General features: G+C 46.6%; 2 protein-coding genes across 4 annotated transcripts in view; both read left to right on the top strand.

Moving 5' to 3' along the window:
• The first annotated feature begins 1,873 nt into the window (after positions 1-1,873).
• si:ch211-161h7.8 (thiosulfate:glutathione sulfurtransferase) lies at positions 1,874-33,270 on the top strand. Of its 2 annotated transcripts, none has more exons than XM_038802379.1 (4): positions 1,874-2,062; positions 26,220-26,342; positions 26,462-26,624; positions 33,108-33,270. In XM_038802379.1, exons 1-4 carry the CDS (start codon positions 1,984-1,986, stop codon positions 33,166-33,168), a joined length of 426 nt encoding a protein of 141 aa, XP_038658307.1. In that variant the 5' UTR covers positions 1,874-1,983; the 3' UTR covers positions 33,169-33,270. The 2 variants fall into 2 exon arrangements, with proteins under 2 accessions (XP_038658307.1, XP_038658308.1); XM_038802380.1 differs by having other exon boundaries at positions 26,465-26,624.
• Positions 33,271-52,617: 19,347 nt separating this feature from the next.
• The window catches only part of tex55 (testis expressed 55), a 25,166-nt gene continuing 6,003 nt past the window's right edge, over positions 52,618-71,780 (top strand). Inside the window, exons 1-3 of one of the 2 annotated variants that reach the window (XM_038802383.1) lie at positions 52,618-52,886; positions 58,326-59,093; positions 67,563-67,625. In XM_038802383.1, the coding sequence (XP_038658311.1) occupies positions 58,470-59,093; positions 67,563-67,625 (687 nt within the window). In that variant the 5' untranslated portion in view covers positions 52,618-52,886; positions 58,326-58,469. The remainder of the gene's footprint in view (positions 52,887-58,325; positions 59,094-67,562; positions 67,626-71,780) is intronic. The other variant, XM_038802381.1, reaches the window with a different exon arrangement.

Raw genomic sequence — 71,780 nt, forward strand, 5'->3', positions numbered from 1 at the left:
TGCTAAATTGCCCTTCGTGTTCAAAATTGCCCTTAGTGTTGGGTGGGGTTACTGGATTATGGGGATGGGGTGGAGGTGTGGGCTTGGGTGGGGTGCTCTTTCTAGAAACCGATGCAGACTTGATGGGCCGAATGGCCTCCTTCTGCACTGTAAATTCTATGATTGTAACCAACCACAAGCTGCCGCTCGGCCTTTCCAGGAAGGATAAAGGAATCCAACCGTGTGCATCTTCTCGGATCCAGCGTTGGGCGCTGTTGCTCGCAGCGTACGAATATCCCTTTCAGTACTGCCCAGGAACACAAATTGGCCACGCCAACACCCTCAGCTGTTGGCCGTGAGCGTCCCATCGCCACCACTGCGACCCTCAGGCTTCTCAGTTACCCATGTGGACACAGCGGGACCTGGTGTTGACTAAGCTTCGCCTTAGGCTGTTGAGTGGTGGGAAGAAGGAGGCCCTTCTGAGAATCCTCCGGTCTTTCACCCACAGATTTTCCGAGCTTAGTGTAGAAGACGGGATCATATTATGGGGGTTTCGACCACCATCTTCCCACAGGAGCAGGGGGCCCTATATAGGGCCTTCACAGTGGCCATCTAAAATGGAAATGTTGGCCCGCATTTATGTCCGGTGGCCCACCATCGATGGGGACATTGAGAAGATCTGTGCAGCTGCCCAGCGTGCCAAGAACATCAGAAACACCCGCTGATGGTCTCATTGTGACCGTGGGAATGCCCAGGATGTCCATGGGTGCGCCTACATGCAGATTATGCAGGACCGTTCATGGGTTCCATTTCCTTGTGGCTGTGGATGCCAGACAAACTGTCTGGAGGTGTGCAAGGTGGCCTCCATAATGTCCAGAGCAAACTATAGAGAAGCTCTGGGGCATATGTAGCACCCATGAGATCCCTGAGGTTCTGGTGACGGATAATGGGGCACCGTTCACCAGTGAGGAATTTGCAAGTTTTGTGAAGCATTCATGATGTTCGGACAGCCCATACCATCCCTACGCCAATGGTTCAGCGGAACAAGCGATTCAAACCTTCACCGTAACTTGAAGATGCCAGGCTGAACGTTTCACTCTGGGAATGCTGTCTGTGATGCCAATTTTGGGGATGGTGCATTGTAGCTCCCAGGTGTTGTGCTTGAACAAATGGGTCCCCGAGGTCCATGTTCAGGGGAAGCATTTGGACCATCCGATGAAGCAGGAATCAACAGCCAACCAGCAGAATTGGCATCTCCGCCGCATCAGGAACCACCCCCAGCCTGAGGTCCCAACCTCCTGGGTCGCATTGCCTGATCTGGCAGGAGTGGATGACTCGAGATCTGACATGGAGACAGAGGAATTTGTTCCAGCAGATGATGGCGTGTTGCGGACTGAGGCCCCAACATTCACTCTTCGGTGGACAGCCAGGAAACGATGATCAGTGAACCGCTACACTCACCTGACCCTAGAGCTTCAGGCAGAAACGCAGCCGCTGGTAAAATGGCGCAGAAGACCCCCATCATTGCGGCTGGAGGAGGACGTTTGGATTTTTTAGGGGGCGGGGTGTCATAACTCCCACGTGGACCAATTGGGAAACAATCATTGATCTTCCCGTTGGACTTGTGGAGTACGGCCTTCCGAGATAGGGGCGGAGGACACCAGCCTGGGGTTCATTCTGTACTGATATAAAAGCAGGGTCTAGGCAGACTAGTCCTCCCAGCAAGGATTGTACTGGGAGCAAGATGCTGCTTTACGCAGAACTTTGTACATGGTTAAAATAAATTAATGTTCACTCTTTGCCTGATTCCTCAAGTTGCTAAACAAACATTTGAATGAGTTTGGAACTTTGGAAGGAAGCCTGCTTGATGAAATGAATATTGCTCAACCACTGTTGAAGAGGAGTGGCTAACACAAAAATCAATGATTAAAGGGCTTTTTACATTTTGCTCTTTGGCATTACTCCTTCTGCTGCGTGTGAGAGTTTGGTAAAATAATTTGAGCTATGTTCATCGTACAGTCAAGATCACTTTTTATGGTGACGGCCAAGTTTACCTACAACACACTCTGCAGACATATAGCAGGTAAAAAAGATGATTTTCTTGTGCACTTTGGTAGGTGGCATTTTCTTTCTCTTAATAAGGTCCCTGTAAGTGATCTTATAATGTAATTGCCTGTGTATGTGGAGGTAGATTTAATCCTTTTAATAATACCACAGTGCATTAGGAAATAAAAGAATGTAGAATTTCACAATGTGATATGGGGAGAAGGCATGCATATATTTGTGACAGTTCCTTTCGAAGGGCTAGTCATTTTTATACCAACAAAAGCCAGTCAGAAACAAGATAGTTCACAAAACTGTGTCTATAATCAAGTTAAATTATCCAGTTGGCGTTAGAATCAAAGCAAGGTAGGTATTGGTACGACAGACAACCTGTACTGATTTCCTCATATCACCCATTCGTGAGAAGGCGTTTTGAATTAGTTTTAAAAATGTTTTCCCAATATTCAAAAGCCGGAAAAAGGAGTGTTCACTACTTCCCAATCCGCCCACAAATACACAGTAAAACGTGGGGGCCGAGGGGGGAGGGGGGCAGATAAAATGAGTTTAACATTACAAAGATCACAAAGAAGGAATATTTTTGGTCAGAGTCCGGAGGGTCTTTCCAACACGGCAGAGTTCAGCTTCAATGAGTTCCTGGTAATCTGGGTGATACAAATATTCTTGAATGAATGGTGCTGCTGCATGATGAGCTTTCTGTGTTTCGAACGCTTAGCAAGCGTTGATCAGAGACTTTTAAAATCCAGGAGGCATTGTGGAGTTCTGTCCCTTGATGTTAAAAAGGCAGTCTCATATGAAGCCCAAAGCTGCAATGTTAAAGCTGTCCAAAAGGCCAGAGATTTTGGTCATGTGACATGGCCAATAATCGTTGATTGCATCTTAACAATTTGTTTCTGTAGGCAGACTTTGCTACCTACCGAATCCTGGTCAGGATTCCTTAGCAAAGAGATGAATTTATTATTAACATCTCTTCTAGTACAACAAGTTTTGATCTTTCTCTTTTGTGACACTTCAGGATTGAGGGGAAACCAGTTCTTCTGCACTTGCTCTGCTTTTGTTGGTTACATATGTTTGCACAATGGAGTGTGAAATTTCAGAAGCTGAAAAAAATAATTCTATTGTATTTGAATCTGTTGGGGATAGCTGTCAGATAGAGGGCCAACCCTGTGATCAGGTGACTTGTAACAACCATCTAAAGGTTTTTGGGTTCAGCAGAAAAAGTCCAGGTTAAAAAAACAATGGCAATAAGCAGGAAGTTTTGAATATACAGTGTTGGATTTCTTTCCATGTTGTAGGAACCAGACAGTATCCTGGTGCAGGTTTTAAAGATTTGTTTTGCAACTTTGCACCTATAAAATTAAGGCTTGTGATATGGTAAGGGTAATCAATGTTATCCAATTAAAGTTAATTTATGATAGTGCATGAGTTGGGGCTGCTCCAGTTATTTCTAATCTCCTGATAAAGTCAATCAAAGAAAGCCTCTCTTGTTGGCACTTCTTTCAGCCTTCAATTGCGTGGTGAGCCACATTGTTGGTTGGCAGCCTTCCAACTGTGAGAGAAATGCAGCCTCAAGACGTTGTGAGGTCAGATTAGGTCATCTGCTGGACTTCCTTTGATGGCTGAACCTATTCTGAAAAGGCAGGTTCTGCCGCAAGTGCCACATGTGAAGTTGTTCCCTGCCGGTGTGCAGGACGATCTCTGCTTTTGCCCTGTTCGCAGGGCTGGTGTCTGTTTTGGAGCTTCTGAAACCACATGTCATGGTGGGGTCAACGTCCTGTCCATAGCTGATTCCACCATTTGCATCGATTGTCAACTAATGTTTCCCACTTGTCATGATTGACATTGAGGACGTTCATGTCTCTTTTGATAGCATCCTTGAATCGAAGAATTGTCACCCATCTGGTCTCTTGGCACCTCCATGTACAGCATAAGCTTGAGGATATGGCCATCTCACATCCTGTGCACATATCCAAGCCAGCAGGCTTTGCTTGATTAACGCTAGCATGTTTGGCATGTTTACCCTAGAAAGGACCACTTTATTGGTGACTTTGATGCTTGGCAGACACTGAAGATTGACGTTATTGAGCCTTTTTATCTTGGTAGATGTTACTTGTCTAGAGTTTGCTTTCTGCAACAATGTGCTGAAAATACAGGCCTTGCAGCTGAGCATCAATGTCCTGTGGCTCAATTTGTTCTTTTACATGCCGTTCTTTTAGCTGACCAAGTTGGTGGATGCCGTCCCAATGTATGTGCTGAGCTCTTGGTCAGGAGACAGATTGTTTGTCACCATCGATTCAAAACAGCAGAATTTGCTGACTGCATCAAGTGGTGTGTTGTTGAGTCTGATCACAGGTGGAGCCACAATACGCTGTGCCACAACTAGAGTTTTCTTGACAATAATGATGAGGGAGAACATGACACAGGCAGAGGACAGACAATCCATGAACCTTTGGAGCTGGTCTTTTGTCTGGGCAACTCATGCTGCATCATTAGCAAACAGAAGTTCTCTGATCAGGACTTGCGTGTTTTTTTCCTGGTTTTCTGTCTTGACAGGTTGAAAGGTTTCCCATCTGATTGTGTATGGAGGTTGACTCCTTCCATGTCGGCAGTGATGATAGATCAGGAGAGAGAAAAAGATACCAAGCAGAGTACGGGCTAAAATACAGCACTCTTTCACCCCGTCCTTAATTTCATAAATGTCAGAGGTGGTGTCATCAAACTGAATGGTGCTGTGCACATTATCAAGAAATCATTTAATAACTGCCACAATGCTTCAAGCCCAATCCTTCCCACCCTCCCTGTTCTTGCAAACAAGTCTCCTGCTTTCCACTGTTGCAAGAGCTCTAGGCCTGGCCCACTCCATTAGTAGTGTCAGACAATGATCATTCATATATTATTCATGCATGTTGATACACCATCAAGTTACATGAATTAGTGTTCACAACTTGGTTAGTTTGTGTCCTATTTATATCTATCTCTTCCACGTTTTCAAATAGCATATGTTTACATTCAAAGTTACACTTCCTTTCACTAGCACTATCCCCATCACAATTTCCTTGTCACACATTGAAGCATATCCTCTGACTCACAATGAAGAATACCGTAAGTGCTCTACTAGCATTGCATGAAATGTATTGTGCATGGAAGCTCTTCCTGTTATCTGACTCCTACTTTTCGTAACATTTGAGGCTGTCAAGATTTTTTTGTAATGCATTTCTATTGTGGTTGAATTTTTGTCATGCAATAGTTAGGAAATTGCATTTATGTGATCCTGGTTGGATCATGAAGCTATTTATTTTAGATTTTAGAGTGCCCAATTCATTTTTTCTAATTAAGGGGCAAGTTAGCATGGCCAATCCACCTAGCCTGCACATCTTTGGGTTGTGGGGGCGAAACCCATGCAAACACGGGGAGAATGTGCAAACTCCACACGGACAGTGACCCATCATGAAGCTATTTTAACAGTCACTCTTCCTGTTGGAATCAAGTGATGTGGTTATATCAAGTGATGTGGCTTGTAATTTCTACAAAATGTCCTATTTCCTGCTGGTTTACAACTCCCACACTTAGTTGTTGTAAGGTTGTTTGGTATCTCACTAAGAGGTCTGGAGGCTTGTGTGGTAACTATATATTGTTAACACACAACCATATACATATTCAAATTATAGCCCTTATGAGATACAGTCTCCATGCTGGCTTCTGTTAGATTACATTACACTCAGTGTACGATCATGTGACTCTTGACATCATACTGTGGGTAGCACTGTTCTCCACTTCCACATTGACCTTTGCTGGTGTCCAAGCTGCTCTCAGTGTCAGTGCTCGGCTCACGGGGGTCTCCGGCTGTGGCACTGGCTGGGGGCGGGGTACACCGGATGGACCTGTCCCTTCTCAGTCTTGTTATGCTCTTGGCATAGTATAAGCTGCTTCCTTGATGTTCATCCTGACAAAGGAAGGTTCAGACGTGGAGATACCTTCAACACGTTTATTAAATTATTTACAATTCTCCTACTCGGCTTCGCCTCTACTGTTAATCCTTCTTTAGCTACTCAGACTGACGAATCAGTCTGCTACAATCCACATGGTGGGTGTGATGTTGAATCAACCCTGTGTCTGTACTCACTGAGTGTCTCCACTGGAAAGAGGAAGATCATGTGTTCTTTTTATATGGGTTGGTGTAATGCCCCCCTGTGGTAGTGTCACCTCTGTGTGTATTGTGAATGCCCATTGGTCGTGTCCTATCTTACTGATGTATTGGTTGAGTGTCTGTGTGTCATGTCTCTGGTGCTCCCTCTAGTGTTTAGCTAGTCTACATGTACTTACATTAACCCCTTGTGTATCTACAGTGATGCATATCACCACATCCCCCTTTTATCGTGTTACATATTTTCTTTTAAAAAAAAAAATTTATTCAAGTTTTCAACAGATTTTACAGAAAAAAGAAACAAAAACACAAGAACACAACGCACAATCATTATACATAGGATTTCCCAAAGTACAATAGCCCCCTATATAACAATAAGAACACAGATCGGGAAACACCCCACCCTATAACCCAGCCTCCATCTCTCCCCCCCCCCACCCCGGGTTGCTGCTGCTGACCTCCTCCTAACGCTCCACGAGAAAGTCTAGGAACGGTTGCCACCGCCTGAAGAACCCCTGCAAAGACCCTCAAGGCAAACTTTATCCTCTCCATCTTGATCATTGATCCAAGCTTCCACGCTAGGGGTTTTTGCATCCTTCCACAGTAGCAAAATCCTCCGTTGGGCTACCAGGGACACAAAGGCCAGAATATCGGCCTCTTTCACCTTCTGCACTCTCGGCACGTCCGATACCCCAAATACTGCTATCCCCCAGCTCGGCTTGACCCTGGGTGTTCACCACTTTGGACATAGTCGTCGCCATGCCCCTCCAGAATCCCTCCAGCGCTGGGCACGTCCAGAACATATGGGCGTGATTTGCTGGGCTCCCTGAGCACCTCACATATCTGTCCTCCACCCCAAAGAACCTACTCAACCTCGCCCCTGTCATATGCGCCCTGTGAACAACTTTGAACTGTATCAGGCTGAGCCTGGCACAAGAGGAGGAAGAATTAACCCTACTTAGGGCATCAGCCCACAGACCCACATCAACCTCCTCCCCAAGCTCCTCCTCCCACTTGCCTTTCAGCTCCTCCACCGAGGCCTCTTCCTCTTCTTGCAGCTCCTGGTAAATCGCCGAGACCTTGCCCTCTCCAACCCATACCCCCGAGATCACCCTGTCCTGAATACCGCATGCTGGGAGCAGGGGGAATTCCCTCATCTGTCATCTCACAAACGCCCTCACCTGCATATACCTGAAAGCGTTCCCCGGGGGCAGCCCAAATTTCTCCTCCAGCGCCCCTAGGCTTGCAAATGTCCAGTCAATGAACAGGTCCCCCATTCTCTTGACCCCTGCCCGATGCCCCCCATCCATCCTTCCTGGAACAAACCGATGGTTCTCTCGAATCAGGGACCAAATCGAGATTCCCATCTCGCCCCTGTGCCGCCTTCACTGCCCCCAGATCTTCAGAGTCGCCGCCACCACCGGACTCGTGGTGTACCTTGTCGGCTTAAGCGGCAGCTGTGCCGTCACCAGCACCCTCAGTCTCGCCCCCACACAGGACGCCATCTCTAGCCTCGTCCACGCTGCCCCCTCTCCCTCCATTACCCACCTGCGAATCACCGCCACGGTGGCTGCCCAATAATAGCCACATAAGTTTGGCAACGCCAGCCCCCCCCCTCTGTCCCTGCTACGCTCCAAACACACCCTCTTCACCCTCGGGGTCTTATTCGCCCACGTAAATCCCATGATGCTCCTCCTTACTCGTTTGAAAAAGGCCTTAGGGATCAAAATGGGAAGGCACTGGAACGCAAAAAGAAAACTCGGTAGGACCGTCATTTTAATCGACTGCACCCTACCCGCTAGTGAGAGTGGCAACATATCCCATCTTTTAAAATCCTCCTCCATCTGCTCCACCAGCCACATCAAATTTAGCTTATGCAGGGCCCCCCAACTCTTAGCTACCTGGATCCCCAGGTACCGAAAGCTCCTTTCCGCCCTCTTCAGCGGAAGCTCGTCTATCCTCCTTCCCAGGTCCCCTGGATGCACCACAAAGAGCTCAATCTTCCCCACTTTGGGTTTATACCCCGAGAAGTCCCCAAACTCCCTAAGGATCCGCATGATCTCCCCCCCCCCCCCCCCCCCAACTGGGTCCGCAACATATAACAGGTCATCGGTGTACAACGACACTCGATGTTCCTCTCCCCCCCCCAAACCAGTCCCCTCTAGTTCCTGGACTCCCTCAGTGGCATGGCCAATGGCTCAATTGCCAGTGCAAACAATAAAAGGGATAAGGGGCACCCCTGCCTCATCCCCCGGTACAACCGAAAGTACTCCGACCACCGCCGGTTCGTAGCCACACTCGCCACAGGGGCTTTGTATAGTAGCCTAACCCAACTTATGAACCCTTCCCCGAACCCAAACCTCCGCAGCACTTCCCAAAGATACTCCCACTCCACCCGATCGAAGGCCTTCTCCGCGTCCATAGCCGCCACTACCTCCGCTTCCCCCTCCACCAAAGGCTTCATAATCAAATTGAGGAGCCTCCGGACATTAGTATTCAGCTGCCATCAACGAATTGAGCATTGTGACCACATATGCCCCGGCATCGGACCCCTCCACTCCCTCAGGGAGACCCAGAGTACGGAGATTCTTCCTCCTCGACCAATTCTCCAGGTCCTCAAATTTTTCTTGCCACTTCTTATGTAGCGCCTCATGCGCCTCCACCTTCACCGCCAGGCCCAAGATCTCATCCTCGTTCCCCGAGGCTTTTTGCCGCACCTCCCGGATCGGCGCCCCTTGGGCCTTCTGGCTCTCCACAAGCTTCTCAATCGACGCGTTCAATGGTGCTAGCATTTCTGCCTTCAGCTTCGCAAAGCAGCGTTTGAGGAACTCCTGCTGCTCCTGTGACCATTGCGCCCATGCTGCTTGGTCTCCACCCACCACCATCTTGCTTCTCCTCCCTCGCACTTTTCGCTGCTCTAAAATCACTTTCTTGACCGCTCCACTACTGGTCCAATCCATCCAATGCCGGGGGAACCGTGCTGTCACCTTCCCACACTGGGAACCGTCGAACAATTGCCGTTGGGGCCCCTCAAAAGAGCCCAATAGTCCGTTCCCGGTAGGAGCTGCCAAACGTGCGACCTACCTCGGCATAGTCGCAACCGGAAGTTTCGTGTTACATATTTTCTGTACACTGTTAAAGAAAATTGAACAAAAAACAGAAAGATAAGCGATGCTCTGTACAAATTATGATTACAGTCATTAAACAATAAGTCCAACTCATATTTATGAGTCCAAAAGCCATCAATTATCATGGTCGAATGTCTTTCTTGTTGGGTTGGTGAGTTGGTGATTTTGATGGTGGCATGTCCTTGTGAACGCCATCAGTGTCCCTGTGCATAAGGAACCAAGAAGTGGTCAAATCACTTTGTTGTCTGATTTGGAGTCCTTTTTTCTTCCGATGTTTGTGATAGCGATGTTGGATGGCATCTATCCTGAAAGCCAGGTTGCCTGTTGGTAGTGCCGCACATGTGAATTGGGAAGATGCATCGTCCTGCCATGGTATGTCATTGTACTGAGCTGAGCAGTAACAGTGTCCTTCATGGGCAGAGTTGTACCATGTCGTACCAGTCGTAGTTCCATTGGTGTAGTCTTTGTCTGCTTGCTGTCGACGATGTTGTCTTTAGTACGCGTCGTGTCGTTGTCTTTGATATGGTATTCATAGGTTCTGATGTTTTGTTGGATGGTTCTGTTGTTGTGTTCGCTGCTCTCAAGGACCACACTCTGGATAATACGAGTCCTTCACACAGTTACCTGTGTCAGTGTGCTTTGTGGCATCTGCTGTTTTCTTAAGCGTGCCGTCACTGAGTTTGCGCCGCTCCCTGTCAGGAGTCATGTCCGGCTTACTTGAATCAGCTTTGGCTTGTGGTTGCTCCCCATCCAGAGTCTGGTCTGTTTCACCTGAGTCAGTGTTGGTTTGTCGATGCTCCCCGTCTGGAGTCATAGCAGGTTCACTGGAGTCAGCTGAGATTTCTTGATGCTCCACGTCTGGAGTCAAAACATTCAGGAATGCATTTGCTTGTGGAGAGGCTCGAGCAAATGAGGTTTGAAATAACGTGGTGTCACCGTAGTCACCAGTGGTCTCACTGTGATCATCGAGAGCCTCTGTACACACTAGCTGAGGTCTGTCACATTGCACATCTTGTATGGGAAGTGGGACGCCGTCGTTACTTGTCTCACAGTGGATATAGCCTCAGTAGCTTCTTGTTGTTCACTTGGGCTGGGTAGACTGTCAGAGTCTTCTTCTGGTGGCTCAAACAATGTGGGTGGACTGCAATAGTTGCTTTGTTGTTCACTGGAGAGTGGCAGACTGTCATAGTCTTTCTGCTGTTCACTTGAGCGTGGCAGACTTGCATCGTCTGCTGCTGGTTTCTCAGAGGAGGTTTTTAGACCCTCATGGTTTTGTTCATGCAAGGCCTGCGCTTTGGAGTCTTGTGTTCCTTCTGTTGTGGAGGCTGTCCACGAGCTCGCTGTGGAGGCTTGTGTCACTGGAGTCACTTCTTGTGTGGAGATGTGCAGTTGTCTCGCTGTGGAGTCTTTCATCACTTCCTGTGTAGAGGCTGGGACCCTTTGTGGTGCGTGGACCACTCTCTGTGTGGAGTGGGGAACCCTTAGTGGTGTGTGGACCACTCTCTGTGTGGTAGCAGGCCGCTCTCTGTGGGCTTGTACCGCTCTCTGTCTCTTGGTGACAGGCCGCAGCATAATCCTGCACTCACGAGTCGGGATGTCATATATGCTGGGCTGAAGATCCTCAAATCTGAAGAACACATCCGCGTCTGTGTCGGAACACATCTCGTTGCGGTTCGTATTTGGTACTGGGGTCGCCATCTCTAATGAAAAAACCTTCGTCTGAGTCGTAGTATTCTAGGAACATGTCATCACTGTTTGTGTTGGAGCTGGCATTGGGCTCGTGATGTCCAAAGAAGAAATCAAGGTCGGAGTCGAAGTATTCAAGGATTGTATCATCTCTTTGGTACTAACTGCTTGTTGCAGGATTCTGCGGCGGTTACTTTCAGCTACTGGTCGAATGTCAGGCATTGTGCTGTTAGTCCAGGTGAAAGAATCTTGTTTTACGGCTTAAATTTTTTTTTTCGTGTTTTGGGACATTTCCCCTTTAAGTGGGCGTGGCCTGGGGCCGCTGACGTTACAAAGCGTGTGACGTAGGTAGTAGGAAGCAATTGGGCATGCTCAGATCGCTGTTCCTTTACTTGGGACCTTTTTCTCAACTGCGCATGTGCAGCACCTTTACCAAGATGCTGCAATTCAAAACTGCAGATTTCTGCTGCAAGCCTACCTCGTGGTGAGTTTTGGTGCTTCTTTTACCGTTTTTTCTTGTATTCTCCTCCAGAATTCTTGGAATTTGTCCTGGAAATTGCTCTTGTTTTGCCCCTTTGAGTATTTGAAGGTCTGGAAGATTTCAGCTGCTTCTGGACCCGCGATGGTGAGTAGAAGCTTTATTTTCTCTGCATCCGCCACGCCATCTGGGTCAGACGCTACCAGGTAGATCTCGAATCTCTGCCTGAACCAACGGCAGTTTTCACTGAGATTGCTCTAGTACCTGAGCTGCTGCGGAACCGAAATCCCGAACATCATCTTGCCTGGCTGTTGTTGCTGGTTGTCACGGCGTGTTGAGTTGTAACTATATGGATTGAAACAGTCACTCAACTGGTACCATGTCTTGTTATGCTCTTGGCGTAGCATAAGCTGCTTCCTTGATGTTCATTCTGACAAAAGAAGGTTCAGACATGGAGATAACTTCAACACGTTTATTAAACTATTTACAATTCTCCTACTTAGATTCGCCTCTACTGTTAATCCTTCTTTGAGCTACTCAGACTGACGAACCAGTCTGCTACAATCCACGTGGTGGGTGTGATGTTGAATCAACCCTGTGTCTGTACTCACTGAGTGTCTCCACTGGAAAGAGGAAGATCATGTGTGCTGTGCCCTTTATATATTGGTTGATGTAATGCCCCCCTGTGGTAGTGTCACCTCTGTGTGTATTGTGAATGTCCATTGGTCATGTCCTATCTTACTGACCTATTGGTTGAGTGTCTGTGTGTCATGTCTCTGGTGCTCCCTCTGGTGTCTAGCTAGTCTACGTGTACTTACATTAACCCTTTGTGTATCTGCAGTGATGCATATCACCACATTCTCCAGCTCCTCCTGCAAGACACAGGAGACTTGTCTTGTCTCCTGCTTCCCACTGTTGCAAGAGCTCCAGGCCTTGCCTACTCCATTAGTAGTTTCAGATAATGAGCATTGTCTGACACTACAGATCAGACCATGTGATGGAATGGCCAGCTCCCTTGCAGGGATCACCCAGGTGGACAGTGGAAAGTGTTACCTTGGCCAGCAGTCAGACATTGTCAAATGATGTGGAGCTCATCGCAGAACTGGAGAACAGGTTGTCACCATCATCTATCCCACGGACCAGACCCATTGTTACTGCCAACCCAGTGCCTGGACCTCGTAGTGCGGCAGGTATGTACCACGGAGGGGTTGCAGGTAGTGGGGGATGGCCAGGGGGAGGTGAGGGGGTTGTTGTGGGGGGGGGGGGGATATGGTGTCCATGCCCTCGGCCAGTTTCCCCCCCCCCCCCACCCCAGTTGGTGAACCTGGAGATGTTCAGAGCATTCCGTGCATGGGTGTTGTTGTCGCGGGTCTCCGCGTCGGTCTGTGGCCTCTGGATCGGTGTCATCAGCCATGATCGCAGTGGATAACCCCTGTCACCCAGGAGCCGGGAGGGGGCATCTCGAACATGTCAGGAATTGTCGAGTGTGCCAGGATAAACGCATCTTGCACACTGCTTGAGTATCGGTCGCAGACGTGTACGATGCACAGCTTATGGTCACATGTTCATCGAATGGAACTACTTTTAGTTGGTGTAGAGTGGCCTGACATCTGCAGGTTCTCGTAGAGGGACATGCATCTCATCGATCACCCCATCAATCACCGAATACAGTACGTACATTCCCCAACCGGAACCTATGGCTCAATCGCGAGATTGACTTCCTACTGAAGGACAGGTCTGAGCCATTCAATTCAGGCGACCCTGACCTATAGAAGAAATCCTGATACAACCTCCGCAAAGCCATCTGAGATGCCAAGAGTGAATATCAGACCAAGCCAGTGTCACAGACAAGCGTTACAGACTCTCGGTGGTTGTGGCAAGGCCTAAACAAAATAACGGGCTACAAAGCGAAGCCAAGCAGTATCTCCAGCAGCGCACCCCTCCCCGATGAACTCGATGCATTTTATGCTCGGTTCGAGCAAGAAACCAACGATTCGCTGTTGAGTGTCCCAGCAGCCCATAACACACCCATACCCATCATCACAGCTTCCAAAGTCAGATTGGCTTTCCTGAACGTGAATCCTCGGAAGGCGACGGGTCCGGACAGGATCCCTGGTCGTGCACTAAGAGCTGGCAGATGTGTTCATGGACATCTTTAACCTGTCCCTACTCCGCTCCGAGGTCCCCACCTGCTTCATACCGGTGCCAAAGTAAAACCAGGCAACGTGCCTCAATGATTACCGTCTGGTGGCCCTGACTTCAGTCGTAATGAAGTGCTTCGAGAGGCTGGTCATGAAGTGCATCACCTCCATATTCCAGAATGCCTTGATCCACTGCAATTCGCATACCGCCGCAACCGGTCCACAGCAGACGCCATCTCCTTGGCCCTACACTGATCCCGAAAGTATCTCGACAACAAGGACTCCAACATCAGACTCCTATTTATTGACTACAGCTCCGCCTTCAATACCACAATCCCAGCCAAGCTCATATCAAAGCTCCAAAACCTAGGACTTGGCTCCTCACTCTGCAACTCCTTGACTTTCTAACCCACAGACCACAATCAGTAAGAATAAACAGCAACACCTCCTCCACAATAGTCCTCAATACCAGGTCCCCACAAGGCTGCTTACTTAGCCCCCTACTATAATCCCTGTCCACACACGACTGCGTGGCAAAATTTGGTTCCAACTCCATCTACAGGTTTTCTGACGATACGACCATAGTGGGCCGGATCTCGAATAACAACGAGTCAGAATACAGGAGGGAGATAGAGAACCTAGTGGAGTGGTGCAGCGACAACAATCTATCCCTCAATGCCAGCAAAACTAAAGAGCTGGTCATTGACTTCAGAAAGCAAAGGACTGTACACACCCCTGTCAGCATCAATGGAGCCAAGATGGAGATGGTTAGCAGTTTCAAATTCCTAGGGGTACACATCTCCAAAAATCTGTCCTGGTCCACCCACGTCGACGCTACCACCAAGAAAGCACAGACCTATACTTTCTCAGGAAACTAAGGAAACTAAGGAAATTCAGCATGTCCACATTAACTCGTATCAACTTTTACAGATGCACCATAGAAAGCATCCTATCTGTCTGCATCACAGCCTGGCATGCCAACTGCTCAGTCCAAGACCACAAGAAACTTCAGAGAGTCGTGAACACAGCCCAGTCCATCACACGAACCTGCTTCCCATCCATTGACTCCATCTACACCTCCTGCTGCCTGGGGGAGGCACAAATGTCTGAGAACATGCAAGAATAGACTCAAAAACAGCTTCTTCCCCGCTGCTACCAGACTCCTGAATGACCCTATTATGGACTGACCTGATTAACACTAAACATACCCCTGTATGTTTCATCCAATGCTGCTGTTATGTAGTTACATTGTGTACCTCATGCTGCCCTATTATGTATTTTCTTTTATTTCCTTTTCTTTTCATGTACTTAATGATCTGTTGAGCTGTTCGCAGAAAAGTACTTTTCACTGTACCTCTGTACACGTGACAATAAACAAATCCAATCCAAGTACTATCCCTATATAACTAGCCCATGTTTGTAAAACTCAGAACACGTGTGTCCGACATTAGATATGATTTTGCAATTGAACAGCAATAACTAAACAATCTTAATTCCACTTAGAACTCCACTAACAACCAATTTAAGATGATCAATCGGGCTTGCAGTGTGACTCATTTTATGGGCAGAAGCTACACATTAATTAACAGAGCCCTGACCTTTGCAAACAGAGAGACCATGTCCACGCATTATGGGCGGGTTTCTCCCGTAACCGGCGGGGCGGGTGGTCCCGGTGGGACGGATTGGCGTGAACCACTCTGGTATCGGGCCGCCCCAAAGGTGCGGAATGCTCCGCACCTTAAGGCAGTGTTCTTCAAAGTCGGGGGTAAGACCCGCGGGTGGGTCACGGGCGGGTGTCGGGAGGGTCGTGGAGCCGTTGTCCGTGGCGCTCCCGATCGCGCGAATCCCCGCGCAGCAGCCGGCTTTTAATAACGCCGGCAACAAGGGGCCGCGAACATGTTAAAAGAAAGTCGGCCACAGATGATCGGCGTGCATGCGCTTTCTACGAACATGTTAACAAAAAATCGGCCGCATTGCACATGTGTGCCCGATCATCGTGCGCACATGCGCAATGCGGCCGATTCTTTTAACATGTTCGCAGAATGCGCATGCGCGCCAATAATCGGGTGCGCATGCGCAGTGCGGCCACTATTTTTTAAAACGGTTGCAATTTTTTGGTTTACAAGTTCTGTAGTGGTTTTTATTCATTTATTCATTTATGTTGTTCATTTAATTTTATTTTTTTCATTTATTTTATTCATTTTATTTTTTTTACAACTTGGGGGGGGGGTGGTTTATTTGATAAAAATTTACAGGAAAAATATGCAGAACTTTGGACAGATGGACTCCATGCTTTCCGACACCGGAAGGCTTCACCTTCATCCAACAGGTTCCATTGGAGGAGCGTGTACGAGGGCCAAATGACCCAAAACCATTTCTTCCATTTTTGTCAGCAGCAAACAAAGTAAGAGAAAATGGCGGGTCGTGCAGGTCGGCCGGCGTGGATCTCGCAGGTCAGCCGGCGTGGGTTGCGAAGGTCGGCCCGGTTGGGTCCCGAAGGTTGGCCGGATGGTAAAAATAGGTCCCTGGAAAAAAAGTTTGAAGAACACTGCCTTAAGGGGCTAGGCCCGCCCCGGAGTGGTTTGCGCCCCGCCAGCCGGCAGGATAGGGGCCTGGTGCCACGCCAACTGCCGCCGAAGGGCCTCTGCCGGCCGGTGCGAGCCGGCGCATGCGCGTGAGGGTTCGTCTCCGCATCGGCCATCGCAGAGGACCACAACGGCCAATGCGGAGTAATAGAGTGCCCCCATGGCACAGGCCCACCCATGGATCGGTGGGCCCCGACCGCGGGCCAGGCCACCGTGAAGGCATCTCCTGGGGCCAGATGCCCCGCGACCCCCCAGGAACCCCAGAGCCCGCCCACGCCGCCAGGTCCTGCCGGGAAGGGATCTACTCTGATTTACGCCGGCAGGACCGGCTACAGGCGGGTGGGACTTCGGCCCATCGCAGGCCGGAGAATTCGGGCGACCCCGGTGCCCATTGAGTCGCGCTGGACCCCGCCATTCTCCGAGGTGGGCAGCGCGACTCACCCCGTGCTGGTTTTCGGGAGGGGCGGGAGAATTGCGAGGACGGCGGGGGCGGGATTCACGCCGACCCCCGGCGATCCTCCCACCCGGCGGGGGGTCGGAGAATCCCGCCCTATGTCTTTTTCAGCTAAATGAAAACTTGGGGGAACAGTTATTCCTGTGTCCCTTCCCCATGGCAATACTTCGAATCAGAGCCAACATGCCTGGTTTAGATTTATGCAAACACTTGGCCATTAACTTAAAGTCAAGTGCAGGTTTTAATACCTCGACACAAAGGAAGAAGCAGCTGGCTTTGGTGCTATCCAGCCTCACAGACTCATTGAGTCAGTCAGAATGAAGGTTTTTGGGAAGAAGATCCACAAAAGATGCTTCTCTGCCAAACAGGAGAAAATAAAAGTTTTGGCTTGTGTTAAGAAGTTAATGAGGAATTCATTTTCTGTAGTTTAGTGTATTAGTTGTCCACTAAGTAATATTTGTCCTCTGTTGAATATGTCTGTTTGTTACAGTAACAATTTTAAAATGTGATATATTATCATGCGATCCTTTGAGATGCTCACTGGGAAACTGATATCGCTATATAGGAGTTCTCGGTCTTTACAGGGCTGTAACAACACATATCTGTGGCAAAATGTATTAACCGATTACCTGTCCATTCCGCGGGTGTTTTTATGTCTTCCAGCAATGTGTTGCAGCACTCCTCAACATTGACTATACCCCCAATTTAGAAATTCTTTTGCTTCCCAAGGTCCAAGTTGTTATGAAAGTTGTGAACAACGGTGATCTCAGCAGTGATCCTTGTGAGACTCCACTTTCTGCCTCTTCTACCATGAATAGCTGCCCTTTACCCATGCTCTTTGTTTTTTGATTTGCACCCAACTAGCTATTTGGCACTCGTACTCTGACTCTGCAAGCCCAACATTATTCATTTCTTTATTATGTAGCGCCTTACTGAAAGCTTTTTGGAAGGGTTGCTCCAATAGTTCTATGTAAAATCTGTTAATGGCTTTGGCATCCTTTTCAACCTGAAATGGAACTTGTGTCCCCATATTCTCCCCATCACAAAAACAGTGGACACCACTACTTCATCACCCATCTGCTGGTGGAAAAGTCTTGTTACCTGCCAGACATGTCTGTCCAGTGCTCCCCTGATCGTTTACTCTCCTCAACCTTCTCAGTTTCAGTTCATCCAAAGCTCTGCTGCTTAGTTGCTCTAGGCAGTCTCCCAGTCCTCCGATAACTCAAATTTAAAATTGATTATTATGTTCAAATGCTATAATTCACCCCTATCTCTGTAAAGTCCTCCGACCTTACAACCCTTTCCAACTGAACACTTTGTTCCTCTGGCTCTAGGCCCCATGCTTCTCACCCATCCTTTGCCTTCTGCTACGAAGACCTCCCACCATGAAGTTCAATCTTTAAACCCACCTGTCTCTACCTTATTCACTCTGCCTCACTCTTATTTCAGATCATCATTGAAATTCATCTCCTTGACAAAGCTTTGATAATAATAATCTTTATTGTGACAAGTAGGCTTACATTATCACATCAATGAGGTTACCGTGAAAACCCCGTAGTCGCCATATTCCGGCGCCTGTTCGGGTACACAGAGGGAGAATTCAGAATGTTCAATTCACCTAACAAGCACGTCTTTAGCACTTGTGGGAGGAAACCGGAGCACCCGGAGGAAACCAATGCAGACACGGGCAGAACGTGCAGACTCCACACGGACAGTGACCCAAGCCAGGAATTGAACCTGGGACCTTGCGCTGCCCACAATGATTAAAGCCCTCCTAATATTTATAGAAGTTTTTTGTATATGCCGATGAGAAGCACCTTGAGGTATTTTAAAGGCAAGATATTGGGTAGTACGGTCTGTGCAGAGTCTGCATGTTCTCCCCGTGTCTGTGTGGGTTTCCTCAGTGGGCTCCGGTTTCCTCCCACAAGTTCCCTAAGACGTGCTGGTCAGTGAATTGAACATTCTGGATTCTCCCTCAGTGTGACAATAATAAATATTGTTATTATTAATATTATTATGTTGGAAAAATATTTATTGAGAGATGACCTAGACTGATATTTTGGTTAGAGACTTTTGCCAGTGTTTGGGTTTGAAATGCAATCAATTCTACATGTCCAATCTGACATTCTGAAGTCAGGTCAGATCTGCCATGAGGTAATCTCTGTAAACTGCCATCTTAGAATCAGTTCAATAAAGATCTGTTGCTGAGAAGACACTGATCAAGCTCTGCTGTCTTTAAACACAAAACAGTCAGAACTGTCATTCCTCTTTTTACATGCAAATGGAAATGTAATAGCTTGCCTATGACATGCATGAGGTTCATCCAGCTGTGGATGATTGTTCCATTATCCTTATTGGACCAGGTATTAACCAGCATTTGTGTAATAGGTCAGCCTCTGTAGTGGCCGACAGAAAGGACCCGGTAATGTGTAACTGGACCATTTGTATGTGCCGCTGTAAAGCTGAATAAACGTCTCCCTGTGAACTCACTGGACTCCCCTTGTCATTACTATATTGGCGACGAGGATAGGATTGGGACTGTCGACCACCTCGCTGAAAGAATTTTTTGCGACTGTGTGGACTGAGGTAAGGACTGATTTTGTTGCTGTGATGCCTTTTCCGGATCCTGTGTAAGATGGAAGGTGAGCGGCGGGCCGAGGTTTCTGAAGACGCCTTGTGGGACGCGTATGCTGCATATGTTCTGGGGTCCGATGTATCCGGCAGTATCGGAAGTGGCATAGTTGGAGGTGAATTCTGGTGGAGGTCGGGCAACAATTTAATTTATCTCCATCTGCCGTCCTATTGTGCTGCTGGCTTGCTGCGGCAGTGGGTTCACCAAGGAGTCCGTTTGTGAGTTTGCTGCTGCCTCTTTGGGCTGTCATTTGGGTTGTGAGTGTGGCATTGGTTTCGAGAGTCTGTTCCGCGACTGCTGGAAAAGCGAGCTCTACAACAGCGATGTTCTACATAGGTGCTGACAGTTGCTGCACGCCTACAAAATTTGAGCCTGGAGACTCTGTTGAATGAATATGCGTGTGACTGACTCTGTTTACATTGAGCTGACTGGACGTTCCGGGTGTGAATGCTAGTCTTGCGATGTTTTGCGAGAGACTCTTTTATTTATATTATGTTTAAACTACATTAATACGGTGCAAAATGTTGGGGGCGACAGCTCCCTTAGCGTTTTCGGTGTATGTATAAATCCCACCTCCCCTTTTGTAAGCTGATGCTGTGGCAGGCTTTAGGGTGTATGGGGGGGGGGGGGACGGAGCTGGACATTGTCTGTGCCCTCCATACCTGGACCCCCTGTGGCTGGAAGTTACGCTGTGCCAGTCAGTCCTTGGGTTGGTGGGTCAGGCGCCAAGATGAGCACCCAGACTCGGCCGATAGTGATTTTGCCCTTTGTGTCTGTTCAGTGCAAGTGCAGGGTCAGATGTAATGTTCGGTGAGGTGTGTGTGTTGTTCCTCGTGTCTTAATAAAGCTCGTAGTCTCAAGTGTGGAGAAGATGCTTTATTGTGAGTTCGTTCAGTTTCCAGAGCTCGACCTAGAACTACCTTCCAGTGCTAACTACCAGCTTTGCTTGCTGTGTGTCCTGCTTACCAGCCCGCCTGCTGTGAAGAAGAGTGTCCTCACTTCCTGTCCTGATCTATTTATATGGCTCTCCCGTGCTCCCTCTAGTGGTCGCTCAGTTGTTTTGCATCTGGTTAACTTGTGATCACCACATCCCCCTTTTTCTCTGAACATATTTTCTGAACATCGTTAAAGAAAATTGTACATCCTGTCCCAGTGTATTTATAGCTCTCCCGCTCGTGTTTGCTCTGTTGTTTTTGTATCTGGTCAATCTACGATCACCACATCCCCCTCTTTCTCATTACATAGTTTCTGTACATCATTAAGGAAAATTATACAAAACAGTAACTTATGATATGCGTATCTATACAAGTGATGATGCTATTGCCTTAGTTAACAAAGCCAATGTATTTATATGTCCAAACTTAATAAACACATTTATGAGTCCAAACTTGATGAATTTGTTCAGAGCTTTTTTTTTTTTCTTTTTGTTGTTGATGACGTGGTGATATTGATATTGCAAGTCCGCTGTGAATGTTGTTGGTGTTCCTTGTTATCTTAAGTACCCAATGCGTCATCCCGAGGTGTTTGCATGGTCACATCACTGATGTTGACTGGCATGGACTTTTTTTGTGCTTGTGGTGTTGATTTATTGTCTCATCCGCCTTGGATGCTGGTGTGCTTGCTTGTTCTGGAGCAGACGTGAGTTTGTGCGATTCGTTGTCATCCCATGACATGTTTGTTGTCTTGTTATCGTTTTGCAGTGTGCTGTGGCATCGTCCATCATGTGCCAAGTAGTGCCATTGTGTACAAGTCGTTGTTTCATTGCTGTTGTTTCTGTCGTTCCTGTTTTTGTTGTTTCCGTTGCCGTACTTGTCGCTGTTTTTGTCGTTTCCGTCTTTGTTTTTGTCGCTATCTTCGCTCCTGACTTTGTTGTGTTTGTTGCCATTCTTGTTGTTTCTGCCTCTGTCGTTGTCGCTATCTTTGTGCCTGACGTTGTTGTTTGTCTTGTTGCGCTTCATGTTGCTTTTATTCTTGCTGTTGTCATTCTCGTTTCTGCTGTGCTTCTTGCTATTGTTGTTTGTCTTGTCGCGCTTCATGTTGCTTTTCTTCTTGCTGTTGTCGTTCTCGTTTCTGCTGTGCTTCTTGCTATTGTTGTTGGTCTTGTCGCGCTTCATGTTGTTTTTGTTCTTGCTGTGTTTCTTTTGACTTTTGTTTTTCTTGTTATACTCTATGAGTGTCCCGAGTGGATAATTTGAGTCATTGAGCATTCCGTCTCGCGAGTGGTGCGAATGGTCTGATGTTGCATCGGTGCAGGTGACATCAATCAGTTGTGGAGAATTGGATTCCGCATCTTTGCTTTCTTGGTGCTCGTCTTCTCGCGAGTGGTGCGAATGATCTGATGTTGCATCGGTGCAGGTGACATCAACCAGTTGTGGAGAATTGGATTCCGCATCTTTGCTTTCTTGGTGCTCGTCTTCCGGAGTCAAAGTCTTCTTGATTACATTTGACGCGGTGTCTGTGGACTCTCGGCGCTCCTCTTCTGGAGTCCAAATCTGCATGATTTCAGTTGACGTGGTTTCTCTAGACTCTTGGTGCTCCGCTTCTGGAGTTAAAATCTTCATGATTTCTGTTGATGTTATCTCACTGGACTCCAGGTGCTCCTCTTCTGGAGTCAAAATCTGCATGGTTTCTTTTTGTTTGATGTCTCTGGACTCCAGGTGCTCCTCTTCTGGAGTCAGAATCTGCATGGCTTCTTTCGGCATTGTCTCTGTGGACTCCAGGTGCTCCTCTTCTGGAGTCAAAATCTGCATGTTTTCTTTTGGCGTTGTCTCTCTGGGCTCCAGGTGCTCCTCTTCTGGAGTCAAAATCTGCATGTTTTCTTTCGGCATCGTCTCTCTGGACTGTTGGGTGGCCCGACTCTGTGCTTCTGTACAGACAAGCTGAGAACTGTCAGTCTCACTGTGATCCTGTACGTCGAGTGCGAGCACCTTGTCACTGTTTCCCGCTCTGTGCTTCGGTACAGACAAGCTGAGAACTGTCAGTCTCACTGTGATCCTGTACGTCGAGTGCGAGCACCTTGTCACTGTTTTCGCTCTGTGCTTCGGTACAGACAAGCTGAGAACTGTCAGTCTCACTGTGATCCTGTACGTTGAGTGTGATCACCTTGTCACTGTCTTCGCATGCAGTGGGCAGAGGTGCATTGTCTTCTTCTTGTTCCTGTGAGCGTGTTGGACTTTCATAGTCCGCTCTTTCTTCTTGTTCCTGTGAGCGTGTTGGACTTTCATAGTCTGCTCTTTCTTCTTGTTCCTGTGAGCGTGTTGGACTTTCATAGTCTGCTTTTTCTTCTTGTTCCTGTGAGCGTGTTGGACTTTCATAGTCCGCTCTTTCTTCTTGTTCCTGTGAGCTTGGTAGACTTTCATAGTCTGCTTGCGGTTGCTCAGGTACAGCGGGTTTACCTTCATGGTCTTGTTCATGCTTGGTGTCCGCCCGGGAGTGTTTGCTTGCATCCCTGTTGGCGTCTTTCATCACTCGCACTGTGGAGCCTGTCATCGCTCGCTCCGTGGAGTCTTCCTGTGCTCTCTGTGTGGCGTCGTCTTCGTCTTGGGTATTGCTGTCATCCAATGTATCGACGAGCTGCCATGGCACCATGGTGTTGGATTCATCCACCATGAGTAGAGTCGTGTTGAGCTTTGCAACGGTGTCGCTGATGCTGTGATCAGCATGTCCAAATAACTCCTCCATGTCTGAGTAGTATTCTTTGAAACCCATTTCATCTTCGTTGGCTTCTTCTACCACGAGTTGATTCGTGTTGAACTTTGCGACCGTGTCACTGATGCTGTGATAAGCATATCCGACTGACTCAGCTGTGTCTGAGTAGTATTCTCCGAAAACCAAATCATCCTGGTTGGATTCTTCTACCACGAGTTGATTCGTGTTGAACTTTGCGACCGTGTCGCTGATGCTGTGATAAGCATATCCGACTGACTCAGCCATGTCTGAGTAGTATTCTTTGAAAACCAAATCATCTTGGTTGGATTCATCTACCACGAGTTGGTTCGTGTTGTGCTTTGCGACCGTGTCGCTGATGCTGTGATAAGCATATCCGACTGACTCAGCTATGTCTGAGTAGTATTCTTCGAAAACCAAAGCATTTTGGTTGGATTCATCTACCACGAGTTGGTTCGTGTTGTACTTTGCGACCGTGTCGCTGATGCTGTGATTTTTTTTTTATAAATGTTTTTATTCAGTTTTCGTATTTTATATTGAACAAATTACAAATTGTTAGGAGAGAGAAACAAAAAAAAAAAAACAAACAAAAACAAACACGCAAAAATTAACATACATATTTACAGGTAAGCATCTTCGTAGTAGTAACTGCGCCCCCCCCCCCCCCTCAACATGTTTATTTAGCTTGGTTTTGGGCCTTAGCTAGCCATCGAACCCCCGTAACGAACCTGTAGGCCCCCCCCCCCCTCCCGCTACCTTCCCCCGACTATTCTTCCTCTTGTACATTGGCCACAAATAGGTCCCGGAACAGTTGCATGAATGGCTCCCACGTTCTGTGGAAGCCGTCGTCCGACCCTCGGATGGCAAATTTGATTTTCTCCATTTGGAGAGATTCCGAGAGGTCGGACAGCCAGTCCGCAGCTCTGGGCGGTGCTGCTGACCGCCAGCCAAACAGGATTCTACGGCGGGCGATCAGGGAGGCAAAGGCAAGGGCATCCGCCCTCCTCTGATGCTGTGATAAGCATATCCGACTGACCCAGTCAGGTCTGAGAGGTAATCGTCGAAAAACAAATCATCTTTTGTTGTTTCGGAATTCTTTTTGTTCGCTTCACTGTGTGTGGTGAAGGCAGCTTTTTCCAAGGTTTTGTGCAAGTTGTTTTTCACTGTTGGTTTAAGTTCAGGCGTTTTTCTGTGTTCTGAGGCAAGAAAATTTGGTTTTACCACTTTAAGTGTCTTGTTTTCAATTTTCGGGCATTTCCCTTTTAAGTGGGCGTGGTCAGGATTCTCAGACGTCATGACGTCACGCGTAGGAACGACTTGCACATGCGCAAATCGGCTTTCTTTCCTTGTGCGGTTCGGTGTCCATTGCGCATGACGGTCCGCGACGAAGACTTTTTTTGACTGCGCATGCGCGGCTTGCGCATGCGCATAACGATCGGCGCCGCGATCTTTTGTAAACTGCGCATGCGCGACTTCCGGTTCCGGCGCATGCGCGACTTCCGGTTCCGGCGCATGCGCAGACGCGATTTGTAGTTCTTTGCTTACCAGAGACTGCAAAATGTGCTCCGACGCCATTTTATCGCGGATTTCAGCGTTTTTTCTTTCTAAAAGTTGTAAGTTACCTTTTCTTTCCGATCTGGACTGGATTTCAGCGTTTTGGCTTTGTGAAAAATTCATGTTATTTCTTCTTTTTGATCTGTACTGTGCATTCGCGATTTCCTGATCTTTTTGTGATTTTTTAAGTCTTGCATCACTCAGTCTCTGTGCAGGTTGGACTGTGAGCATGCCTTGCTGTTCAAATTTCTCGCAGTACTCTTCAAATTTGTTTAGTAACGTTTGTAAGCTGTTCCTGTCTTCACCTTTTGAGTGTTTAAATCCATTATACACTTTCCTATTGACAGGCCCTTCGATGAGAATTGCTATTTTAATTTTGTCTGAGGCTTCTGCTACATCATTAGCTATGAGATAAAAATCGAACATTTGTTTAAACCTTTTCCAGACATTTCTTACATTACCAGTCATGTCCAGCTGAGGTGGGTATCCATGCCACATCCTCGAATCAGCGATGTCTTCCCCAGTCAAATGTCCAGTAGGAGATTTCCATGCCATTTTGTGCTTTCTGTATCTGCAGCTGAGTTGTCCTGTCGTAAGCATCCTGAAATCACTGCTGGTACCATGTGTTGTTCCTCGTGTCTTAATAAAGCTCGTAGTCTCAAGTGTGGAGAAGATGCTTTATTGTGAGTTCGTTCAGTTTCCAGAGCTCGACCTAGAACTACCTTCCAGTGCTAACTACCAGCTTTGCTTGCTGTGTGTCCTGCTTACCAGCCCGCCTGCTGTGAAGAAGAGTGTCCTCACTTCCTGTCCTGATCTATTTATATGGCTCTCCCGTGCTCCCTCTAGTGGTCGCTCAGTTGTGTTGCATCTGGTTAACTTGTGATCACCACAGCGTGCACCATTCCTTCCTGCTTCCACCCCACCCCCAGGCATTCGGTGGGGCCTCCTGCGGTCCGAAACGCTTTGTGTCTTTTTGTTGTCGCTTGGCCATTGCGGTTGTCACACTGGTTTTGTCTATTTTTTATATTGCTTCTGTCCTCCTCTGGGGGTCACCTTTCAATGGGTTTTCAGACGTTGGGGGGAGGGGTGTAATAACCTGCAACTGACATACATGAGGCTCATGCAGCTGGAGTTGACTGTTCCCTTGTCCTTATTGGACCGGGAATTAACCAATATTTGTGTAATAGGTCGGCCTCTGTAGTAGCTGACAGAAAGGAGTAAGGACCCGGGAATGTGTAACTGGGTCCAATGTATGTGCCGCTGTAAAGCTGAATAAACATCTCCATGTGAACTCGCCGGACACCCCTCGTTGTTACTATGAGATACCCTCAATTACGACTCAGGAGAGCAGATTGGTAATTCAAAGGCTTTAATTACCAGAGAACCGGACAGCTGCCGAGAAGTGTGCTCACAGCATGCTGCCCAGTGAGCATCACCTTACATACAGTTTCCTGGGGGCGGAGCCAGAGGTGGAGTCCCCCAGGGTTCCAAGCCCGATCTTAAAGGGCCAATGTATTAAAGGCAAGGTACAGTTACAGCAGTTATACCGATACCATTCATCATATACTATAGGATATGATGTGCATTTGCATCTTTTTCTAATGAAAAACAGGTTCCATTGCCGCATGTTTTGTTTAACCTGAATTTATCCCATATCTAGCTCATTAAAAATTATATTTCATTTCATATGCCCATATTTTTTGTTTTCCAGCTAAGGTGGTTTCTTATGAAGAGCTGAAGCAGATGATTGCAAATCATAATATCCAACTCTATGATGTGCGACAGCCAGAGGAGGTGGCTGAGGGCAGGATTCCCACCTCGGTCAACATTCCCTGTAAAATAGAGTTCCATTGTTCAATGAACTGTTCAGTACTTTATATGTCAATAATTACGATTAAGATTTAATTATATATTTTTTTGCCAACCTTACTGATGTTGATCTTGCTTTTGCAGTAGGTCAGGTTGAGACAGCCCTTAAGATGGATGCTGGGACATTTCAGGAGACATATCAGTTGCAGAAGCCGAAAAGGGACGACCCTAACATTGTATTTCAGTGTCGTTCTGGTGTAAGAAGTGCTACTGCCTTAGAAACAGCTTGGAATCTGGGATATTCTAAGTATGTACAGTTCTAAAACATTACAAAAATATCAGGATCAGAACAATCATTTTCCACAATGGACGATGTAACAGATCTAGAAACCTATCATTCTTTTCTTGATAGGTGATGATATATGCTAAATTATTTAAAAGGGGTCATGCCTCCGCTAAACCCGAAATCGAAGGATTTCATGCGAATGTTAAATAATTGTTCATTCTTAATCAGAGAGAATATGACCTCATGATATTATTTGTGCCTGCTGGAGAGGAGAATACACGAGGTTATGTAGAGGAAAACAAGTTGTTTCAGAACAGTTTATTCCCTTCTTGATGCAGTTCTCTCTTATTTTCTGAGCTGCCTGTTCATCTGATTCAGGTGGGTGTTAAAGATCCAGTGGCACAATTCATAACAAGAGCAAGGAGGCTGAAAAAGGATATAGAAAAATTAAGTAAGAGGGCAAAAAGATGACAAATGGGGAAACATGACGTTATCCACGTTGTTTGGAAGATTACAAAAATCTGCATTTTTAAAAATTGGTGTCAGTCTCAGAGATGTTTACATTCAGAGTGATCTGGGGTCCTTGTTCACGAATCACAGAAAGCTAATATGCAGGACAATGAGCAATTAGGAAGGCAAATGGGATGTTGGTCTTTGTTGCAAGGGGGATGGAGCTCAAGAGTAAGGAATTTATGCTTCAATTACATAGGGCTTCGGTGAGACGACACCTTGGAGTACCTACAATTTTGATCCCCTTACCTAAAGAAGGATATATTTGCCTTAGAGATATATTTGCACTGAAGGCTCACCAAATGGGCAGCACGGTAGCATTGTGGATAGCACAGTCGCTTCACAGCTCCAGGGTCCCAGGTTCGATTCCGGCTTGGGTCACTGTCTGTGCAGAGTCTGCACATCCTCCCCGTGTGTGCGTGGGTTTCCTCCGGGTGCTCCGGTTTCCTCCCACAGTCCAAAGATATGCAGTAGGTGGATTGGCCATGATAAATTGCCCTTATTGTCCAAAATTGCCCTTAGTGTTGGGTGGGGTTACTGGGTTATGGGGATAGGATGGTGGTGTTGGCCTTGGGTAGGGTCCTTTTTCCAAGAGCTGGTGCAAACTCGATGGGCTGAAGGGCCTCCTGCACTGTAAATTCTATGAAATTGAATACTGGGTTGAGAGGTTTCCCCATGAGGAGAGATCGAGTACATTGGGCATACATTCTGTATAATTTAGAAGAATGAGAGGGGATCTCATTGAAATGTATAACATTCTTAGAAGTTTTGACACGGCAGACACTGGGAGGCTGTTTCCTCTTGCTGGGGAATCTACCACCAGGGACTTGGAGAGGAATTTTAACCTCACTAATGGAAGTGGGAGGCAAGGACTGAAAGTGGTAAGTACCTTTCTAGCACTGTTAGAGGACCAGAAGGACAAGGGGTGGAGCCTCTGAAGCTCCCAAACTAAATCGCTTTACTCCACACAATTGTACCCCACACCTGCGATCACCGGCTCCTCACCTCTGACCCCTTGATCAACTCCAACTCCAACCCTACAAGCTACGCTGCACCCCTCACTGCCCGCTACACCAATCTCAACAGCACAAACTTACATTCTCCTGGGCTGTGGCACCTTCTATAGTGTTACCCCACCCAACAGGACGTCGAGCCTCTCTGACTTCTGATTGGAGATTCTATGGATACTATAACTCCACACTGTTTTGGGTCTGACGAGGATTCGTCGTGCACCCCCCCCCCCCCCCCCCCCCCCGCTTTGAAAATTCCAATGCCGTAAAAATTAGGAAACACTTTCTAAATATCAGGGGTTGGCCATTTGGCCATTTAGGACTCAAATAAGGACAAATTTCTTTTGAGGAAGCCTGTTATGAGGAAGCCGCAAGCGAGTGAGCTGCCGCAGGAATGGGAACATTTGCACAAATTGAACTGGGCGCAGGTTGATGCTGGTTGAGCAGATGAAGGGGGATTTTAAGAGGTGGGATATGCTCCCGTTGTCGCTTGCAGGGCGGGTGCAAACCATGAAAATGACGGTGCTCTCGAGGTTCCTATTCGTTTTTCAGAACTTCACAATTTTTATCCCAAAGGCCTTTTTAAGAAAAGTTAACACCCTGATTTCAAGGTATGTTTGGATGGGGAAATCCCCCCCCCCCCCCCCCCCCCCCCCCCCCCCGGGTAAAGAACGCGTAGCTGCAGCGAGGACTTGGGGATGGGGCAGGAATGGGGGCTGGCCCTGCCAAATTTAATGAACTACCACTGGGCAACTAATATAGCCATGATGAGGTGGTGGGAGTGGGGGAGGGGTCGGTGTGGGAGTGGATGGAGGCAGACTCTTGTAAGGTCACTAGTTTAGGGGCACTGTTGACTCTGCCGTTCTTACTGGCCAGGTACTCCACGAGCCCAGTGGTGGTGGTGATTCTAAGGGTGTGGGGACAGTGGCAGCAGCACCTGGGGTTGGCGGGTACCTCGGTTTGGGCACCGGTCTGTGGGGTTTCGGGGGTGGCGGCGAGCGGGGATTGAATGGTTTGGGGACCTATTTGTGGGGGGCAGTTTTTCAAGCTTCGAGGAACTGGAAGGAGTATGAGCTGCACAGCGGGAATGGGTTCCGGTAATTACAGGGGATTATGTTAGGAAGCAGGTGTCATCTTTTCCCGAACAGCCACCCCGGGCTGCAGGAGAAGGTGGTTTCAAAAACAGGAGTTGCCGAAGGTAGGGTGCCGGAGATTTATAAGGAATTGAAGGTAACTGGAAGTGGGAGGAAGCGTGGAGGGGTGTTGGGGGGGAGGGGGTGGCGGGGGGGGGGGGGGGGGGGGGGGGGAGATGGAGGCTGGGTTATAGGGGTTCCATTCTCCGAGATTCCAGAGGCCTGAAGTCACATGAAGAGCTGGAACCAGGGTTTGGTGTGAGATAAAGTGCCTCATGAAAGAAAAAGGCCTGAGGGCCCAGTTTAATAAAAATTAAACTAGCTCTCCAAACAAAAGCTTGCTAGGACTGAATGAATGACTCTGCAAGTGTTATGGATGCCTGGACAGATCCTAATTGTGGCTAAGATACTGGACCAGAATCCAATTTTAAAATTTTTTTTAAGATTGTGCAGTAAGATAGATTCACTCCAGGAGTGATTGCATAAGAAATATGGTTTGGTTATTTTTACAAACAAAACTTTATTAAAACAAAAGAAAAACAATATTTAAACTTTTAAACTTCAAACCTAATAAGAATAACTTACTTGTAACTTTTAATCATAACACACAATTTCCCATTAAACAGCACGTAAAATGAACATACAGCTCTCAGCTGCACTTAGGCAGGCAGGCTACAATGATATTTGCATTTACAGAATAGACTCTTATTGTCGCCCCTTCAGACTCCTTGCAAAAGCCGGTCCCTGTGCAGGTTTTCATGACCTCTCTCGGTGGCTTTCCAAATCCTTTTGCCCTGACCTGATTGAACAGGATTCTTTTCTCTCTCTGAGCACAGCTAAACTCCTCAAACAATGCTTCTGCCTGAGGGTCTCCAGATTTGAACCCATCATTGCTATCTGGGCTTTTGATTGCCGACTCCCGTTTACACAAAAGTACAGGGCCATGCTATGAATATGAAATTAACCTCCACACCTTACGCACAAAGAGGTCATCAGACTCTGTAATGGGCTAATTGCTGGTCAGATTAATGTCCCAGAGGACAATGGATCTTGAGTGAATCACCCTGGCTGAACGCGGTAATTCTGTTTATTCCTATTAACAAGTTTAAGTCTGAATGGGACAGTGTAACTAAGGTCAGATGTGGGAGTATAACTCTGACTCAGTGCCAGTAGTTTTACCCTCAGTTTGTTAACTCTTAAGTAGCCTACTACATCTCAGATCCCATTTCCGGATCCAATTTTTTAACATCTCTCTATCGCAGCACCTCCCTCCTACAGAAAAAATTAACCATCACGATACATAGATGGCTTCATTTTAGGCACCCTTTCCAACTTTAAACATTTCTTATGGCTACATACAAGCTAAATTCTATACAACATATAATTTTACATTTTTCAAACGAGCAAACATCACATGAATATAGTCCATTGTAGTCTTCTCCCATATAACCATCTTGATAATTATCATCAATCACATTTTCTTTCAGACAAACCTTTGCACTAGTTCTGTCTAAGCAGTCCAGGTATTATCAAACATCAAGATGGGGTCTCTGTGATAGTCTCCATACTTTTCCACAGTAAAACTTCATCAACAATTTAATTAATTGCAATTGTCTGGCTTTACCAGCAGAGTGTTCCACTTGATGGAAGACCGATTGTTTTAAAAAATAATTTTTAGAGTACCCAATTCATTTTTTTCCAATTAAGGGGCAATTTAGCATGGCCAATCCACCTGCACATCTTTGGGTTGTGGGGGCGAAACCCACGCAAACACGGGGTGAATGTGCAAACTCCACATGGACAGTGACCCAGGGCCGGGATCGAACCTAGGACCTAGGCGCCATGAGACCACAGTGCTAACCACTGCACCACCATGCTGCCCTGGGAAGACCGGTTGTTGATCGATGTTGCAGAATTCATCATCAGTTCATCACATTTACCAACAGTTTTGTACTCCACTTTCTTTGCGGTCTGTTGAGGATAGCCAAAAGTCATTGGCAACAGCGGTGCAGTTGGTCAGTGTAAAACACCAGTTTTTTGCATCTTCAAAGTTTGTGGAATTTCCTGGCTACATTTGTGCCAGCTGTTCAGCATCCATATTCCACCATGGACGATGTTCTCTGTGAAACAATGAGACAGCTTCAGCCCTTCGCTTGTCCCTCCTGACCAGATCCTAGTGTCATCAGTTCCTGTGCCACCATTGTGATCGGAATTGAACTCCTCTTGGAGCTCCACAGTTCCTGCAGTTTTTTTCATTGCAATCTGCAGTCTTGTGAGTAGCTCTCTCCCTTGTTGAAGTTGTTGTCGCTCCTCTTTAATCTCATGACAGATGATTGCTGGTATGATCGGGTTCCTGTGCAACCTAAGGCTGGATCTCAGCTTTCTTCGAATCTGCCTTTCCAAGCTAGCTTTTTTTTTTTACATGTAACCACCACTGATACCTTCTTCTGGATGAAGTTCCCATGCTCTGTTTCCTAGCCTTCAGTCCTTCATTAACTCTGTCAGGGTGTCCTGTTTTGCATTTACGTAAATCAGCCATCTCCGTCTGTACCTGGGGTGTATATCGTGGAATGAGCCTGCATGGGTGTTGTTTAATGGGCAGCTAAGGGCTACAGACTTTTATAAGAATTATTGGTTAATTCATTTGTGTTGTGACTCCAGGATGAGTGGGACTGGAATTGATCAGGTGTCGTAACAATAAAAGGAATCATTCAGAGTATTTTATGACCCATGAAGTACTTGAACATACTGGAGTTTGGGGGCTAAAGGTCAAGCTGACCTATGTAATAGTAACTGGTCATAGAGCAAAATCTTTTCTATAATAAGCAAGAAAACAGAAGGATGCTTCAGTAGGGAAATAGTGATTGGGATGGCATCGATCATGACCATAATTTTTAGTGCCGAGTGCAATCCCAAACGGGCCCAAATAACAATAGTATGGAGGGATATTTTGGAAGATACTTTGCAAATAAAACTAGTTCTCAAAGGATTCAATAACATATAGATCAGGAAACCTTGGTTGTGGAAAGTATTCTTTGAATGGATTGAAGATCAGATAAATCATGCAGACTTATCTGAAATGCATATATAAAGGAGTATGGTTTTCTAGAATTAGTTGGAAAGCTCAAAAGATACAGAAAGTGAAACTCCTCTTTTCTATGGATTAGATTGATTACTTATGTTGTATATGAATATGTTCCTCTATGAAATGTGTCACGCACGTTTGAGTTGTGTTGTGAACCATAGAAAGGTGACCAATTAACTGTTGACCCAACAATGTGGAGCACTGTTGCTTCACTGCGCCAGGACCCTAGGTTCGATTCCCGGCCTGGGCCACTGTCTGTGCGGAGTCTGCATGTTCTCCCTGTGTCTGCGTGGGTTTTCTCCGGGTGCTCCGGTTTCCTCCCACAAGTCCCGAAAGACATGTTGTTAGATGAATTGGACATTCTAAATTCTCCCTCCGTGTACCTGAACAGGCTCTGGAATGTGGCAACTAGGGGCTTTTCATGGTAACTTTGTTGCAGTGCTAATGTAAGCCTACTTGTGACAATAAAGATGATTATTATTATAATCAAAGCATTGAGCACAGAATACGCAAATAAAATTACATTAGTCCAACCATTTTGACACAAATATAATTAAAATTTCATTGAAAACCAGCTAGCTCAATGACCTTTGGATCCATCATCTGTGTTAATCAGACGCAATTAACAGTTTCAAATGGAAAAGGTCAAGTGATGAATTCGTAGATGTGGGAAGCTAGATAACTGAATGTTTGCATGAGTTGTGTCAAGAAATTATCTGCAAGTTTTTATTTTATACACATCATGCTCTTTATATTTTGTCTCTAGGGCTCGTCACTACAAAGGTGGATACATCGAATGGGTAGAGCGTGAAGGACATTGCAAATGACCACGAATTTTCCACCACCAAAAGTTGAGGACGCAGTGAAATACTGTGGCAGACCTGTGAGCTCTGATCCAGTTGCTATTAAACAGCTCAATTTGTGAGAAATCATAGCCCCGGGTCTTTATTTTATCTATTGAGGGAAATAATCTATCATACTTTTCGCTATGGCATTACAGGTAATGGGAATCGGTTAAAATGGAGTGTCGAGATCACTCACTCCTTTCCCACCTTGATCCGATTGACTGTATTTTTAAAATTGCTTGCAGCAAGGGAACCTGATCCACGCCAATGGGATCCTATTTTAATATGCAGATTGGAGTCCAATTATGTCAACTGGGCCTAATTTGCCATATTAACATGATACCTGAGGGGGTAGGCAGCAAAGAATCCTCAACCAGCTCTTAGGTTTTCCAACCCTCCAGGTTGGCCTGGAGTCTCCAGCAATTGATGATCAATCTCCAGTACACTGATGTGTACAATTCTGGAGGAAAGGCATCAAGACATTAAAAAATATTTGTTTTGTTTCATTTTCTTAAACCATTTATCTTTAACCAGATGTAAAAATATTGAAAATTGGGACTTGAAGCTGATAGACTGACACTCAAGCATCATCCAACTGGGTAATGAGTTTGTTTTCTTTCCAAAAGGCAGTGCAACACAAGGATAGATGTGTTGGCTGACAAATCATAGAATTTACTGTGCTGAAGGAGGCCATTCGGCCCATCGAGTCTGCACTGGTCCTTGGAAAGAGCACCCTACACAAGCCCAAACCTCCACCCTATCCCCATAACCCAGTAACCCAAGGGCACCAAGGGCAATTTAACATGGCCAATCCACCTAACCTGCACATCTTTGGACTGTGGGAGGAAACCGGAGCTCCCGGAGGAAACTCACGCACACACGGAGAGAATGTGCAGACTCTGCACCGTGACGCAAGCCGGGAATCGAACCTGCGACACTGGAGAAGTGCAGCGACAGTGCTAACCACTGTGTGACCATGCCACGCACAGAGTGTGGGGTCTAGTGATGAAACCTATGTAAACTTTCAAATGATAAAAAATTAGCCAGACAGGTTTTCAGAGTTTAAAAAAGAATATAAGAAAAACTAGGTAAACCAGAATTCCAGTGTCACACATATTCCCAGGACCCAAACACACACTGGTACAGATGGTAGAATAAGAGGATAGACTTAAAAATATTTTACAGCTTGTGAAGAAAATAATCAATCAAAGAAGCTTACGGTTAATCGTCATTTGGCGGGTCTCAATACGGCGATTCCACATTGCGGCCATTTTGTTCAGCCGCCTTCTTGGGTGTAGTTGTATGGAGCAAATTTCCAAGTTTGATTCCCAAAAGATTTGGTTTACATTAGGTTTCTCTACTCAGGATGTTTACTTTGCAAATCCAGACACAATACCTGTGAGAGAGAGTGAGAGACGGCTTCCATGCAGCTTTTCTCTACAGCATTCTGCTCTCTCCTCTGATCTCTCCAGCTTGGTAAACATTCCTTTTTTAAAAATAAATTTAGAGTACCAAATTAATTTTTCCAATTAAGGGAAAATTTAGCATGGCCAATCCAACTAACTTGCACATCTTTGTGTTGTGGGGGTGAAACCCACACAGACATGGGGAGAACGTGCATACTCCACACGGACAGTGACCCAGGGCCGGGATTCAAACCTGGGTCCTCAGAGCCGTAGGCAGCAATGCTAACCACTGTGCCACCGTGCTGCTCTGGTAAACATTCCTTAAGAGTTGTGCTGGCTGTATTTTCCAGAGGAATTTGATTACCATGTCTGCTGTCATCATTGTTGCATAGAACAGGATTACATTTTGATGTCTCATCTCAGAAACAAGATGTTGTGAAATCCAACAGAAAATGGCGACATTCATACTCTGTTCCCCTTTCACCCAAATTTGGTGAAATGCAAATTGTACATTCCAACTGGCTTGTGGGCCTCCATTGTCTTTACAGGATTTAGTTTATTGAGTTTTTAAAAATACAGCGCAGAAAAATGAGAATTAGAAATACTATTTTTATTAAAGCACATCCTCGTAACAATGGTGACCACCAGGATATTGATAGTGGGGAATTCAATGATGTTCATGCCAGTGCATGTCAGTGGAAGTTAGTGAGACACTTTTTTTGGTTATGATACTGCCTGACACTTGTGTGGCACAAACGTTACTTTCCACATATCAACCCCAGCATGAATGTTGTCCAGGTCTTGCTGCAGGTGGGCATAATAAATTGTTTCGGTATCTGAGGAATTATGATTGAAACTGCACACAGTAATCATAAGACTTTTGGCCTATTGATGATAAGGGGGATCCTTGTCTCCAGTAAAGCCTGACATCCATGCAGCAACTTGACTTGGGATAGGGAAAGGCAGGAAGGCAATGTAGGCCATAACCTCAACATAGCATCTCCCTTCAAAGCTGAAGCTACTTGGAGGTGACTGAGATCCAGTGCCACAGGAAACTGCAACTCTCCAGGTAGTCACAGACATCTGTGTCCTTGTTGCTGAACAGTAAGAAGTCTTACAATACCAGATTAAAGTCCAACAGGTTTGTTTGGAATCACTAGCTTTCGGAGCGCAGCTCCTTCCTCAGGTAAATGTTGCCGAAGACCTCATTCCTTGCAACACGTTGCCATGCCCTGCTGATAGCTATCAAATTCGCTGTGGCTTTGAACCTCTTCCGATATTTACACCCATATTCTTCCAAATCCGAGCACGGGATAGCATGGGGATGAAAATCTCACTGCCCCTAGCCGGTGATGCAACGAGTTCCTACTAATTCTCGAGTTGCAGTGCCGGGCAGGACCTCTAGGGGATCCCATTGGGGAGTTCCCCTTATGTGTGGTGGGGCGGGGGGGAGGGGGGGGGGGGGTAGGGCACTCGATAATTGTGAGGGGGGGATTCTTGTGGGGGAGGTTTCCCTGAAGCATGTGTGGTGGGGGGCGGTTGCACTGATTCTTTTGTGGGGTTCCTCGTGTTATGGGGGAGGATGAGAGGGAGTTTATCTTTTATCACAGCTAAAGGGCGCCCAATTTCTGTGGAGCCAGCGTTGCCAGCTCTATAAGGCCCACCCCACCACAGTGACGTGAAACCAGGGTTAAACACATCACAGTCTGTAGGGTTCCTATTCTCAGTGTTATTCACATCCCAGTCTGTAGTCTTCCCATTCCCAGTGTTAATCACATCCCAGTCTGTAGTGTTCCCATTCCCAGTGTTATTCACATCCCAGTCTGTAGTCTTCCCATTCCTAGTGTTAATCACATCCCAGTCTGTAGGGTTCCCATTCTCAGTATTATTCACATCCCAGTCTGTAGTGTTCCCATTCCCAGTGTTCATCACATCCCAGTCTGTAGGCTTCCCATTCTCAGTGTTAATCACATCCCAGTCTGTAGTGTTCCCATTCTCAGTGCTAATCACATCCCAGTCTGTAGGGTTCCCATTCTCAGCGCTAATCACATCCCAGTCTGTAGGGTTCCCATTCTCAGTGTTAATCACATCCCAGTCTGTAGTGTTCCCATTCTCAGTGCTAATCACATCCCAGTCTGTCGGGTTCCCATTCTCAGTGTTTTTTTTAAATAAATGTTTTTTATTCAGTTTTCATGTTTTATATTGAACAAATTACAAATTGTTAGAGAGTGAAAAAAAAACACGCAAAAATTAACATATATATTTACAGGTGAGCATCTTCGTAGTAATAACTGTGGCCTCCCCCTCTTTGCCGGCATACATATTTTACATTCCCCAACATGTTTATTGGCATTTATTTAGTTTGGTTTTGGGCCTTACCTAGCCATCAAATCCCCGTAACGAGCCCGTAGCCCCCCCCCCCCCCCCCCCCCCCCCTCCCCGCCGGCTACCTTCCCCCGACTATTCTTCCTCTTGTACGTTGGCCACAAACAGGTCCCGGAACAATTGCATGAATGGCTCCCACGTTCTGTGGAAGCCGTCGTCCGACCCTCGGATGGCGAATTTGATTTTCTCCATTTGGAGAGAATCCGAGAGGTCGGACAGCCAGTCTGCAGCTCTGGGCGGTGCTGCTGACCGCCAGCCAAACAGGATTCTACGGCGGGCGATCAGGGAGGCAAAGGCAAGGGCGTCCGCCCTCCTCCCCAGGAATAGATCTGGCTGGTCTGAAACCCCAAAGACCGCCACTATCGGGCATAGCTCCACCCTCACCCCCACCACTTTGGACATAGCCTCGAAGAAGGCTGTCCAGTACTCCACAAGTCTGGGGCAAGACCAGAACATGTGGGCGTGGTTGGACGGGCCTCTTTGGCACCGCTCACATCTGTCCTCCACCTCCGGGAAGAACCTACTCATACGGTTTCTCGTTAAGTGGGCTCTATGTACCACTTTTAGTTGCGTCAGGCTGAGCCTTGCACACATGGAGGTGGAGTTGACCCTATGCAGTGCTTCGCTCCAGAGTCCCCACCCTATCTCCATCCCCAGGTCGTCCTCCCATTTCCTTCTTGTTGCGTCCAGTACGGTGTCGTCCCTATCTACCAGTCGGCCATACATGTCACTACAGTTCCCTTTCTCTAGGATACTTGCGTCCAGTTGGTCTTCCAGTAGTGTCTGTCGTGGCGGTTGTGGGTACGTCCTTGTCTCTTTTCGTAGGAAGTTTTTGAGCTGCAGGTACCGTAGCTCGTTCCCCCCAGCTAGCTGAAATTTCTCTGTCAGTTCATCCCCATTCTCAGTGTTAATCACATCCCAGTCTGTCGGGTTCCCATTCTCAGTGCTAATCACATCCCAGTCTGTAGGGTTCCCATTCTCAGTGCTAATCACATCCCAGTCTGTAGTGTTCCCATTCTCAGTGCTAATCACATCTCAGTCTGTCGGGTTCCCATTCTCAGTGCTAATCACATCCCAGTCTGTAGGGTTCCCATTCTCAGTGCTAATCACATCCCAGTCTGTAGTGTTCCCATTCTCAGTGCTAATCACATCCCAGTCTGTCGGGTTCCCATTCTCAGTGCTAAGCACATCCCAGTCTGTAGGGTTCCCATTCTCAGTGCTAATCACATCCCAGTCTGTAGGGTTCCCATTCTCAGTGCAAATCGCATCCCAGTCTGTACGGTTCCCATTCTCAGTGTTATTCACATCCCAGTCTGTAGTCTTCACATTCCCAGTGCTAATCACATCCCAGTCTGTAGGGTTCCCATTCTCAGTGTTAATCACATCCCAATCTGTCGGGTTCCCATTCTCAGTGTTATTCACATCCCAGTCTGTAGTCTTCCCATTCACAGTGTTAATCACATCCCAGTCTGTAGGGTTCCCATTCTCAGTATTATTCACATCCCAGTCTGTAGTGTTCCCATTCTCAGTGTTAATCACATCCCAGTCTGTAGTGTTCCCATTCTCAGTGCTAATCACATCCCAGTCTGTAGTGTTCCCATTCCCAGTGTTCATCACATCCCAGTCTGTAGGCTTCCCATTCTCAGTGTGAATCACATCCCAGTCTGTAGGCTTCCCATTCTCAGTGTTAATCACATCCCAGTCTCTAGTGTTCCCATTCCCAGTGCTAATCGCATCCCAGTCTGTAGTGTTCCCATTCCCAGTGTTAATCACATCCCAGTCTGTAGTGTTCCCATTCCCAGTGCTAATCATATCCCAGTCTGTAGGGTTCCCATTCTCAGTATTATTCACATCCCAGTCTGTAGGGTTCCCATTCTCAGTGCTAATCACATCCCAGTCTGTAGGGTTCCCATTCTCAGTGCTAATCACATCCCAGTCTGTAGGGTTCCCATTCTCAGCGCTAATCACATCCCAGTCTGTAGGGTTCCCATTCTCAGTGTTAATCACATCCCAGTCTGTAGTGTTCCCATTCTCAGTGCTAATCACATCCCAGTCTGTCGGGTTTCCATTCTCAGTGCTAATCACATCCCAGTCTGTCGGGTTTCCATTCTCAGTGCTAATCACATCCCAGTCTGTAGGGTTCCCATTCTCAGTGCTAATCACATCCCAGTCTGTAGTGTTCCCATTCTCAGTGCTAATCGTACGCAGTCTGTAGGGTTCCCATTCTCAGTGTTATTCACATCCCAGTCTGTAGTGTTCCCATTCCCAGTGCTAATCACATCCCAGTTTGTAGGGTTCCCATTCTCAGTGCTAATCACATCCCAATCTGTCCGATTCCCATTCTCAGTGTTATTCACATCCCAGTCTGTAGTCTTCCCATTCCCAGTGTTAATCACATCCCAGTCTGTAGGGTTCCCATTCTCAGTATTATTCACATCCCAGTCTGTAGTGTTCCCATTCCCAGTGTTCATCACATCCCAGAATGTAGGCTTCCCATTCTCAGTGTTAATCACATCCCAATGTGTCTTGTTCCCATTTTCAGTGTTATTCACATCCCAGTCTGTAGTCTTCCCATTCCCAGTTTTAATCACATCCCAGTCTGTAGGGTTCCCATTCTCAGTATTATTCACATCCCAGTCTGTAGTGTTCCCATTCCCAGTGTTCATCACATCCCAGAATGTAGGCTTCCCATTCTCAGTGTTAATCACATCCCAGTCTGTAGGGTTCCCATTCTCAGTGCTAATCACATCCCAGTCTGTAGGGTTCCCATTCTCAGTGCTAATCACATCCCAGTCTGTAGAGTTCCCATTCTCAGTGTTATTCACATCCCAGTCTGTAGTGTTCCCATTCCCAGTGCTAATCACATCCCAGTCTGTAGGGTTCCCATTCTCAGTGTTAATCACATCACAATCTGTCGGATTCCCTTTCTCAGTGCTAATCACATCCCAGTCTGTAGTCTTCCCATTCCCAGTGTTAATCGCATCCCAGTCTGTAGGGTTCTAATTCTCAGTATTATTCACATCCCAGTCTGTAGTGTTCCCATTCCCAGTGTTAATCACATCCCAGTCTGTAGGGTTCCCATTCTCAGTGCTAATCACATCCCAGTCTGTAGGGTTCCTATTCTCAGTGTTAATCACATTCCAATCTGTCGGATTCCCATTCTCAGTGCTAATCACATCCCAGTCTGTAGTCTTCCAATTCCCAGTGTTAATCACATCCCAGTGTGTAGGGTTCCCATTCTCAGTATTATTCACATCCCAGTCTGTAGTGTTCCCATTCCCAGTGTTAATCACATCCCAGTCTGTAGGGTTCCCATTCTCAGTGCGAATCACATCCCAGTCTGTAGGGTTCCCATACTCAGTGTTAATCACATCCCAGTCTGTAGGGTTCTCATTCTCAGCGCTAATCACATCCCAGTCTGGAGGGTTCCCATTCTCAGTGTTAATCACATCCCAGTCTGTAGTCTTCCCATTCCCAGTGTTAATCACATCCCAGTCTGTAGGGTTCCCATTCTCAGTGTTAATCACATCCCAGTCAGTAGTGTTCCCATTCTCAGTGTTAATCACATCCCAGTCTGTAGTGTTCCCATTCTCAGTGCCAATCACATCCCAGTCTGTAGGGTTCCCATTCCCAGTGTTAATCACATCCCAGTCTGTAGGGTTCCCATTCTCAGTGCTAATCACATCCCAGGCTGTAGTGTTCCCATTCTCAGTGTTAATCACATCCCAGTCTGGAGGGTTCCCATTCTCAGTGTTAATCACATCCCAGTCTGTAGTGTTCCCATTCCCAGCGCTAATCACATCCCAGTCTGTAGGGTTCCCATTCTCAGTGTTATTCACATCCCAGTCTGTAGTGTTCCCATTCCCAGTGCTAATCACATCCCAGTCTGGAGGGTTCCCATTCTCAGTGTTCATCACATCCCAATCTGTCGGGTTCCCATTCTCAGTGTTATTCACATCCCAGTCTGTAGTCTTCCCATTCCCAGTGTTAATCACATTATAGTCTGTAGGGTTCCCATTCTCAGTATTATTTACATCCCAGTCTGTAGTGTTCCCATTCCCAGTGTTCATCACATCCCAGAATGTAGGCTTCCCATTCTCAGTGTTAATCACATCCCAGTCTGTAGGGTTCCCATTCTCAGCACTAATCACATCCCAGTCTGTAGGGTTCCCATTCTCAGTGCTAATCACATCCCAGTCTGTAGGGTTCCCATTCCCAGTGCTAATCACATCCCAGTCTGTAGAGTTCCCATTCTCAGTGTTATTCACATCCCAGTCTGTAGTGTTCCCATTCCCAGTGCTGATCACATCCCAGTCTGTAGGGTTCCCATTCTCAGTGTTAATCACATCCCAAACTGTCGGATTCCCATTCTCAGTGCTAATCACATCCCAGTCTGTAGTCTTCCCATTCCCAGTGTTAATCACATCCCAGTCTGTAGGGTTCCCATTTTCAGTATTATTCACATCCCAGTCTGTAGTGTTCCCATTCCCAGTGTTAATCACATCCCAGTCTGTAGGGTTCCCATTCTCAGTGCTAATCACATCCCAGTCTGTAGGGTTCCCATTATCAGTGTTAATCACATCCCAGTCTGTTGGGTTCCCATTCTCAGTGCTAATCACATCCCAGTAAGTAGTGTTCCCATTCTCAGTGCTAATCACATCCCAGTCTGTAGTGTTCCCATTCTCAGTGCTAATCACATCCCAGTCTGTAGGGTTCCCATTCTCAGTGTTATTCACATCCCAGTCTATAGTCTTCCCATTCCCAGTGTTATTCACAGCCCAGTCTGTAGTCTTCCCATTCCCAGTGCTAATCACATCCCAGTCTGTAGGGTTCCCATTCTCAGTGTTAATCACATCCCAATCTGTCGGGTTCCCATTCTCAGTGTCATTCACATCCCAGTCTGTAGTCTTCCCATTCCCAGTGTTAATCACATTATAGTCTGTAGGGTTCCCATTCTCAGTATTATTCACATCCCAGTCTGTAGTGTTCCCATTCCCAGTGTTCATCACATCCCAGAATGTAGGCTTCCCATTCTCAGTGTTAATCACATCCCAGTCTGTAGGGTTCCCATTCTCAGCACTAATCACATCCCAGTCTGTAGGGTTCCCATTCTCAGTGCTAATCACATCCCAGTCTGTAGGGTTCCCATTCTCAGTGCTAATCACATCCTAGTCTGTAGAGTTCCCATTCTCAGTGTTATTCACATCCCAGTCTGTAGTGTTCCCATTCCCAGTGCTAATCACATCCCAGTCTGTAGGGTTCCCATTCTCAGTGTTAATCACATCCCAATCTGTCGGATTTCCATTCTCAGTGCTAATCACATCCCAGTCTGTAGACTTCCCATTCCCAGTGTTAATCACATCCCAGTCTGTAGGGTTCCCATTCTCAGTATTATTCACATCCCAGTCTGTAGTGTTCCCATTCCCAGTGTTAATCACTTCCCAGTCTGTAGGGTTCCCATTCTCAGGGCTAATCACATCCCAGTCTGTAGGGTTCCCATTATCAGTGTTAATCACATCCCAGTCTGTAGGGTTCCCACTCTCAGTGCTAATCACATCCCAGTCTGTAGTGTTCCCATTCTCAGTGCTAATCACATCCCAGTCTGTAGGGTTCCCTTTCTCAGTGTTATTCACATCCCAGTCTGTAGTCTTCCCATTCCCAGTGTTAATCACATCCCAGTCTGTAGGGTTCCCATTCTCAGTATTATTCACATCCCAGTCTGTAGTGTTCCCATTGCCAGTGTTCATCACATCCCAGTCTGTAGTCTTCCCATTCCCAGTGTTAATCACATCCCAGTCTGTAGGGTTCCCATTCTCAGTAATATTCACATCCCCGTCTGTAGTGTTCCCATTCCCAGTGTTAATCACATCCCAGTCTCTAGTGTTCCCATTCTCAGTGTTCATCACATCCCAATCTGTAGTGTTCCCATTCTCAGTGCCAATCACATCCCAGTCTGTAGGGTTCCCATTCCCAGTGTTAATCACATCCCAGTCTGTAGGGTTCCCATTCTCAGTGCTAATCACATCCCAGTCTGTAGTGTTCCCATTCTCAGTGTTAATCACATCCCAGTCGGTAGGGTTCCCATTCCCAGCGCTAATCACATCCCAGTCTGGAGGGTTCCCATTCTCAGTGTTTATCACCTCCCAGTCTGTAGTGTTCCCATTCTCAGTTTTAATCACATCCCAGTTTGTAGGGTTCCCATTCTCAGTGCTAATCACATCCCAGTCTGTAGGGTTCCCATTCTCAGTGTTATTCACATCCCAGTCTGTAGTGTTCCCATTCCCAGTGCTAATCACATCCCAGTCTGCAGGGTTCCCCATTCTCAGTGTTATTCACATCCCAGTCTGTAGTGTTCCCATTCTCAGTGTTAATCACATCCCAGTCTGTAGTGTTCCCATTCCCAGTGCTAATCACATCCCAGTCTGTAGTGTTCCCGTTCCCAGTGTTAATCACATCCCAGTCTGTAGTGTTCCCATTCCCAGTGCTAATCACATCCCAGTCTGTCGGGTTCCCATTCTCAGTGTTAATCACATCCCAGTCTGTAGTGTTCCCATTCTCAGTGCTAATCACATCCCAGTCTGTCGGGTTCCCATTCTCAGTGCTAATCACATCCCAGTCTGTAGTGTTCCCATTCTCAGTGCTAATCACATCCCAGTCTGTAGTGTTCCCATTCCCAGTGCTAATCACATCCCAGTCTGTAGGGTTCCCATTCTCAGTGTTAATCACATCCCAAACTGTCGGATTCCCATTCTCAGTGCTAATCACATCCCAGTCTGTAGTCTTCCCATTCCCAGTGTTAATCACATCCCAGTCTGTAGGGTTCCCATTTTCAGTATTATTCACATCCCAGTCTGTAGTGTTCCCATTCCCAGTGTTAATCACATCCCAGTCTGTAGGGTTCCCATTCTCAGTGCTAATCACATCCCAGTCTGTAGGGTTCCCATTATCAGTGTTAATCACATCCCAGTCTGTTGGGTTCCCATTCTCAGTGCTAATCACATCCCAGTCTGTAGGGTTCCCATTCTCAGCGGTAATCACATCCCAGTCTGTAGGGTTCCCATTCTCAGTGCTAATCACATCCCAGTCTGTAGTGTTCCCATTCTCAGTGCTAATCACATCCCAGTCTGTCGGGTTCCCATTCTCAGTGTTAATCACATCCCAGTCTGTAGTGTTCCCATTCTCAGTGCTAATCACATCCTAGTCTGTAGTGTTCCCATTCTCAGTGCTAATCACATCCCAGTCTGTCGGGTTCCCATACTCAGTGCTAATCACATCCCAGTCTGTAGGGTTCCCATTCTCAGTGTTATTCACATCCCAGTCTGTAGGGTTCCCATTCTCAGTGCTAATCGCATCCCAGTCTGTAGGGTTCCCATTCTCAGTGTTAATCACATCCCAATCTGTCGGGTTCCCATTCTCAGTGTTATTCACATCCCAGTCTGTAGTCTTTCCATTCCCAGTGTTAATCACATCCCAGTCTGTAGGGTTCCCATTCTCAGTATTATTCACATCCCAGTCTGTAGTGTTCCCATTCCCAGTGTTCATCACATCCCAGTCTGTAGGCTTCCCATTCTCAGTGTTAATCACATCCCAGTCTGTAGTGTTCCCATTCTCAGTGCTAATCACATCCCAGTCTGTAGTGTTCCCATTCCCAGTGTTCATCACATCCCAGTCTGTAGGCTTCCCATTCTCAGTGTTAATCACATCCCAGTCTGTAGTGTTCCCATTCCCAGTGCTAATCACATCCCAGTCTGTAGTGTTCCCATTCCCAGTGTTAATCACATCCCAGTCTGTAGTATTCCCATTCCCAGTGCTAATCACATCCCAATCTGTAGGGTTCCCATTCTCAGTATTATTCACATCCCAGTCTGTAGGGTTTCCATTCTCAGTGCTAATCACATCCCAGTCTGTAGGGTTCCCATTCTCAGTGCTAATCACATCCCAGTCTGTAGGGTTCCCATTCTCAGTGCTAATCACATCCCAGTCTGTAGTGTTCCCATTCTCAGCGCTAATCACATCCCAGTCTGTAGGGTTTCTATTCTCAGTGTTAATCACATCCCAGTCTGTAGTGTTCCCATTCTCAGTGCTAATCACATCCCAGTCTGTAGTGTTCCCATTCCCAGTGTTCATCACATCCCAGTCTGTAGGCTTCCCATTCTCAGTGTTAATCACATCCCAGTCTGTAGTGTTCCCATTCCCAGTGCTAATCACATCCCAGTCTGTAGGGTTCCCATTCTCAGTGCTAATCACATCCCAGTCTGTAGTGTTCCCATTCTCAGTGCTAATCACATCCCAGTCTGTCGGGTTCCCATTCTCAGTGCTAATCACATCCCAGTCTGTAGGGTTCCCATTCTCAGTGTTATTCACATCCCAGTCTGTAGGGTTCCCATTCTCAGTGCTAATCGCATCCCAGTCTGTAGGGTTCCCATTCTCAGTGCTAATCGTATCCCAGTCTGTCGGGTTCCCATTCTCAGTGTTATTCACATCCCAGTCTGTAGTGTTCCCATTCCCAGTGCTAATCACATCCCAGTCTGTCGGGTTCCCATTCTCAGTGTTAATCACATCCCAGTCTGTAGGGTTCCCATCTCAGTGCTATTCACATCCCAGTCTGTAGGGTTCCCATTCTGAGCACTAATCACATCCCAGTCTGTAGGGTTCCCATTCTCAGTGTTATTCACATCCCAGTCTGTAGGGTTCCCATTCTCAGTGTTAATCACATCCCAGTCTGTAGGGTTCCCATTCTCAGCACTAATCACATCCCAGTCTGTAGGGTTCCCATTCTCAGTGCTAATCACATCCCAGTCTGTAGGGTTCCCATTCTCAGTGTTAATCACATCCCAGTCTGTAGGGTTCCCACTCTCAGTGCTAATCACATCCCAGTCTGTAGTGTTCCCATTCTTAGTGCTAATCACATCCCAGTCTGTAGGGTTCCCATTCTCAGTGTTATTCACATCCCAGTCTGTAGTCTTCCCATTCCCAGTGTTAATCACATCCCAGTCTGTAGGGTTCCCATTCTCAGTATTATTCACATCCCAGTCTGTAGTGTTCCCATTCCCAGTGTTAATCACATCCCAGTCTGTAGTGTTCCCATTCCCAGTGTTAATCACATCCCAGTCTGTAGGGTTCCCATTCTCAGTGCTAATCACATCCCAGTCTGTAGTGTTCCCATTCTCAGTGCTAATCACATCCCAGTCTGTAGGGTTCCCATTCTCAGTGCTAATCACATCCCAGTCTGTAGGGTTCCCATTCTCAGTGTTATTCACATCCCAGTCTGTAGGGTTCCCATTCTCAGTGCTAATCACATCCCAGTCTGTAGGGTTCCCATTCTCAGTGCTAATCACATCCCAGTCTGTCGGGTTCCCATTCTCAGTGTTATTCACATCCCAGTCTGTAGTGTTCCCATTCCCAGTGCTAATCACATCCCAGTCTGTCGGGTTCCCATTCTCAGTGTTAATCACATCCCAGTCTGTAGGGTTCCCATTCTCAGTGCTAATCACATCCCAGTCTGTAGGGTTCCCATTCTCAGCACTAATCACATCCCAGTCTGTAGGGTTCCCATTCTCAGTGTTATTCACATCCCAGTCTGTAGGGTTCCCATTCTCAGTGTTAATCACATCCCAGTCTGTAGGGTTCCCATTCTCAGCACTAATGACATCCCAGTCTGTCGGGTTCCCATTCTCAGTGCTAATCACATCCCAGTCTGTAGGGTTCCCATTCTCAGTGTTATTCACATCCCAGTCTGTAGGGTTCCCATTCTCAGTGCTAATCGCATCCCAGTCTGTAGGGTTCCCATTCTCAGTGCTAATCGTATCCCAGTCTGTCGGGTTCCCATTCTCAGTGTTATTCACATCCCAGTCTGTAGTGTTCCCATTCCCAGTGCTAATCACATCCCAGTCTGTCGGGTTCCCATTCTCAGTGTTAATCACATCCCAGTCTGTAGGGTTCCCATCTCAGTGCTAATCACATCCCAGTCTGTAGGGTTCCCATTCTCAGCACTAATCACATCCCAGTCTGTAGGGTTCCCATTCTCAGTGTTATTCACATCCCAGTCTGTAGGGTTCCCATTCTCAGTGTTAATCACATCCCAGTCTGTAGGGTTCCCATTCTCAGCACTAATCACATCCCAGTCTGTAGGGTTCCCATTCTCAGTGCTAATCACATCCCAGTCTGTAGGGTTCCCATTCTCAGTGTTAATCACATCCCAGTCTGTAGGGTTCCCACTCTCAGTGCTAATCACATCCCAGTCTGTAGTGTTCCCATTCTTAGTGCTAATCACATCCCAGTCTGTAGGGTTCCCATTCTCAGTGTTATTCACATCCCAGTCTGTAGTCTTCCCATTCCCAGTGTTAATCACATCCCAGTCTGTAGGGTTCCCATTCTCAGTATTATTCACATCCCAGTCTGTAGTGTTCCCATTCCCAGTGTTAATCACATCCCAGTCTGTAGTGTTCCCATTCCCAGTGTTAATCACATCCCAGTCTGTAGGGTTCTCATTCTCAGTATTATTCACATTCCAGTCTCTAGTGTTCCCATTCCCAGTGTTAATCACATCCCAGTCTGTAGTGTTCCCATTCTCAGTGTTAATCACATCCCAGTCTGTAGTGTTCCCATTCTCAGTGCTAATCACATCCCAGTCTGTAGGGTTCCCATTCTCAGTGCTAATCACATCCCAGTCTGTAGTGTTCCCATTCTCAGTGCTAATCACATCCCAGTCTGTAGGGTTCCCATTCTCAGCGCTAATCACATCCCAGTCTGGAGGGTTCCCATTCTCAGTGTTAATCACATCCCAGTCTGTAGTGTTCCCATTCTCAGTTCTAATCACATCCCAGTTTGTAGGGTTCCCATTCTCAGTGCTAATCACATCCCAGTCTTTAGGGTTCCCATTCTCAGTGTTATTCATATCCCAGTCTGTAGTGTTCCCATTCCCAGTGCTAATCACATCCCAGTCTGTAGGGTTCCCCCACTCTCAGTGTTATTCACATCCCAGTCTGTAGTGTTCCCATTCTCAGTGCTAATCACATCCCAGTCTGTAGTGTTCCCATTCCCAGTGTTCATCACATCCCAATCTGTAGGCTTCCCATTCTCAGTGTTAATCACATCCCAGTCTGTAGTGTTCCCATTCCCAGTGCTAATCACATCCCAGTCTGTAGTGTTCCCATTCCCAGTGTTAATCACATCCCAGTCTGTAGTATTCCCATTCCCAGTGCTAATCACATCCCAGTCTGTAGGGTTCCCATTCTCAGTATTATTCACATCCCAGTCTGTAGTGTTCCCATTCTCAGTGCTAATCACATCCCAGTCTGTAGGGTTCCCATTCTCAGTGCTAATCACATCCCAGTCTGTAGGGTTCCCATTCTCAGTGCTAATCACATCCCAGTCTGTAGTGTTCCCATTCTAAGCGCTAATCACATCCCAGTCTGTAGGGTTCCTATTCTCAGTGTTAATCACATCCCAGTCTGTAGTGTTCCCATTCTCAGTGCTAATCACATCCCAGTCTGTAGTGTTCCCATTCCCAGTGTTCATCACATCCCAGTCTGTAGGCTTCCCATTCTCAGTGTTAATCACATCCCAGTCTGTAGTGTTCCCATTCCCAGTGCTAATAACATCCCAGTCTGTAGTGTTCCCATTCCCAGTGTTAATCACATCCCAGTCTGTAGTATTCCCATTCCCAGTGCTAATCACATCCCAGTCTGTAGGGTTCCCATTCTCAGTGCTAATCACATCCCAGTCTGTAGGGTTCCCATTCTCAGCGGTAATCACATCCCAGTCTGTAGGGTTCCCATTCTCAGTGCTAATCACATCCCAGTCTGTAGTGTTCCCATTCTCAGTGCTAATCACATCCCAGTCTGTCGGGTTCCCATTCTCAGTGTTAATCACATCCCAGTCTGTAGTGTTCCCATTCTCAGTGCTAATCACATCCCAGTCTGTAGTGTTCCCATTCTCAGTGCTAATCACATCCCAGTCTGTCGGGTTCCCATTCTCAGTGCTAATCACATCCCAGTCTGTAGGGTTCCCATTCTCAGTGTTATTCACATCCCAGTCTGTAGGGTTCCCATTCTCAGTGCTAATCGCATCCCAGTCTGTAGGGTTCCCATTCTCAGTGTTAATCACATCCCAACCTGTCGGGTTCCCATTCTCAGTGTTATTCACATCCCAGTCTGTAGTCTTCCCATTCCCAGTGTTAATCACATCCCAGTCTGTAGGGTTCCCATTCTCAGTATTATTCACATCCCAGTCTGTAGTGTTCCCATTCCCAGTGTTCATCACATCCCAGTCTGTAGGCTTCCCATTCTCAGTGTTAATCACATCCCAGTCTGTAGGGTTCCCATTCTCAGTGCTAATCACACCCCAGTCTGTAGGGTTCCCATTCTCAGTGCTAATCACATCCCAGTCTGTAGGGTTCCCATTCTCAGTGCTAATCACATCCCAGTCTGTAGGGTTCCCATTCTCAGTGTTATTCACATCCCAGTCTGTAGTGTTCCCATTCCCAGTGCTAATCACATCCCAGTCTGTAGGGTTCCCATTCACAGTGTTAATCACATCCCAATCTGTCGGATTCCCATTCTCAGTGCTAATCACATCCCAGTCTGTAGTCTTCCCATTCCCAGTGTTAATCACATCCCAGTCTGTAGGGTTCCCATTCTCAGTATTATTCACATCCCAGTCTGTAGTGTTCCCATTCCCAGTGTTAATCACAACCAGTCTGTAGGGTTCCCATTCTCAGTCCTAATCACATCCCAGTCTGTAGGGTTCCCATTCTCAGTGTTAATCACATCCCAGTCTGTAGGGTTCCCACTCTCAGTGGTAATCACATCCCAGTCTGTAGTGTTCCCATTCTCAGTGCTAATCACATCCCAGTCTGTAGGGTTCCCATTCTCAGCGTTATTCACATCCCAGTCTGTAGTCTTCCCATTCCCAGTGTTAATCACATCCCAGTCTGTAGGGTTCCCATTCTCAGTATTATTCACATCCCAGTCTGTAGTGTTCCCATTCCCAGTGTTCATCACATCCCAGGCTGTAGTCTTCCCATTCCCAGTGTTAATCACATCCCTGTCTGTAGGGTTCCCATTCTCGGTATTATTCACATCCCAGTCTGTAGTGTTCCCATTCCCAGTGTTAATCACATCCCAGTCTGTCGTGTTCCCATTCTCAGTGTTAATCACATCCCAGTCTGTAGTGTTCCCATTCTCTGTGCTAATCACATCCCAGTCTGTAGGGTTCCCATTCTCAGTGTTAATCACATCCCAGTCTGTAGGGTTCCCATTCTCAGTGTTAATCACATCCCAGTCTGTAGTGTTCCCATTCTCAGTTCTAATCACATCCCAGTTTGTAGGGTTCCCATTCTCAGTGCTAATCACATCCCAGTCTGTAGGGTTCCCATTCTCAGTGTTATTCCCATCCCCCTCTGTAGTGTTCCCATTCCCAGTGCTAATCACATCCCAGTCTGTAGGGTTCCCCCATTCTCAGTGTTATTCACATCCCAGTCTGTAGTGTTCCCATTCTCAGTGTTATTCACATCATAGTCTGTAGGGTTCCCATTCTCAGTGTTATTCACATCCCAGTCTGTAGTGTTCCCATTCTCAGTGTTATTCACATCATAGTCTGTAGGGTTCCCATTCTCAGTGCTAATCACATCCCAGTCTGTAGGGTTCCCATTCTCAGTGTTATTCACATCCCAGTCTGTAGGGTTCCCATTCTCAGTGTTAATCACATCCCAGTCTGTAGGGTTCCCATTCTCAGTGCTAATCACATCCCAGTCTGTAGTGTTCCCATTCTCAGTGCTAATCACATCCCAGTGGGTAGGGTTCCCATTCTCAGCGCTAATCACATCCCAGTCTGTAGGGTTCCCATTCTCAGTGTTAATCACATCCCAGTCTGTAGTGTTCCCATTCTCAGTTCTAATCACATCCCAGTTTGTAGGGTTCCCATTCTCAGTGCTAATCACATCCCAGTCTGTAGGGTTCCCATTCTCAGTGTTATTCCCATCCCAGTCTGTAGTGTTCCCATTCCCAGTGCTAATCACATCCCAGTCTGTAGGGTTCCCCCATTCTCAGTGTTATTCACATCCCAGTCTGTAGTGTTCCCATTCTCAGTGTTATTCACATCATAGTCTGTAGGGTTCCCATTCTCAGTGCTAATCACATCCCAGTCTGTAGGGTTCCCATTCTCAGTGTTATTCACATCCCACTCTGTAGTGTTCCCATTCCCAGTGTTAATCACATCCCAATCTGTCGGGTTCCCATTCTCAGTGTTATTCACATCATAGTCTGTAGGGTTCCCATTCTCAGTGTTATTCACATCCCAGTCTGTAGTGTTCCTGAGATACCCTCAATTACGACACAGGAGAGATGATAGGTGATTCAAAGGCTTTAATCATCTGAGAACTGAACAGCAGCAGAGAAGTGTGCTCATCACATGCTGCAGAGTGAGCCTCATCTTATATACTGTTTCCTGGGTTCCAAGCCCGGTCTTAAAGGGCTAATGCATTAAAGGTATGGTACCGTTACAGCAGCTACTGATAACATTCAACACAGTCCCATTCCCAGTGTTAATCACATCCCAGTTTGTAGTTTTCCCATTCCCAGTGTTATTCACATCCCAGTCTGTAGTGTTCCTAGTCCCAGTGTTATTCTTAGGTCCAGTGTGTCGTGTCGCAGTCCCAGTTTTATTCCCAGAACCAGGGTGTAAAGTTCCTAGTCCCAGTGTTATTCAACGATCCAGTCTGTAGTGTTTACAGTTTCAGCGTTATTCCCAGATCGAGGGGCGAAATTCTCTGCAGACCGTCGTAACGCCGATTTCCGGCGAGCAAAATTGGTGTAGATGACTCCGGCGTGGGGGCCTTCTTTTAGGCAGCTTTTCTCCGTTCCCGGAGGGGCCAGCAGCGGACTGACGCGATACGCGTCAGTTTCACCAGCTGCGGAAGTGGTGAGACCCGGCGTTTTTTTGGGGGGGGGGGGGGGGGAGGAGGAGGAGAGAGACTGACCCGGCGTTTGGGGGGGGGGGAGGAGGAGAGAGACAGACCGACATTTTGGGGGGGGGGGGGGAGAGAGAGACAGACCCGGCATTGGGGGGGGGGGGAGGAGGAGGAGAGAGACTGACCCGGCGTTTGGGGGGGGGGGGGGGGAGGAGGAGAGAGACAGACCCGGCGTTGGGGGGTTTGCGGCGTTGAGTTGAGAGGAGAGGGGGGGGGGTTTGCGGCGTTGAGTTGAGGGGGGGGTTTGCGGCGTTGAGTTGAGAGGGGGGGGTTGCGGTGTTGAGTTGAGAGGGGGGGCGGCGTTGGAGGGGGGTAGGGGTGGTGGGGAGGGGAGTAGGGGTGGTGGGGAGGGGGGTAGGGGCGTTGGAGGGAGGTAGGGGTGGTGAGGGGGGGTGGTTGGGGTAGGGGGCAGCGGCGTGCAGAGAGGGGGGGCGACGGATGCCCGGGGCCAACGCACCGTCGCCCCCCCCCCCCTCTGTAGAGGCGTGGCCACGGGTGCTGCTAGTTGACCACGCCCCCTGAAGCGCACTATCCAATGGCGAGCGGCGGGGGCGGGATGAGCCCCCGTTCCCAGGGCGACTGGCTGTATGTTATGTCACCGGTTTCCAGGGTAACCGGACACCCGCAGCAGATACACTTGGAGGGGGCTGGAGGACGGGCGGACGGGAGGGTGGGAGGGCGAAACTTTCGGGAGTCTAATTTGGAAATAACTTGCTTTAATTTCCCCAGTGTTGGGGTTTCAGGACGAGAGTGTGGAATTCCATCGGTGCAGCCATGAGTGAGGTAATCGCGTCCTCCTGGGATTCTCCCGTCCGTTCCCGAGCGGTTTAACAATGAGCCATGCGCTTCCTCCAGCGGCTGGAGAACAAAATCATTGTCCAGCAACGGCAACGGCAAAGGCTTGAAATGAGCTCCTGCATTTCTCAAATCTGGTGTTGGTGAGAAAACAACATTAAAACCCCTTGGGGATTGGGAGGGGGGGGGGGGGGGGGGGTGCAGGATTTACTGTAAACCTTTCACCACTTACTTGTGGGCGGACTCGAGGTGCCTAGTTTACCGTTTGGATGTGGATCAGTTTGTGTTCAGAGCTTGTACTTGCTGTGTGATTTCTGATTCCACAGAATATACTGCACAGAGACCGGCCATTCGATTCAAAGGTGTTCACACTTCACATGGTCCTCCTCCCACTTCATATCCTCACCTCGCTCTTTTATCAAGCATATCATTGCATGGTTACAGCACAGAAGGAGGCCATTCAGCCCACCGGCTCCGTGTTTGCCTCTCTGAGGGAGCAAATCATGCATTGCTACTCCCTCCAACGCCCTCCCCATTCTCTCTGTTAGCCCTGCACATGCGGCACGGCAGCACGGTGGTTACCAGAGTTGCTTCACAGCACCAGGGTCCCAGGTTCGATTCCCGGCTTGGGTCACAGTCTGTGTGGAGTCTGCACGTTCTCTCCGTGTCTGCATGGGTCACAGTCTGTGTGGAGTCTGCACATTCTCTCCGTGTCTGCATGGGTTTCGTCTGGGTGCTCCGGATTCCTCCCACAAGTCCCGAAAGACGTGCTGTTAGGTAATTTGGACATTCAGAATTCTCCCTCGGTGTACCCGAACAGGCACCGGAGTGTGGCAACTCGGGGAGTTTCACAGTAGCTTCATTGCAGTGTTAATGTAAGCCTACTTGTGATAATAAAGATTATTATTAATTTTCCTTTTCAAATAATAATCCCATTCCCTCTGGAATGCCTGGATTGAATCTGTCTTCACCAGACTCTCAGGCAGTACATTCAAGATCCTAACCATTCGCTGCATGTGAAAAACTCTTTCCTCGTGTCATTGTTGCTTCTTTTGCCCATTACCTTATATCTGTGCCCTTTTGTTCTGGATCCTTCCGCCAATGGGAACAGTTTTTTCTATTAATTGTTCTTTTCACTTTATTTGTAGGTTAATTTGCATTTATGTTTTGTAACTTTATCGGATTCCTGATCCTTTATGCCACTTTATTATTCTGAACTCACTCCTTTCTCTTATTTAATTTATCTCCCTGTTTACAGTCTTGCCTACTGCCCTATTTTTCAGTTCTGTTAGGACCATAGTTCCATTCCACTTCAGGTGCAGCCCAAAATGTGCTGCAATTTCTTCCTGTTCCAGTAGCTGAGGACAGTGTTCCATAAAATGGATCACTGTAGACTTGGTTCCTTAAGGAACGTATGTCAAAATAGGGTAGGTGGCAGCGATGGGCTGCAAAATGAATAGAAAAAATGTTCAAAATGGTCATTCAATATCTGAAGGTGAATAACCAAAATAGCAACAATTCATATTGATATTGAACATAATATGGGTGGCATGGTAGCACAGTGGGTAGCACAGTTGCTTCACAGCTCCAGGTTCGATTCCACTGAGTTCAGAATAATAAAGTGGCGTAAAGACGTGTTGTTAGGTGAATTGGATATTCTGAATTCTCCCTCGGTGTACCCAAACAAGTGCCGGAATGTGGCGACTAGGGGCTTTTCACAGTAACTTCATTGCAGTGTTAATGTAAGCCTATTTGTGACCATAAAGATTATTATTATTAATAAGATGCCCCAAGGCACCTCACTGGAGCCTTTGAAGACAAAATATGACACTGAGTCATATAAGGAGATGTTAGCCCAAAGGGTGGCATGATAGCACAGTGGTTAGCACTGCTGCCTCACAGTGCCAGTAACCTGGGTTCAATTCTGACTTTGGGTCACTGTGGGAGAAAACTGGAGCACCAGGAGGAAAGCCGCACTGACACAGGGAGAACGTGAAAACTCCACAGTCACCCAAGGTTGGAATTGAGCCCGGGTCCCTGGTGTTGTGAAGCAGCAGTGCTAATCACTGTTCCACCCATGATGTTTGCTTTGTGCTGTCCTGTCATTCCATGTCTATTTTTCCATGAAACACAGATGTGTGCTAAAAAGACTAAGGTATATGATTAACATGTGCAAGATTGAACATCTTGGGCTAAATTCTCCACCGTCGGGAGGCTCTGCTTTGCCGGCAGCCCGGGGGTTTCCTGGCAGCATGGGGCTGCCCCACAATTGGAAAGCCCATTGACCTGCCGGCGAAACGGAGCATCCCGCCAGCGTACTGTACCAGAAATCTGACGCGGCGTGACAGAGAATCCAGCCCCTTATGTTCTCTGCTAGAATTAAAGATGTGCTAACATACCCTGGAAGCCTATTTTCAATTAAAGGAAATAGTCTGGAGCAATTTTATTTAATCCTATTGTCCATGACTGTAAGATTATCTGTGACTAAATGCATGTATATGACAAGTTTCTTTTGTACTCTTAAACTAAAAGCAACACGGCTTGGGATTTTTCATACTGTACATTCTTGGTAGAGTAATTCATGATTGTATCATAAGATAATGCTCAAAAGGTTCCAGATGGCATCCAAATAAATTGCCACCATGAACGAAAACATAGAATATACAGCACAGAAACAGGTCACTTGGTCCAACTTGTATATGTTAAATTTTGCTCTCCAGACAAATCCAAGAAACGATAAAAGCAATATATTGTGCATGCTGGAATCCTGAATTAAAAACAAAAAATGCTTAGTAGGTCACAGTAGTATCTGTGGAGCGAGAAACTGAATTAATGTTTTAGGTCAATGAAGGTCAAGTGTTTCGAAATTTTTTCTAGTTTTATTACATTCAGAAAGAAATTATCTTGGGGCAGAATACATGAGTGCCAATAAACTTTCAACTTGGTTTAAGTGATGACACTCTGGGACTTCTGACTGAGTTGACACTTGTGCTGTATTTCACACGTGCTACTTTGTCATGATGCTAATCTTTGACTGAGGTGCTAAAAGCCAGAACTGGCATCTGTGTAATGCCTTTCATTGTCTTAGGATGTCCCAAACTGCCTCACATCAAATTAAGTATTTTTTGATTGGCAGGAAATTGGTAAGCAATTTGCACACAGTAAGATCACAAAAATGTAATGATATAAATGAACATATAATCTGTTTTGGTACTGAGATAAACGCTGACTAGGACACTGGCTAACTCACTTACCTTTCTTTAAAAGGTTCCGTGGAATGTTTTACATGTGCCTAACAGAGAAGACAGGTCCTTAGTTTAATATCCTCGAATGTTAGCATCTCCAACAGTGCAGCACTCACTCAGTACTGATCAAAGTGACAGCCTTTTTAACCTACCGTGTGAATTTATCCCTATCTTCCTCAAATTAGTTTAAATTATTCCACAAAATCTTATTTACCCTCTTTGGAAAATCTTGCACACCTTGCTGGTTTAGATCAAAGCCATCCCATCCTATCTGCACAGCCTTCCCTGGTCTCAAAACGGGTCCCAGTAATTTGAAACCCTCCCTCCCTTTTAAACCACCCATTGCAAACCTACTCCTTTTCTTCCTGTCTGGCTCAGCACATAGCGCAGGGAAAATTCCAGAGATTGCTACCCTGGACATTTTCCACCATGATTCAGAACTTAATTTTGTTAAATTCCTTTACAGAAACTCAAACCTATTTTGTATTTACTCTGTGATGTTCCGAATCCTCCCAGCTGGGAAGCAGAAACTCTTGGCCATATCTACTAAAGAAAATACCCAAATTCCACCATCTGCCTTACCATCGCCCATTATAAAATCTGCCACAATCAAAACTTATCTATTCTTTTTATCTGTACCATGGGTATACACTTGCTCCTCAGTGCCTTGTAGTCCATTATGATTACCGTCATCAGTTTTCATTCTGTCAACCATTTTGTCCACATCATTGGTATCTAAACAAGTAGACCCATTAGATCTTGATGTGGAGATGCCGGTGTTGGACTGGGGTGAGCACAGTAAGAAGTCTTACAACACCAGGTTAAATTCCAACAGGTTTGTTTCGAATCACTAGCTTTTGGAGCACTGCTCCTTCACCTGAAGAAGGAGCAGTGCCCCGAAAGCTAGTGATTCGAAACAAACCTGTTGGACTTTAACCTGGTGGCATTAGATCTTGGGCAGTCCATATTGCTTTAGACAACCACCCATAAGTACCCATCCAAGGTACACATGTCTTGACATTGAGCTTCATCTGCCACTCGTTCATTTGCCCGTTCCAACGTCTCACCAAAATCTCCTTATAGTTTATTTGGCACTCAGAATTCTTTACAATGCCTCCTATTTTGGTATTCTTTGTAAATCTGAACACCAGCCTTCCTTGCTTTCGCCCTAAACCATTGAAGTACACAGCAGTCCTAGAACAAACCCGATGGCACGACACCATCCACTTTCAATTTCCCTTAACTCTTGTTTTGTTTATCCCTTCTACATAGCTTTTAACCAAGGTTTTCTCCTAATTCCACCGGTGTGAATCTTCTACAATAGCCTCCAATGTATAATGAGGAACAGGCCATCACTGGGATTGTTTTGTACCAGGATGCTGAGATTTTGAAATAACATTCTGATGCCTTGGCAGAACATGATTTTTGGATTTGTTTATTGTTACGTGTACCAAGGTACAGTGAAAAGTATTTTTCTGCAAGCAGCTCAACAGATCATTAAGTACATGAAAAGAAAAGAAATAAAAGAAAGTACATCAGGGTTTAGCAGGGTTGTAAACAGCCCTGCTAAACAAATTCTTTGATCAATGTAGTCAGTTGCTCCTTGCATAACTTCACCATCTAAAGTGACATGGCGATGACACATGGACAGAAGAGTCACTGGAAACACTTGAGCGGGGGGGGGGAGGGAGGTGGTGGATAGGTGGAACCAGAAAGCAGTTTATCACTGACAGTTGCTTTACTTAAGTACTTATGTTAAAACTGCACTTATTTCCACATATGTATTATACATTATCCCACCATTACCCTGAGTTTTACATTGCATGCTGCTTCTTTCCGTTTTATGTTGCCCCATCCTGAATGATCCATCAGGATACTGCAGTAAAAGTTCAGCTGTAAATGTTTAAGTCATTGCAAAGGGATAAAACAATACCTTTAGCAACTAAATCACATAACAGAAAATACTGGAAAGACCCAACAAGTCAGGCAGCATTTGCAGAGAGAGAAACAGAGTAAACAGACCAGAAAAGTTAACTCTGTTTCTTTCTGCAGATACTGCCTGACCTGCTAAGAATTTTCTGTTTTTAATTCAGGTTTCCAATATCTTGAAATTTCATAAAATGTTTTCTTCTTGAATCAGCGACCATTCCACCGCCAGTTTGTTGGCCCTTACGATGAGCAAAATGTATCAAGTACCAACAGCAAATGTGACACATTTAGTTATATAATTGAAATTCCAAAAAAATAAGTAAATATTTTGTCAGCATCTTGCATCAAACTATTGCGATTATATATTTATTGACATTGAACTCTTCCACTTTTTTTTCAATCAAAAAGAATAATGATCCCAATCCTGCAGAAAATCAATTAGAAGAGTCTTCAGTAGAACCCATAGCTGAAGCAGAAGCAGAGGAAACAGCTGAGCCAGATGCGCAAGCCCCGGGTGAACCAGAAACGGACGCTGGAACTACAGAAGCAGAAATGGAGGGGGCACCTGCAGAAGAAATGGAAGCTGCAGCTGAAACTGATGCAGAAGCTGCAGGTGAAGCAGATGCAGATGCTGCAGGTGAACCAGATGCAGAGACAGCAATTGGACCAGATGAAGAGCCTACGGCAGAAGCAGAAGCAGAGGCTACAGCTGAAGCAGATGCAGAGGCAACAGCTGAAGGCGAATCAGAAGCGAAAGCGGAATCAAATGAAGAAGCAACAGCTGAACCAGAAGCAGAGTCTACAATTGAACCAGAAGCAGAGGGGAGAGCTGAACCAGAAGCGGACGCAGAAACTGAACCAAATGCTGAGGCAACAGCTGAAACAGGGACAGAAGTGCAGACTGTAGCTGAATCAGAAGAAGCAACCATCAAACCTGAAACTGGGCCAATAGTTGAAGGTGAATATCCCGTTGAACCTGTATCTGAGTCAGCGATTCAGCCGACAGCTTATACTATAAGCCAGCCTGCAGCTCCATCTCTCCCTCTGCCCTTAAAAACATCTCAAATGGCCCAGGCACCTTCAGTTTCTGAAGAAAAATTTTCAGCTTGTTTTGAAGATCCATATATTCGATCTGTGCTGTACATGGAGAAACACAATATTCTACAGATGTTTCAGGTTGGTGCACTGTTCAAAGTCTATGGGTTGCTACTGCTCTGCCTCATTACCTGGAATTTAATTTAGGGCAGGAAAGGAAGCTCCTTTGGTGATATCTGTTTACATAGCTCCCTCTTAGGGAAGAATAGCTGTGTGTGAATTAGAAATGGTTACTTCAGTTGTCCATTGTTACCCCCTGCTCAGTCCCATAGAAATCGTGGAATCTACCACTAACATGATTTGCTGCAGAAAAGTTACTTGTTTTTTGTTAAATTGGATGACGTTAAGGCAGCACGGCGGCACAGTGGTTAGCATGACTGCCTCACGTTGCCGAGGACCCAGGTTTGATTCCTGACCCCGGGTCACGGTCTGTGTGGAGTTTGCACATTCTCCCCATATCTGCGTGGGTCTCACCCCCACAACCCAAAGATGAGCAGGTAGGTGAATTGGAAACACTAAATTGTCCCTTAATTGGAAAAAAAAAATTGGGTACTCTAACTATAAAAAAAAGATAAATTGGATGATGTCACCTTGCATTAGGACCTTTTCAACTGGTACCCATGTTCCTGGGTTAGGAAGGAGAAAGCTCAGTCATGGTTCCTGTACAAGATTCTGATTCTTCCTGGAAAATACCACTGTGGACAGAAGGTTAGGACATGATTTTCTCCAGTTCTGATGCTGACACTCACTGTTTAGATTCACACATGAGGGATGACCTCTTGGGAGAGATCTTGCAGGAAACTATGAATCTTACCCCAGGAAACAGACCAATTTCAGAAGAGAAAGGAAGAAGATCCAAAGGGGATTTAAATCATAGAATCATGGAGGCTATTTGGCCCAATGTGCTTATGCCAGCTCCGTGTTATTATCCAGTTAACCCTATTTCCTTATTCTTTTCTCATACTTCTGTAATTTTTGTACCTTCAAGTATTTATCCAGTTCATTTATTTTTGAAAGTTACTATTTAATCTGTTTCCATCACCCTTTCAGAGAGCGCATTCTAGATGACAGCAACTTGCTGTGCAAAAATAAATAGTTTCCTCATGTCGCCTTCGCCAATGTATCTAAAGGAATATAACATCTAAAAGAATGAAGCTGTCCATAGACCAGCTGCATTAGCTTTATGATATTGTGATTTCAGACAAGAATTAAGTCTCCTTAAAATTTTTTCACAATTAATTTCAATGTAGTTTAAAATTCGTCTGAGTATTATGGGTTATTACAATAAAAATTAGCTAGAATGTTTTTTGAATGTCAACGGTAAGGAATTACTTTGGGTAATTAAAGTTTTTCAGTCTGCCTTATACTGTAATCATTCTTTTGAATCATTTTTTGCACAAATATTGTGGAATCAAGTTGTGAAGATAAATCATGAATCTGTTTAGAAATGTGTTTGAATAACTAATATTGGATTTCCTAATGGCTGCAGTATTGAATACCCCTGAACTGATCCTCTATTGTAGGATGACCTGGCCTCTTTGAAGATTAATCATAAAACATCTTGAATAATTTCACCTGTAGTTCATTATATTGCAGTTCTAAATTACTTGGCATAATAGCTTGGATAATGGGTATTCCACTCAATACTGTATATGGTTTTGAGGAGGCAGGGATGGACAATTCAGCTAATTGAGTCTACATGGTACTGAACTACACTACTCAATCCTCAAATCACTTGTGGTGCAGTGATAGTGCCCTTACCTCTGGGCAAGAAGTTCCAGCTTCAAGTCCCACTTCAGGACTTTATGGCCACAGTAGATAAGTATGTTCTAAACATGCCCAAACAGGTTAATAATACATAGAAGATAGGAGCAGAAGGAGGACTTTTGGCCCTTTGAGCCTGCTCCACCATTCATCACGATCATGGCTGATCATCCAACTTAATAGCCTAATCCTGCTTTCTCCACATAGCCTTTGATCCCATTCTCCCCAAGTGCTATATCTAGCCACCTCTTGAATATATTCAATGATTTAGCATCAATTACATCCTGTGGTAATTAATTCCACAGGCTCACCACTCTTTGGGTGAAGAAATGTCTCCTCATCTTGGTCTGAAATGCTTTATCCTGAATCCTCAGACTGTGACCCCAGGTTTTGGATATACCTATCATTGGTAACATTAACCCTCTCCTGTCCTGTTAGAATTTTATATCTCTATGAGATCCCCCCTCATTCTTCTGAACTCCAGCGAGAACAATCCCAACCTCTCGCAACGAAGGCCAACATACCATTAGTCTTCTTTACTGCCTGCTGCACCTGCATGCTTACCTTCAGTGACTGGTGCACAAGGACACCCAGGTCCCGCTGCACACTCCCCTCTCCCAATTTACAACCATTCGGGTAGTAATCTGCTTTCCTGTTTTTGCTTCCAAAGTGAATAATCTTACACTTATCCAGATTATACTGCATCTGCCATTCATTTGCCCACTCGCCCAACTTGTCCAGATCATGCTGTGGGATCCTCGTCACAATTCACCCTCCCACCTAACTTGGTATCATCTGCAAACTTTGAGATGTTACATTTTGTTGCCTCATGAAAATCATTAATATATATTGTGAATAGCTAGGGTCCCAGCACCAATCCGTGTGGTACCCCACTAGTTACTCAATAATCAGCTCGTAAATCCTTCTGATATGCCTGATTGCAGGCAGTAAGAGAGGGAGAGTTAGCGGTTCAGCCATACTGCAAAAAGCAACAGCAAACTATTGCAGTATTTTGCCAAGCCCAATCATGGACCAATCCAATGCAAGTCCATGGTCGCCAAATGTATCTGAAGGAGAACGAATATTCAACACACATTAGAGTTCAAGGCAGCTTTGTAAAATAAATTATTCATGGATTTCAAATCTAGTCTTCACTTTAAGGCTGCATGCATCATTGAGTAGCGAAGCAGTCTTTGTTCGCCTAGGAAGAATTCAGCTCTAACGGAATTAGTTTTTACTTGTTCCTCAGTACAAGTGAAAGCACTCTCCATATAATGTTGCCAAATGTGTCCCTTACATGTACAGGGCAGGGTCACCCTTTATTCCAAATTCTATACTTAGACTTCTTACTGTGTCAGATACCACTTAAAGAAGAACATAAGAAATAGAAATAAGAGTAGGCCATATGGGCCATTAAGCCTTTGAATTCGTAAGATCACGGCTGAACTTTGCCATCAACTCTACCATTTCAATTTATCTTCATATTCCTTAATTCCTTTAGTATCCGAAAATCTATCAGTCCCAGTATTGAGTATACTCTTCGCATCCACAAGTCTCTGGATCAGAGAATTTCAAAGAATCCCAACCCCTGAGTGAATATGTTTCTCTATATAACAGTCCTAAATGGCTGACTCCTTATTCTGAGACTATCACTCCTGACTCAAGACTCTTCAGCTGGGGAATCTCTCAACATCTACCCTAATTAAATCACCTCTCATTCATCTAAACACGAGAAAATATGGGCATATTCTACTCAATATCTTCTAATAGGATAACAGATAAATGCACATCACAAAATTAAAAATGACATTGAACTGAAACATAAAACTCAACATCACTACCCATACATGGCCACATATGTTTCTAAAGCAACTATATTTGAATTAAGTCACATTGAATTTTTTTCACAACTAATTTCAGATTAGTTTAAAATTCTGTTTTGCTTAAATATATCAGACTAAATATATATGGGTTATAATAATAAAAACAAGCGAGAACACTTTCTGAATGTCAAATGTAAGGAACTATTTAGTGTATTTGGAATGGTGTAAAATACCTGCCTCAAAGCCAGATGTACCTGTGTAATTTTTCTGCTCAGTTACATATATCAGTGCTTGGGCATATTACCCTTTTGGTCAGCAGCAGATTGTATGCTGCAGAAGTAAAGGTACAGGAACGCTCTGACTAGTCAGTTCCAACAATCGGGCTGAAATTCTCCTTGTCAACAAAGAGGGAGGAAAACATCAGGATTAGGCTCTATAGTTTTCCAGTGATATGGAGAAGAGATGCAGAGAGGGCTGTTGTCTTGTGTTACACAAGCCCCATTAAGTGCATTAATTTGGGGCATGGAGTTGCTCTTGTGAGATTAATATTAAGGTATTTTGGGGATGGCGTTTGGAGACATTATATTGGTACAAAGTTGTGTGGGGAACAGCTATACGCAAAGTCATAGTTATCCTCATGTTTTAGTCAGATTAGTCTTCAATATTGGACTGTGCCTATTTTTCTTTGAATTTCTTTCGTGCTTGTTTCTTTGGATCAACATGTTCCCTTTTCCTTTCTTCCAACTTTTCTACTGTACTGCTGAGATACATTATCCAATCTATGTTAATTGTATATCAATTGTGTTAAACTATATGCAGCTAAAGGGAATTAATGGGGGCGGGCTTCACTTAAGCACATATAGAGACACTGTCTCTTTAGGGAATGTCACCTTAAATTATTAAGTTGTTAATTTGTTCATTTGTGTTACTCAAAAATTATAAAGTATAAAGTATAAAGTACTGTCACTCGGATGTAGTTGAGTTAGGAGGTGTATGCTTCAAATGTTTCGTTCTGCAAATAAATATCAGACCGAATAAAGATTGGCTTCAGTAATATTCCTCACCAACTGGTGACCTGAAATATAAAAATATAGGACGGGATTCTCCAGTCCCCCAGCCGCATATTTCTCAGCAGCGTGCTATTTGCTGGGGGAGGCATTGTCTCTTCCTGCCGCTTATCAATGGGATTTCCCATTGATGCCACCCCATGCCTCCAGGAAATCTGCAGGCGGAGGTCCACTGCCGGCAGGAAAAGAGAATCCCAATGGCCGGAGAATTTCGGCCACAGGCTGCCTTCTGGACATTAGCAGATTCCTGTCTTACCTTAGCACAAACACACTGTAGAAAATGTCTGAGTTCACTGAGCTCTGCAAGTGAAGTTGCATAGTTGTGTTCTTATCCATGAAACCATTTTTCGGATAATAACTGTGCTCAGAGAGAGCACAGTGAATATCTTACTGGGAATATATTAGTACTGAATCAATGAGGGACTGATTCCTTCAGTACACTGGTATCCCAAAATGCAATGGTGCAGCCAAATTGCTATCAATGGAATTTAAACTTCAATATGTTCCTTGAAACCTACACCGCGAGAGTCCATTTCAGATTGATGTGATTTATTTTTGAAAAGAGTTAAATCTTTTAGCTCTCTGAATGTCAGCTCGGTGTCTTTGAGAGGTTTGTACTGTATTCTCATGTTCATTGTGAAAGAGATGAGGTTGTTCATTTTCATTTAAAATGCAGCTGTTTATACTGAACCTGATGGTCCCAGAGAAGAAGGACACTTTGCTGCGTACTGAACAGCAACCCCCTCCAATTAGCATTTAGTTCCTTTTGAGTCTTTGGATAATTCTAACTTGGTATTGTTGTGAATGAATGTTTCTGGGGCAGCACGGTGACGCAGTGGTTAGCACTGCTGTCTCTTGGCACCGAGGTCCCAGGTTCGATCCCGGATCTGGTCACTGTCTGTGTGGAGTTTGCACATTCTCCCCGTGTTTACATGGGTTTCACCCCCACAACCCAAAGATGTGCAGGGTAGGTGGATTGGCCATGCTAAATTGCCCCTTAATTGGAAAAAATGAATTGGGCATTCAAAATTTATTTTTAAAAATGAATTAATGCTTCTGAAGTTTCTTGTGAAATATTCTTGCATTTGAGCACATGCACTCAAAAAACTAATTAAATATATGCCTGGATTTGGGCAGCGTACTTCCTCATTTGTGAAATAGGTAGGATCTACCCTGGTGAGAAAGTTGCATTAAATCACAAATGATTGTTGGAAACTCTGTAAGTGGAGTTATTTGTCCTCACACACGATAGGGCCAGAGATACTAGCTGAGGTTTTCAGTTTCTTCACGTCAAAACGTATGACTGGGCTATGCAGATGTGGAAAACTCTGGCTGCTCTATTTATGGTTATGCACAAGATGTGTCAGACTAGAGAAAGACTTATAGGTTAATGGTTGCAAACTGAAAACAGCTTTGGCAGAGGTCTAGAACAAAGGAGATTTCATGTGCTCAAATTAGAATAGTACTTTAATATGCGGTCTGTGGGTCTACAAGAACAAATACAGTAACTGGTGTAACAAAGATATTCTGGGAAAAAATGTACATTAATTTAAACCAAAAATGAAATATCACAGCAAGTGAAACAAAGCAATTTCAGGAGCAAAATGAGCAAGTAAAGGGTGTGGGCTTGAGGTTCTTTTCATACTACGCCCAGTGGGTCCCTCAATATGCGGACAAAGCCCGCCCATTCGATTTCCCCTGTCTGCTGAGGTGCGCCAGGCCTTCAGTTGCATCAAGGAGGACATCACCAAAGCAGCCATGCGGGCGATGGATGAATCCACTCCCTTTCAGGTTGAGAGCGACGCCTCAGAGGTAGCCGTTGCATTTTTCTCCCGTACCCTATCCGCTTCAGAACTCCGACACTCCTCAGTCGAGAAAGAAGCACAAGCCATTGTGGAGGCTGTTCGTCACTGGAGGCACTACCTCGCAGGTAGGAGGTTCACCCTCATCACCGACCAACGATCAGTTGCCTTTATGTTTTACAATTCGCAAAGGGGCAAAATAAAAAATGATAAAATCCTTTGGTGGAGGATCGAACTCTCCACCTATAGTTATGATATTAAATATTGACCGGGGAAGCTCAATGAGCCCTCGGATGCCCTATCCCGTGGGACATGCGCCAGCGCGCAGATCAGCCGTCAAAGCCATCCACGTGGACCTCTGCCATCCAGGGGTCACCCGGCTCGCCCACTACATCAGAGCACGAAACCTGCCTTTCTCCAACGAGGATGTAAAAGCGGTCACCAGGGACTGCCCGATCTGTGCGGAGTGCAAACCGCACTTCTATAGACCAGACAGGGACCACCTGGTCAAGGCTTCTAGGCCCTTTGAACACCTTGCGATCGATTTCAAAGGGCCACTCCCCTCAACTAACAAGAACATCTATTTCCTCAACATCATCGACAAGTTCTCCCGATTCCCTTTTGCCATTCCATGCCCTGATATGACCTCCCACACAGTCATTAGGGCCCTGCATAGTGTCTTCACCCTGTTCGTTTTCCCCAGCTACGTGCACAGCGACTGGGGTTCGTCCTTTATGAGCGACGAGCTGTGTCAGTACCTGCTCGACAAGGGCATCACCTCGAGCAGGACTACCAGCTACAACCCCAGGGGGAACGGACAGGTGGAGAGGGAGAACGCGACGGTCTGGAAGACCGTCATGCTGACCCTCCGGTCTAGAAAACTCAAAGTCTCCCAATGGCAAGAAGTCCTCCCAGATGCGCTCCACGCTATCAGATCCCTCCTCTGTACAGCTACAAATCAAACCCCTCACGAGCGACTCTTCATTTTTTCTAGGAGCACTACCACGGGAGTCTCACTTCCAGCGTGGCTAAGGACACCAGGCCCGGTCCTCCTGAGGAAGCACGTCAGGGGGCACAAAACTGACCCCCTTGTTGAAAAGGTGCGCCTCCTCCATTCCAACCCCCAGTATGCATTCGTGGAGTTCCCGGACGTTCGCCAGGACACAGTATCCCTTCGGGACCTGGCACCCACTGGATCCAGCCCCCCCCCACCCCCACTGAGGAACCCCTTACCCCGTTTCCTATGCTTCCGCCCCCTCGCGCCCCCGATTCCGCAAGCTCACCCCACCGGTTCCACGCGCCAGAACCAGCCTGCCCCCAGTGCCCCCAGTCTCCGGTCGAGCCAGAGGTGTATAAAGTTCGGACGAGACCCGCCCCGGAGTCTGCCATCGTACCCCAGCTCTCAACACCCACCCAGCCACCGCAAGAGGCTGCAACCCCGGTGCTCCGCAGATCGAAAAGAACAATTTGTCCACCGGACAGACTAACTCTGTGAACCACCACCCCCGCTGGACTCGATTTTTTTTCACAGGGGGTGAATGTGGTGAATATGATTCACACCGGATTATAACCTGTATATACATGTGCTTATATTGTAAGTGCAGTTGCACTACCTGACCTCCAGGGGGAGTAGCTCTGGGAATGCTCGAGAGTTGTACAGGACTTCTCCCTTGGCTCCGCCCAGGACTCCCCCCCTGGGAGCTGCTGTATAAAGATCAGTGCGTGCCACAGGGTCAGCCGGCCAGTTCACCGAAAGTTCAACGGCTAACAGGCTGGCTCTGTTGTAAGTATATTAAAACCGCTATTCTAATCTTACAAGCACGTGTCCGTAGAATTGTTGGTTCCAACAAAGGGATAATGCATTACATACGGGATTAGATCACAATGAATTTCACTGTACAGTTTATATGCATGTGCAATTAATTAGTTCACCTATTACACTATCTTTTATAAAATAAACACATTTTATTAGTTGACGCTTGTAAAATTAAATTATAATCAATTTGTGAATATCCAAATAACTCAAGCAGCAGCGCTCACGATTTACATGTCAGACTGAATGTCAAATTATTTTAAATATATTTTGTTTTACAGAGAATGACTGAAAATCTAGTGTATGAGAGACCAGATGACCCACTTGAGTTCATGTTACATCAGGTATGAGAAACATCACCCACCTTTTTAAATGAAGACCTGTTGACCAGGGTTCGCTAAGTAGCTCAGTGGGTAAATGTGCTGTGAAATGCAGTACCAAGGTAAAGAGACAAGGAAGTCCTGATTGGATCCCTGATCTAAACTCAGGGTGCTACAATTGACATAATTGTCCCTAGTTTAGACAAGGGATATGTTTATGGTTTTCCACTTACTAATTGTTGGCTAATGGGTACAGAATCATAGGGCTGGATTCTCTGCCGGCGGGATGCTCCATTTAGCCAGCAGCCTGGGGGTTTCCCGATGGCGTGGGACTGCCCCACTATGGGAAACTTAGTTGACTAGGTGTAAAGGAGCATCCCACCGGCGGAGTGAAACAGAAATGTGGCACGGCGGGGCAAGAATCCAGCCCACAGAATTTACTGTGCAGAACTGGGACCCCGATTCGATTCCCGGCTTCGGTCACTGTCTGTGCGGAGTTTGCACGTTTTCCCCGTGGGTTTCCTCCAGGTGCTCTGGTTTCCTCCCACAAGTCCTGAAAGACGTGATGTTAGGTGAATCGGATCATTCTGAATTCTCCTTCAGTGTACCCGAGCCGTGGTGTGGCGACTAGGTTTTTCACAGTAACTTCATTGCAGTGTTAATGTAAGCTTACTTGTGACTCTAATAAAGATTATTATTATAGAAGGAGGCCATTCAGCCCATCAAGTCTGCACCGGCCCTTAGAAAGAGCACCCTACTTAATCCCACGCCACCATCCTAGCCCCGTATCCCAGTAACCCCATCTAATCTTTTGGACAATAATGGGCAATTGATCATGGCCAATCCACCTAACCTGCACATCTTTGGACTGTGGGAGGAAATCCGAGCACCCGGAGAGACACCCACGCAGACACGGCGAGAAAGTGCAAATTCCACACAGACAACCGTGGCTGGAATTGAACTCGGGTTCCTGGAGCTGTAAAGCAGCAGTGCTAACCACTGTGCCACTATGCTGTCTACAGTTGTTAGACAAGGAAAGAACTGGGCTTGGGTGTTTTGTTACTCCAATATTGATTAGGCTGCCCATCATTCAGCATCCAATTCTACACATGATTAAAGTTAATTGGTTTGAAGTGGTGGACATTGATCAGCTCGTGTGAAATCATATCTTGTAACTTCATTTTTCATTCAAGACTCTAGATTTTCCCTATTGAAGATGTTAAATGAGCTGGCCTGTCATTGGGAGGCCATGGCTGAGCGTCACGCCAGAATGTCCGACTCGTTGGGGGATGTCACCGAGTGCCAGACCGACCTTGATGGGGTTGGACACATTCACCACTGGTGCCAACGCGTGCACCAGGCTCTCCACTGTGATCGCCACCCGAGCAGTGTTGGCTTTGGTGCCTCTCATTGCCGGCGCCATATCCTGTGCTTTAGCCTCTGGGGCTCCTCCAACCGGCTCCGGGTCTGCTGGAGTGATGCTGATATTTCCCTCTGAACGTTCAGATTGGTCCCTATCATCTCCAACAGATCCGGGTACCTCTGTACCTGAGGCTCAGCAGCAGCTGGGACCCAGCTGGGTCCTGGGATCCAGTAGGCCTCTAACTGCTGTCTCGCCTGGGGACTCCTGCCTCCACCAGATGTGCATCATCAGCGGTGTGGTGCTCACCAGATTGTGCCCCAGACGTCTGTTCACTAACATTTAGTGGGCAGCACGGTAGCATAGTGATTAGCACAGTTGCTTCACAGCTCCAGGGTCCCAAGTTCGATTCTCGGCTTGGGTCACTGTCTGTGTGGAGTCTGCACGTTCTCCCTGTGTCTGCGTGGGTTTCGTCCGAGTGCTCTGGTTTCCTCCCACAGCCCAAAGACTTGCAGATTAGGTGGATTGGCCATTCTTAATTAGCCTTAGTGTCCAAAAAGGTTGGGTGGGGTTACTGGGCTAAGGGGATAGAGTGATTGTGGGGGCTTTGGTAGGGTGCTCTTTCCAAGGGCCGGTGCAGATTTATTGGGCCAAATGACCTCCTTCTGCACTGTAAATTCTATGATTCTATGATATTTCCCACCAAAGTGTATGTATCTGGGCTGGTGGAGGGTGGGGATGACAGCTGTGCTGGGAATATTATGGTGGCATCCTCAGATCTTTCTTCCGACGTGGTCTCCTCAGGGTCAAGAGAAGAGATGGGCCAGCACTCTCGGCTGGAGGACCTGCGGGAGAATGGACATGTGGTCAGTGGGAGGGATGGGTCAGTCAGTAGGGCAATAACAACTCACGTTTGACAGGTCCTCTGGGTGGAGCCTGGTGGTTCCTCATCTCTGCGGTGTCTGCCAGCCTCCGCCTGGCTGACCGATATGTCTTTGACCATCCCAGTCACCTCCAGGGCCCCCTCCTCAAAGGTGGTGAGGATTCTTATGTCTGGCACCCTCCGCCAGTATGGGCCCCTTCCTGACGATAGTGGGACAGCTTTTACTGAGGAGACACAGAGAGGGCATCGTTAGCCACCCGCATGGTTCACAGTGGTGGGAGGGGGGTTCTGAAGGAAGGGTTGGGGAGGGGGAGAGGTTGAGGGGGGAGGAAGGGTTGGGGGTCGCATGAGGAGTTGGAGGATGGATGCTCCCTTGGAAGGGGGGTGGCATTTGTGTCTACTTTTTCATGCTGCTCGGTGTTGGTTGTTGACCTTCTTCCAGCACTAGAGGCCAATCTTCCTGGTCACACTCCCCGAGCTGACAGCTGCTGCCACATCATCCCAGGCAGCACTGGCTGCCGAATGGCTCACTCTCCGGGACCGCAGGGGAAAAAACATTTGCCTCCTGGCCTCTGCTGCATCTGGGAGCCTTCCCAGGTCAGCATCTTGGAATCTTGGGGCCCGTCTCCTGGACGCCATTGTTGTGAGCTGAAACGAAAGACAAAATGCTGGAAAATCTCAGCAGGTCTGGCAGCATCTGTAGGGATAGAAAAGAGCTAACGTTTCAAGTCCGATGACTCTTTGACATCGGACTTGAAACGTTAGCTCTTTTCTATCCCTACAGATGCTGCCAGACCTGCTGAGATTTTCCAGCATTTTCTCTTTCATTTCAGATTCCAGCATCTGCAGTAATTTTCTTTAATTTTATTGTTGTGAGCTGGTTGGGTTGGCTGAGCAAGTGCAGCTTAAGTGCTGCTCAATCTTGTTAGCGGGGGGTCTGGCGAGCGCAGTCATGGCGAATCAGCTGCGAGCCTTCATTTGTGACAAGAAGTCCTTGAGGCCTCGTTAAGTGGACCAATAAATGATGAATTGTGTTGCTGGACTGAGCGGCAGGAAGCTTGCGGCAATTCACCCTCGCTACCACACTTGGAAATTTTTCCTGAGAATAGCGCCCTTAGTCTCGGAAAGGGAGAACCCCGGCCAACATGTCCAGGTGTCTTTTTCAATTAAACAAAAGCATGGGAAAACAACTGTTCCCTGGTGCATTCCCCATGAAAACACACTGACCAGTCAGGGCAGACTTTCTGTTTTTCAATTTTATCAAAAGTTTGGGAAATCTATGATGTTCCCTGTTCGGGATTCGGGGGCAGGTTTCTCTCAGCCCAGGCCGAATCACATGACGCCGGTCCGCCGATTCTCCAGAGAGTGGCGCGGTCAGCGCGGCGCCAGTTGGGTGCCACTCTACGAGCCTCCCCCCCCCCCCAGTGATTCTCCGCCCGGAATGGGCCGAGCGGCCGTAAAAAAAATCCGAGTCCCGCCAGCGCTGTCCACGTGTGATCTTAAGCGGCTGGACCTCGTCGCACATCCATCCTGGTGGGCGGCGGGGGGGCCTCCGCTGTGGCCTGGCCCGCGATTGGGGCCTACCGATTGGTGGGCCAGCCTCTCGGGCTGGGAGCCTCTTTTGCTACGCGCCGGCCCCTGTAGCCCTACGCCATGTTGCGTCAGGGCCGGCGCGGAAAAGGGAACCACTGCACATGCGCGCAACCGCGCCGGTCGCACTGAGCATACGCAGACCCACGGTGCCCATTTGACATTGGCATCGGCAGCTGGAGCAGTGTGGGTCACTCCAGTGCCGTGCTGGCCTACTGAGGGGCTGAAATCGCATCTCCTGAGGGTCTGTTGACGCTGTCGTGAAACACGACGGCGTTTACGATGGCGGCAACACTTAGCCTCAGGATCAGAGAATCCCGCCCCTGGCATCTGTTGCTTTATTTTA

This window comes from Scyliorhinus canicula, chromosome 7 (assembly GCF_902713615.1).
Source record: "Scyliorhinus canicula chromosome 7, sScyCan1.1, whole genome shotgun sequence".
Taxonomy (NCBI): Eukaryota; Metazoa; Chordata; class Chondrichthyes; order Carcharhiniformes; family Scyliorhinidae; genus Scyliorhinus; species Scyliorhinus canicula.

Bases quoted from the DNA above. Each gene is read 5' to 3' on its own strand.
- si:ch211-161h7.8 (XM_038802379.1), top strand. From the start codon at position 1,984: ATGTTCATCGTACAGTCAAGATCACTTTTTATGGTGACGGCCAAGTTT. The intron at 2,063-26,219 runs GTAAAAAAGATG...TTTGTTTTCCAG, and splicing joins ACTCTGCAGACATATAGCAG to CTAAGGTGGTTTCTTATGAA. The intron at 26,343-26,461 runs GTAAAATAGAGT...TTGCTTTTGCAG, and splicing joins CACCTCGGTCAACATTCCCT to TAGGTCAGGTTGAGACAGCC.